This window comes from Zingiber officinale, chromosome 10A (genome assembly GCF_018446385.1).
Source record: "Zingiber officinale cultivar Zhangliang chromosome 10A, Zo_v1.1, whole genome shotgun sequence".
NCBI classification, from domain to species: domain Eukaryota; kingdom Viridiplantae; phylum Streptophyta; class Magnoliopsida; order Zingiberales; family Zingiberaceae; genus Zingiber; species Zingiber officinale.
The window spans coordinates 29,724,269-29,796,357 of NC_056004.1; the positions used below are offsets into that span (position 1 = coordinate 29,724,269).

At 41.1% G+C, this 72,089-nt stretch overlaps 1 protein-coding gene across 1 annotated transcript; it reads right to left on the minus strand.

Moving 5' to 3' along the window:
- Window positions 1-22,774: 22,774 nt before the first annotated feature.
- LOC122027338 (serine/threonine-protein phosphatase 5-like) lies at window positions 22,775-33,003 on the minus strand. Its single transcript, XM_042586284.1, has 13 exons — window positions 32,783-33,003; window positions 31,767-31,913; window positions 29,372-29,541; window positions 29,221-29,292; window positions 28,114-28,264; window positions 26,084-26,192; window positions 25,877-25,994; window positions 25,596-25,743; window positions 25,257-25,505; window positions 23,687-23,812; window positions 23,510-23,610; window positions 23,299-23,373; window positions 22,775-23,148 (listed from the first exon to the last, which is right to left on the minus strand). Exons 2-13 carry the CDS (start codon window positions 31,843-31,845, stop codon window positions 23,089-23,091), a joined length of 1,458 nt encoding a protein of 485 aa, XP_042442218.1. The 5' UTR covers window positions 31,846-31,913; window positions 32,783-33,003; the 3' UTR covers window positions 22,775-23,088.
- Window positions 33,004-72,089: the final 39,086 nt, after the last annotated feature.

The window sequence follows — 72,089 nt, forward strand, 5'->3', positions numbered from 1 at the left end:
CTTGACTCTTGATCGGTATCTTCCTCCGAGGGCATTGACTCCGGTAATGCCCTTTTTGACTACATAAGAATCACACTATATGCTCCTTGCCCTTCCGTATCACGGAGCCGACCTTTCTTGGCTTCTCCTTAGCCTTTGGTGCCACTTGACCCTTCTTCTTAGTCAACTTGAGATACTTACTTTTGTAATGTCCACTTTCCCTACACTCAAACCAAATAATGTAATCTTTATTATTAACAATTAAAATTGTTATACCTTTTCTTATAGGGGTGACACGTGATTCTCCATTTGATCTAGATGTAGAAGCTTCTTCTTGATCCGACATTGATGATGCATGCTACCCCTTAATCCTTGAGGTGGATGCTTCTTCCTCTTCGCTCTCGGATATTGAGCATCTCTCTCTGAATCCTCATTACATGAAACAAAGAGTATGCTCCTTCTTTGCCTTTATAGTTGCACTCCATTGAGGATGGATCTTCACCAAACTGCTCCAAAGATCCTTTGCATCATGATAGTCTCTAATTTGGCTCAAAATGTTGCTCGGTAATAGATTGACCAATAATTTGGTCACTTTATCATTGGCCTCGCATCTTCAAATTTGCTCATCACTCCAATTGCTTCCCTTGATGAGCTTACCTTTTGAATCCTTTGGAGCTTCAAATCCTTCCATTAGAGTAAACCATTACTCTATCTCCGTCATCAAGAAAATTTTGATCCTTAATTTCCAAAGATTGAAGCTTGTCATTGTGAATGGTGGAGGCATTTGTTGGTTAGTCCTAGGAAGATCGTACCGGTTCCACTGTACAAAAATTTTGTACAAGTGTCGAACCTTTCCTAAATAACCTATTGTGTTCTTTAGAAGTTAAATAAGGAATCGCAAACGGAACTTAACATTATTGATTCCAAATTTAACTTATCTATTCTTAATGGTTTAGACTTGAATCGCAAGCAGAACTTAACACTATTGATCGAAATCCACCTATGTTATAAATTCAATTAAATATTAATTTCTAAAATTGGCTTCCAGGTTAAACATGGCGAGGCACTAGGCCTTCTTGGATATGGGAGCAACCACCACTTCCTAGACAAAGCCTTTTAAGGAAAGCTAATATTTAATTTCCTTATGTAACTCTAGGTTTAACCAAAAAGAACAATCCAATCACAAATTTGAAAAAACAAAAAACACAAACTCAAATAACAAATTCGAAAAACTAGAATCTAATACCTCTTATGTTTGGAATTCTTACAAGGAAAAATAACTAGCATGATGCGGAAGAAAATTACTAGTTATACCTTCTCTTTGTATGCTAATGATCTCGAGATCTTCTACTGTATTCCACGCCTCACCTTGGACATCGTGTGGGCGACGAACCTCCAAGATGAACACCACCCAAAGAGCTTCTCCTTCTTCTCTATGTTTCGGCCATCACCACCACCAAGGAGCAAAAGAGAGTAAAGGGAAAAGAGAGGGAGAGAGGGCCGACCACAAGAGGATCACCAACAAGAGAATAAGAATTGTTATGTCATGAGGGCTCTCCTCCCCTTCTTTTATATTACTTGCCCGAGGCAAATAAGGAAAGACTTTTTACAAAAATTAAAATCTTCCTCTTATTTTTCCTTTTCTTTCCTCTTGATTGAATCAATCACCAAATCAATGATTGGATGATCTATTGATTGGCCGACCCCTTGCTTGGGCACCAAGTAAGGGTGGCCGACCACTTAAAAGGAAGGAAATACTTTTTCAAAAAATTTATAAGCAAAGAAGAAAATCTCTTATAAAATTTTACAAGCTCTCTTTTTAATTTCCCAATGTGGATGTTAAAAAAGGAAAGTTTTAAAAATTAAAACCAAGTTTTAAAATTTAAAACTTCTCTTCTAAAATTTCCTTTTTTAACATGGTTACAAAAATAGAAAATTTTAATTTTAAAATTTCTCTTCCTTTTTTCTAAAAAACCATGAGGATGGTTAAAAAGGAAAGTTTTAAAACTTTTAAATTTTCTATTAAACCATGTGACCTAATTCAAATTAGGAAAGTTTTATATTTTAAAAAACTCTCTTTAAAATTTGTAGTTTTATACAAAGAGAAGATTTTAAAAATTCAAAAAACCCCTCCTTATTTAACATATTATGGCCGACCCCTTTTTGCTTGGACACTAAGCAAAGGGTCGGCCCCTTTGTGAAGGAGATTGGCCGACCCCTTTGGCTTGGTCACCAAGCCATGGGTCGGCCTCTTCTTGGACACCAAGAAGGGCTTTATATGGGTGGACTTGAGGCTTTAATGAGGCTACGACAGGGACCTAGAGGAGAAATTGGTTTTGGCCTTCCGATGAGCTTGAGTATCCCATGTTCGCCCCGAACACACAATTCAAGTTCATCAATAATAACCCATTCCACTAGAGAGTTATTATTGCACTACCGCACCAATCCTAAATTACATTATGGGCTCCTTCATATATGAGTGTGTTAGTCTCCCTGTGTTTAAGATAATGAATGTCCACTAATTAAGTAAGTTACTGACTACTCGCTTAATTAATATCTAGCTCCAAGAGTAGTACCACTCAACTTCATTGTCATGTTGGACTAAGTCCACCTGTAGGGTTTAACATGACAATCCTTATGAGCTCCTCTTGGGGATATTCTCAACCTAGATAACTAGGACACAGATTCCTTCTATAATCTACAACACACACTATAAGTAATATCATTTCTCAACTTATCGGGTGTAGGATCGAAAAGAATTTAGATATCTCCACAATGACATGATATTGTCCACTTTGGGCCTAAGCCCTCATGGTTTTGCTCTTGGGCTCTACCCAAAAGGCCTCATGTCAATGGAGATATCTTTCTCTTATAAACCCATGATCTTTTCCATGTGTTTTCAATATGGGACTATGTTTGCAACCTTGCAACCCCAACAATCCCCCCCTCAAACAAATGACCATGGGCTTCCCACGTCCGATCCTTGACCCACCAGGTCTTCCTGCCCCTCGGTCTACCCGACCTACTAGGACTTCCTGCCCCTCGGTCTACACGACCTACTAGGACTTCCTTACCTAGCCGCAACTAGGACTTCCTGCCCCTCGGTCCACCCGACCTACTAGGACTTCCTGCCTGGTGTCTGGTCCTCTTGATCCGAACATAGGAGCCCCCACTTTCTTTGTTCGAGGTCAATATTGTACTCACATGGTTCAATTAGACCATAACTCTTGTGCACAGTCGACGATTAAACCTTCTGGCAGTCTGGGCTCTGATACCAATTGTAGGATCGAAAAGAATTTAGATATCTCCACAATGACATGATATTGTCCACTTTGGGCCTAAGCCCTCATGGTTTTGCTCTTGGACTCTACCCAAAAGGCCTCATGTCAATGGAGATATCTTTCTCTTATAAACCCATGATCTTTTCCATGTGTTTTCAATATGGGACTATGTTTGCAACCTTGCAACCCCAACATCGGGCTTATTGATTTATCGAACTAAATCTCACCCTTTGATAAGTTAAAGAAATAAATACTAAATATATGTGCTTGTTATTATATTAGGATTAAGAGCACATACTTCCATAATAAATAAGGTCTAGTTCTTTTATTAGGTCAGTATAAAAAGAATTTACCTAAAATGGTCCTACTTAATACACTTAGAGTGTACTAGTATAATTTATTAGTCAAGATAAACTAATACCTAATTACACTACAACTATTCCAATGGTTTGTTCCTTTCCATCTTAGTCGTGAGCAACTGTTTATAATTTATCAAGATCTGATAACATGATCTTCTGTGTGTGACACCACACACCATGTTATCTACAATATAAATTAATTGAACAACTACACTTAATAAATAAAATACAGACATTTGACCAATGTGATTCTTTTATTTCATAAATAAATGTTTACAAAAGTTAGACTTTTAATATACACTCTAACAACATTCTTGTGTTGAATCTGAGTCAATCTTAGAAATCCATTTTGAAGTTAAGCTCCTTTTTGATGAAGTCTTTGACTTTGTTAACTATAGGGCTTCAGCTTCTTCTTCTTCCTCTAGATTATTGCCCTTTCTAGTGATGAGTTTGGTGAAGAGCAACTTCACTCTGATACCACCTGTTGGGACACTTAGGAGCTAGAGGGGGGGGGGGGAGGTGAATAGTTCGCTCGCTTCGAATGATGATGATTTGCAGTGGAATACTTGAACAAGCTCCTCCAATACTAACAAAATGAATTTACTTAGTGTCGACCTCAAATGAGGTGACTAATCAAAGGGTCTGACCCTCTCTTACACATCCACTATGAAAACACTCATTCTTGAAAATAATTCAGAGGTAGAGAAGCCTCGTACAAGCTCACACACAAAGAAGATACAAGAAGAGAAGGATCCAGACTAATACAAATGAAATCTTACAAGATTTACAATGACGAAATCCTAGCTTGCTCTCTTCTTTCTTGTAGACACCTCTTGATCAACTTGAAAGTACAGCAATACTTCTCTCTAAGTCTCCAAGAATCTGGTATGTCAGTGAGAAATGTGGTCGAGAGAGTTCTATCGAAACAATGTATGAAAAAACCCTTTCTAGGGTTACCATTGGCGCCTTAATATATTACCACATCAGCAACCTGCATAACGGCTATTTTTTTTTAAAAAAATAATCTATTACCCTAATCAATTAAGCCTTTCTAATCGATTAGCCTAGTCAATTAGAAATCTTTCTATTCGTGCGAGAATTAGTCGTAAGCGATTAAGATTTCATGCTTAATCACTTGACGTAGTTACCGCTTCTCATAGAATCAACATTAATCAATTATCCTAATTAATTAAGGTTTGCTGAATCGATTATCCTAATCAATTCAACTTCATTCTATTTCTTGCGTTAATGAGCTTAAGCGATTAGAGTAATCGTTTAGGCTATGGTAATCGATTAGCCTAATCGATTACCAAATCCTAACTTCCAAACCTAAGTCTAAGGTTCCTTTACCCAACGTTTAGTCAACTATGACCTATTAGGACTTTTCCTTACCTAGCATCCGATCAACCTTGACCTACTGAGACTTTTTCACCAAGTGTCTAGTCAATCCTTTGACTCACTTGGACTTTTCTCCTCGTGCCAAGTATCCGGTCAATCCTTTGATCCACTTGGACTTTTTTCCTCATGTCAAATGTCTGATTAATCCTTTGACCCACTTGGAATTTTCTCCTCGTGCCAAATGTCCGGCCAATTCTTTGACCCGCTTGGACTCTCTTCCTCGTGCCAAGTGTTCAATCAACCTTGACCTACTTAGACTTTCCACCTCGTGCTAAGTGTTTGGTCAGTCTTGACCCACTTGGACTTTCAAATGTCTGGCTTCACTCACCAGGACTTTTCACCACCTAGTTTCACTCACTAGGGGTTTCCCATTGCATAGTTTCACTCACTAGAAGTTTTCACCTAACTTCACTCATCAAGATTTTTTCACTGCCTAGTTTCACTCACTAGGACTTTTCACCTAACTTCACTCACCAGAATTTTTCATCTGCTCGACTTCACTCACTGGGACTTCCCAATTGCCTAGCTCCACTCACCAGGACTTTCTAGTCAAGTATCTGGTCAACCTTAATCTACTCGACTCTTCTTCTTCTGCCAACCATCATGTTGGTCTTGCCCTTGGCTAACCTTCAATTAGGACTTTTCCAAGTCAAGCATCTAGTCAACCTTAATCTACTTGACTTTTCTCACATCAAACTAGTTAAACTTGACCAATCTCTCCAATGGACAATTGCACCTATAATCTTCATATATTATCAAATATCAAAACTCAACATCAAGACTCAGGCTTGAGCCAACTCAAGCTTAGTCGACCATGGTTAGCCTTGACCTAGGGATAATTGTACCAATATTAACAGCTAATTACTTTTAAATAAGGTGGCCCGAAAGAAAATAGATAAGAACCCTTATGAGTTATGGAATGGAAGACAACTGTCCTATAAATATTTATGAATATGGAGGTGTCTTATTAAAGTTTTGGTGCCTAATCTGAAAAAGATTAAGATTGGACTAAAGACTGTTGATTACATATTTATTAGATATACACATAATAATAGTGCATATCATTTTTTTGTGTATAAATCACAAATACCAGATATACACAAGAACTCGATAATAGAATCGAGAAATGCCTCGTTCTTTGAGGATATATTTTCGTATAAGACCCTAGAGGAAGCTAGCTCCTCAAAATGGGCATATGAAACACAAGGTGAAGATGATGATGAGAAACCAGTCGAGGTTGAGCTTTGACAGAGTAAAAGAGCTCGGGTAGAAAAATCCTACGGATCAGATTTTATCACTTTGGAAAGTGAGCCCCAAAGTTACTCAGAAGTAGTAAGCTCTTTTGATGGACCTCACTGGAGAGAGGCAATTGCATCTAAGATAGAATCTATTTTTCAAAATCACACTTGAAAACTTATAGATCATTATCTGAGAAGTAAACCACTAGGTTGCAAGTAGATCTTCAAGAAGAAAATGAAGTCAGGTGGCACAATTAATAAGTAGAAAGCTAGATTGGTAATCAAAGGATACCAACAATGAGAAGATCTTGATTACTTTGATACATATTATCTGGTGTAGAAAATAACTTTCATTAGAGTATTGTTAGCTATAACTGCTCTATGGAATCTTAAAATACATCAGATGAATGTAAAGAAAACTTTTCTAAATGAGGATTTAGAAGAGGAAATCTATATGGAACAACCTAAAGGGGTTTCTATACCAGGACAGAAAAATAAGGCTTATGGATTGGCGAAGTCATTTTATAGCTTGAAACAAGCACTAAAGTAGTGGCATGAGAAATTTGATAATGTCATGAACGAATGTGGATTCAAGATTAATCAATGTGATAAATGTGTCTAGAGAAAAATCACAGAGAATGACTACGTCATCTTGTACCTATATGTAGATAACATACTTATCATTGGGGTGTAATGATAAGATAATCAAATCCACTAAAAATATGTTGAACTCAAGATTTGACATGAAAGACATGGGTCTAGTTGATGTGATTCTAGGAATCAAAATTTTTAGAACAATAAAAGGACTTGTTTTTACTCAGTCCCATTATGTTGATAAGATTTTTTTAAAAATTCACTAAGAGTGATACTACATTGGCATGAACGTCGATAGATACAAGTCAACATCTATCAAAAAATTAAAGAGAAAGTATCTCTCAAATAGAGTACTCTTGAGTGATTGGAAGTTTGATATACCTAATTAGTTGTACACAACCAGACTTGGCCTACGCAGTAAGTAAACTGAGTAGATATACGAGTAATTTTGGTGTTGAGCATTGGAAAGGGATAACAAAAGTACTGAGGTACTTGAGGTATACTCGTGAATATATATTTCATTATACGAAATATCCTGCTGTGATCGAAGGATACAATGATGCGAGTTAGATATCTGATATAAAAGACTCTAAGTTTATGAGTGGATATGTATTCACTCTTAGAGGTGCAGCAATTTCATGAAAATCTTCTAAGCAAAATGTAATAACTAGATTCATGATGAAATATGAGTTTGTAGCTCTTGACAAATGTGACGAAGAGGCTGAATGATTATGACAATTCTTAGAAGATATTCCGAGATAGCCGAAACATGTGCTGATAATTTGCATACATTGCAATAGTCAATTAGCAATTGATCGAGCATAGAGTCATCTGTATAATGGTAAGTCTAGACATATATGTCGTAAACATAATATCATTAGACAACTACTCTCAATGGGAGTTATCACTGTTGACTATGTGAAGTCAAAGAATAACCTAGCAGATCCATTAACCAAGGGATTAAACAGAGAGTTAATTGCAAGTTCATCACGGGGGATGAATTTGATGCCGATGAGAAATGTTGTGGAGGAATGACCCAATAGATCAGTGAAGGATGGAGGTTAAGCACACATATTTTAATGATCTAGTAAAGTGATGTGGAATACTCTTAAGAGATCACCTATTGAACAAGAAGTGAGGCCGCTTCAAAGAGAATTGAATGAACAATTTTTAGAGTTTCTCACAGAACTAGGTGTGTTTATAGCCAAGAACGAACACACTCATGAGAACTGAATTGTATCAAGGAGAGTCTTGGGTGAGATTTGTCAATACTTACATAGACAGCAAAATAGTTCAAGGATATCATGTCAACTGTCAGCCAATATACAAACAAATGTTCACAAGGGGAGGTTTAAAAGGTAAAATCTACCTATCCTATACTAGACTCAACTATTGAATGCTATCACATACCTTGTTTTCCATTCATGTGGGGGATTGTTGGAAATATGAATGGAATAAAGAGGTGGAGATGAAGAGACTTTATTGTGCATGGATTTTTAGTCTCACATTAAAAATCTTTTGGCTTTATTGTCGGTTTAAATTATAATACATGCATTGATGTTGCAAACATATGTATGGGGAGAGACTCTCTCATGCGTGGGTGTGCAGAGGTAGGTGCAAATCTAGGACCCGGATTGTACTGAACCAAGAAGTCACGACTTCTGTGCGAGTACGACTACGCACGCCGAATGCCAGACCGGTCAAGGTAAGATTTGCCCAACCAAATAAACTAATGTTTTGCCACATTTTTTGCTATTAAGGTGAAATAGATGAATTAATTTTAATTAATTCAATCTAATTGAAATTGCCGATAATTAATGGAAATAAATAGGCATTAATTCATTCAATTGAAATGGTATAATTAATGACAATAATGGTCATTAATTTATTCAATTGAAATTGTTGATAATTAATGACAATAAATGACTATTAATTGATCCAATTGAAACTGCTGATAATAAATGATCATTAATCAGTCATTTATTACGACCAAAGGTTGAGCCCCTATATAAGGAGCTCAAATCTTGAGCAGAAGATAGAGAGGGATAGGAAGAGTAGGAAGCAAACCTCTGTCCACCTATGTTCTTCCACAAAAACTCTCTTAGCCATACATTTGTTCGGCTGAACTACTTGTGATAGCACTCGGGTGTATTCTCAGTTTGCCACGAACAACTAGTGCTTTGTTGTGTGCATAGTTTTGCGGTTGTATCCTAGGAAACAAACATTCCTAGAGAACCTCGAAGCATAACTAGAGGTGGGACAAATCTATTTCAAGAAAATTATGTTGAGCGCATGCCACAATATCTAACTCAGTGAATTTCCTTCCTGACTCGACAATTGACTCTCAATTCTGCTACGTACCGTATCAACTCCATAACTCAAACTACTAGAAGCTTGGCAAAATCAATCCCATTGGCAGCTTGAGATTATCCACTCAAGTCATCCCAACAGATAAGTTAGAATTAATTTTATGTAATTTTAATTTAATAATTTTCTTCAATATCTCCAACAATAGATTGCCCAATAATAATGTCAAGCAGAGAGAATGTGGTCGACCACCTTTCTGCAAATAACATTTCACTAGCCAAGGCAAACGTCGTCAAATGCCAGCCGCGGTCAACCAAGGAAAGTCGCGTCCTTAGCCAGCCAAGGTCGGCTACCGGTCGTGACCAGCCGACCCCAGCAGGCACCGACCGCGATTGGCTCCTAGTAGGAGCCGGCTGTAGTTGGCCCCTAGTAGAGGGCTAGCAATGGTCACGGTGGCAACTAGGGAACAACCGAGGCCAGCCGCGACATGCCGCCATAGAGGAGGAGAAAAGAAAGAGGAGAGGGAGCTTACGTTCTTCGCCTTCGTCGCCATCTGCTACGCTGCCGTCATCATCGCCAAGGATGGGAGATTAAAGAGAAGAGATGACGAATAGAATTAGAGATCGGGATGGGATAAGGGCTTTTTGGCAACGAATTTACATTCGTTGACAACCCTAGTTTTCGTCCCACATTTTTTTTCATCCCAAATTTGGGAGTTATAAAATTAACAAAATTTAAAAAATAAAATAAATAAACATTTAAATATTTTATTGAGTTCGATGGTAGGACTTATATATTTATATTGTGATTTTAATGACATGTTTTTATATTGTTACAAATTTATCTAATTATTTTACATAATATATTATTTAGTTAAATATTTTATTGGGTTCAAAATGATATATGAGGGCCTTTAAGTTTTATATCATTCCGAAATCTCTAAGTCCATATTTAGTATTTAGATAAAAAAAAAAAAAATTCTAATTTGTGATGAATCTTGGATTTTTCCCTGGTTGTGTGTGTAATATAATATATGAACACGTGCGGGTAACAGACTCTCCTTCATAAAAAATTAATTTAATTTTTTATATCAGATATTTAAACTAATAAGAACAAATACTACACTTAATAGGGTAAGGGTGACGTTCGAAAATCCCAACAACAAACTATTGTAATGGACTCCCCTTATAAAAAAATTAAGTTAATATCATACTTGATCTTACCCAAAAAGCCAAGAAAAATATGCTTTCTAATATCGCCAGCCCAAGGTATTTATAGAAGTTTCTTTACTTGTAGTGTTGCCAATTTCAAGATATGAGACTAAAGAGAAATCTAGACTTCTAATTGATTAATGAGAAGAATTCCGCAGCTGAGTCTCTAATTCTAAATCCCTAATTGATTAATAAGAAAATTCCTAATAATATATCTCAGTCGAGTCTCGAACTCTAGATTATCGATTGATTAATGAGAAAAAATCTCAATAATATACCACAACTAAGTCTTGAATTCTATATCTCTGATTAATACATTTGTGGAAATTATTAATCAACTTTGAAATTATTTTAAGTGTAAAAAGAAAAAGGATATTATCATAATTTCATTTTGGGCTTCAGTGTCATCGTGCGTGTGTAATATAATAATATATAAATTATTTGGGTCTTTGAAAATTCGAATTATTTGGATTTTCTAGTATCACCCTTATAAACCAAGAATTAATTATTTAGGTATGATTCATCAGACCCATGCAATAATGACTACGGGCTTCCCTATGAAAAAAATTATTTTAATTTAATATTATACTTGTCTTACTTAAAAAAAACTAAGAAAAGTATATTTTTTAACATCGTCGGCCTAAAATATTTATAGAAGCTTTTTTGATCATAGTGTTGTCAATTCTAAGATATGGGACTAAAAAGAACTATATTTTTTTTTATATAAAACAATCAGAGAAAATTAATGATGAGAAAAATTCATAATAATACGTTGTAGCTGAGTCTCGAACTCTAGATCACTGATTGTTTCGTTTGTGAAATTACTAATAAATCTTAGAATTATTTTTAGTGTAAATAGAAAAAAGGACATTAACGTAAATGCATTTTAGGCTTCACCAAAGTTAGTTTGTAAAGGGGAGAGATTTTTAATAAAATAGTAATATATATATATATATATATATATATATATATATATATATATATATATATATATATATATATATATATATATATATATTTCAGTTAATAACTCTTTTTTTAGTATTAAACTACATCTAATTCACTTAGCTATGAAAAAAATATATTAGGTCAAAATAATTTATGAGGCCATTTATATAATCAGTAGAACAAGATAAATATATAGGAACTTTTTCATACCATTTCGAGATTTCTAAGGCTATATTTAGGGGTTCAGACTCATTTATCCTTTTTTTTAAAATTTTTTTTTCTAATCTGGGATGAATTCTAGATTGATTGCCAAATTTAAGACGAGTCCATGATTCATCGAGATTGAAAATAAATAAATAAATAAATGAGCCTGAAACCCTAAATATGGACCTAGAGGTCTTGGAATGACAACTAGTTCATATGTATCGTCTTATTCTACTAATTATATGAATGCCCTCATACATCATTTTGACCCAATATATTTAGTGCAGTGATTTTTTTTTAACATGAATTAAGTCAAATTAGGTCATATTCATGTTTAAAAAATCACCGCTTTCAATATATTGAGTCAAATTAATGTTTGAGGTTAATTTTAAATCAGGAGAATAAGATAAACACATAGAAACTAATTTCATATAATTCCAAACTCTCTAGGTCTATCTGCCAATTTTTGACATGTTCAATCAATAACTTTTTTTAGTATTAAACTACATCTAATTCACTTAGCTATGATGAAAAAAATATATTAAAACAAAATGATGTATGAACATATTTATATAATCAAGAGAATAAGACGAACACATAAAAAATTGTTTCATGTCATTTCGAGATCTCTAGGACCATATTTAGGGTTTCAGACTCATTTATCTTTATATTTATTTAATTTTCTAATATGGGATGAATCCTAGATTCACCCAGATTTGGCGACGAATTTATACATTCGTTCCCAAATATGGGATGGATCAATTGATTTATCTATAAATTTGGGATGAATCCATGGATTCATCGTCAAATCTGGGATGAATCTCGGATTGAAAAAAAAATTAAAAATAAAAATAAATGAATCTGGAACCCTAAATATAGACCTAGAGATCTCAGAGTAATATAAAACTAGTTCTTATGTGTTCCTCATATTCTCCTAATTATATAAATGCTCTCAAACATCATTTTGACCTAATATATTGAGAGCAGTAATTTTTTTACACGAATTAGGTCAAATTGGGTCACATTTTTGTTAAAAAAATTAATGCTCTTTGTTCCTGTCGGGAAGCTGAGAAGACGGACTTGTCGGAATGACGTGTCTGGAAAGTTGACTTCATCCCCATGAACCTGCCGAAGAGTTGTCTCCTGTGTTGATCGAGTTGTCAAAAATCCTCCGGTCAACCGTACCTGCAGCCAGCGACCAGGTTGCCCTGGTCTCTAGTACCTCGGTGCTCGAGGCGGATCCCATGAATACATAAGCAGTCGAATAAATAGTGGCATAATGAAGTAAGTAACGAGTACGAGAGCGTACCCTGGCCCCGGGGGGGCCCTCAGATGGATGGATAAGCTGATCGGGATACTGACCGAGTCGTCGCGACCCTGAATAGTAGGTGAATGTCCGCCTGGTGAGTAGCTAGCTCCAGTAGCTCGGAGCCGGACGTGATATGGATCCATAGGATGATGCACTGTCTGACTACAACCCCGGCTCGCAGGCCGGAATGCAACAACGGCACGAAGGCCGAACACTCTACCAGCTCGCAGACCGGGATACAACAACGACACAAAGGTCTGGCCCTCTCTCGGCTCATAGACCGAAATATAAGCATAATACGATACCTGAGCACTTGGACGGCGGCTGCCTGGAGGTGTTGGCGGTGACCTCCGCAACTGCCGAAGGTGGCAGTAGCCGTGAGAAGCGGCAACAGCCGCGAGAAGCGGCGACAGCCGCGAGAAGCGGCGACAGCCGCTGTAGGTGGCGGCGTGTGTCGGAAGAGGTGACGACAGCCGCTAGAGGCGGCTGTGGTGGTCGCTGGGAGCAGAGATGACGGTGGCGACGGCTGGAGACATTATCGACAGCTGGAGGTGCCATCGGCGACCGCTAGAGATGTAGACGAGCGCTAACCAGCAGCAGCCCGCTCGCGACAGAGGCTCACTGGCGACTGGGCCCACTGGTAACGGAGGTTCGCTGGGAGCGGAGGTCCGCTTTCAGCGGAGGAGGTGCTGGTGGCTGTCAGCGACTACTAGAAGCGGAGATCCGCTGGCGGCATCGCCTGCTGAAGGCTTCCCCGACGCTCGCTGGAGGCGGCCGCGCTCCCCATCGGCGATGTCTACTGGAACCGGCGTCCATGGGAGGTAGGAGCGGTGACGCCTGCGGGCTGCAACACCCACCAGAGGCGAAGGCGGAGGTGCCCCCTGGAGGCGGCCGACGAGGACGAGGCAGAGAAAGGTGGCTGCACATACTGTTCCTCCTAGCGGCGGCCAAAAGGACCCCCAAGCCTCCCAGCAACCACCCCGACGGCCTAGAGACGTCGAACCAAAAACCTCTCTGCTCCCCTCTCTGACGGCGGAAGACCCCAAAACCACGAAAAAAACCTCCTTCATGATGGTGAACAGTGCCCACTTTTAAAGCCAAAACCTAACTCATGTCAAATGTCCACTGTGCCCCTTATCTCTTCACTGCATCACAAGCCTCCCCTTCAAGTCTAGTCGAAGGAGGCGTTAGTCCGACTGACTGGACAGTCTATTGCAGAGGCTGAATCACTCTCCATATCAAAGTCAAATCGTCGAACCCCTTGTATAATGCCTCCCGAGCGGTTGTTATAGGAATAGTGTCGCATGAGATGGTAATCGTGCAGCGCGGACCAAGTTGATAACCGAACTGATGCTGAGCGAGCGACACAACGTCAAGCGAGCGACGAATAAAATGGTAGTCGACCGAACGACATGTGAGGTGCCGAGTAGACCGAGCGAATGGGCGATGCCGAGCAAACTACGAGAAATAATACCAAGTCGGCCACCGGACCGATGCCGAGCGAGTGTCGAGCGCGCGTCTAGCGAGCGACGAGTGGATCGAGCGACATGCGGGACCACGAGTAGACCGAGCAATCGAAAGGATGTCGATTGGGTGGATAGAGGCCGGGCGGACGATGCCGAGCGTGCGACGACGAAGATACCAACCGGGCGATCGAAAGAATGTCGATCGGGTGAATAGATGCCGGGCGGACGACGCCGAGTGTGCGACGACGAAGATGCCAACCGGGCGACCGAAAGAATGTCAATCGGGTGAATAGACGCCGGGCGGACGATGCCGAGCAGACGCATCACCCGTGAACTGAACGGAAGCGTAGCCCGGAAAATGCAGGCGCACGGACGTGAAAGTCTTTAGCCGAGCGGGCATAGAGCTCGTGAGATCTTGGTCCGAAACCAGTGGACCTACTCTCGTCCACGATCATTAAAGATGTTCGACCCCGAACAAGTGAGATAAGAGATCTGATAAACAGACCCGAGCCCAATGACGACCACTCGACCCCGAACGAGATCCGATAAGCTCGACCCCGAACGGGGGAGATGGATGCTCTGATAAGCTCGACCCCGAACGGGGGAGATGGATGCTCTGATAAGCTCGATCCCGAACGGGGGAGGTGGATGCTCGCGAAGACTGCTCGATCCCGAATGGGGAAGATAAATGCTCGCCAAGACTGCTCGACCCCGAACGGGGGAGATAAAATATATGATAGTGACAATCGCTCGACCCCGAACGGGGGAGATAGAATATCCTATAAGCTGGTCCGAGACCAATGACAACCGCTCGACTCCGAACGAGATCCGATAAGCTCGACCCCGAACGGGGAGATGGATGCTCTGATAAGCTTGACCTCGAACGGGGGAGGTGGATACTCGCGAAGACTGCTCGATCCCGAACGGGGGAGATAAATGCTCGCCAAGACTGCTCGATCCCGAACGGGGGAGATAAATGCTCGCCAAGACTACTCGACCCCGAACGGAGGAGATAAAATATATGATAGTAACAATCGCTCGACCCCGAACGGGGAGATAGAATATCCGATAAGCTGGTCCAAGACCAGTGATGACCGCTCAACCCCGAACGGGGGAGATAGAAGATCCGATAAGCTGGTCCGAGACCAGTGAAGACACTCGACCCCGAACGGGGAGATAAAATATCTGAAACTGGTCTGATATCAATGATAATCACTCGACCCCGAACGGGGAAGATAAAATATCTGATAAGCCGGTCATTCAACCCCGAATGGGGGAGATACATGCTCTGATAAGCTAGACCCCGAACGGGGGAGATGGGACATCCGATGAATGGTTCATGAAGTTGTCTTCAAGATGAGATTTTTATAGTCGCCGGTCCGACTCTGGGGTTTAACGTCGTCGCTCGACGGTCTTCAATCCGGGGTTTTTATAGTCGCCAGTTCAACTCTGGGATTTAACGTCGCCGCTCGACGGTCTTCAAGCCGGGGTTTTTATAGTCGCCGGTTCGACTCTGGAGTTTAACGTCGCCGCTTGACGGTCTTCAAGACGGGGTTTTTATAGTCACCGGTTCGACTCTGGAGTTTAATGTCGCCGCTCGACGGTCTTTAAGCCGGGGTTTTTATAGTCGTCGGTTCGACTCTGGGATTTAACGTCGCCGCTCGACGGTCTTCAAGATGGGGTTTTTATAGTCACCGGTTCGACTCTGGAGTTTAACTTCGCCGCTCGACGGTCTTCAAGCCGGGGTTTTTATAGTCGCTGGTTCGACTCTGGGATTTAACGTCGCCGCTCGATGGTCTTCAAGCCAGGGTTTTTATAGTCGCCGGTTCGACTCTGGGATTTAACGTCGCCGCTCGACGGTCTTCAAGCCGGGGTTTTTATAGTCGCCGGTCCGACTCTGGAGTTTAACGTTGTCGCTCGACGGTCTTCAACAATGAGCTTGCAACTCAGGTAATATACGCCCGGCCGATCGGCACGGGGTCTCCGTCAACGAGCTCGGGGCTCGGATAATATACACCCGGCCGATCGGCAAGGGGTTTTCGACATAGAGCCGGTGGCTCGGATAATATACGCCCGGCCGATCGACGCGGGGGTTTCGACATCGAGCCGGTGGCTCGGATAATATACGCCCGGCCGATCGGCGCGGGGTCTTCGGCATCGAGCTGATGGCTCGGATAATATACACCCGGCCGATCGACGCGGGCTCCTCGATTGAGGAACTAGGGCAGATCATATATAACTGAAAGAGGAAAGATAACGCAAAAACTGACCGAGGTCATGAAGATGGTAGACTTTTCCGGCGTCGTCCATCTTCGCGTTCCCGACCAGGTGCGTTCCCACAGACAGCGCCAATTTGTTCCTGTCGGGAAGTTGAGAAGACGGACCTGTCGGAATGACGTCTCTGGAAAGTTGACTGCATCCCCATGAACCGACCGAAGAGTTGTCTCCTGTGTTGACCGAGTCGTCAGAAATCCTCCGGTCAACCGTACCTACAGCCAGCGACTAGGTTGCCCTGGTCTCTGGTACCTCGGTGCTCGAGGCGGATCCCACGAATACATAAGCAGTCGGATAAATAGTGGCACAATGAAGTAAGTAACGAGTACGAGAACGTACCCTGGCCCCGGGGGGCGCCCTCAGATGGATGGATAAGCTGATCGGGATACTGACCGAGACGTCACGACCCTGAATAGTAGGTGAATGTCCGCTTGGTGAGTAGCTAGCTCCAGTAGCTCGGAGCCGGACGCGATATGGATTCATAGGATGATGCACTGTCCGACTACAACCTTGGCTCGCAAGTCGGAATGCAACAACGGCACGAAGGCCGAACACTCTACCGGCTCGCAGACCGGGATACAACAACGACACGAAGGTCGGGCCCTCTCTCGGCTCGCATGCCGGAATATAAGCATAATACGATACCTGATCACTTGGACAACAGCTACCCGGAGGTGTCGGCGGCGACCTCCTCAGCTGCCGAAGGCGGCAGTAGCCGCGAGAAGCGGCGACAACCTCTGTAGGTGGCGGCATGTGCCGGAAGAGGTGACGACAGCCGCTAGAGGCGGTTGTGGTGGTCGCTGGGAGCAGAGACGACGGTGGCGACGACTGGAGACGTCGTCGGCAGCTAGAGGTGCCATTGGCGACCGCTAGAGATGTAGACGGGCGCTAACCAGCAGCAGCCCACTCGCGGCAGAGGCTCACTGGCGACTGGGCCCACCGGTAACGGAGGTTCGCTGGGAGCGGAGGAGGTGTTGGTGGCTTTCAGCGACTACTAGAAGCGGAGATCCACTGGCGGCATCGCCTGCTGAAGGCTGCCCCGACGCTCGCTGGAGGTGGTCGCGCTCCCCATCGGCGATGTCTGCTGGAACTGGCATCCACGGGAGCTAGGAGTGGTGACGCCCGCGGGCTGCAACGCCCACCAGAGGCGAAGGCGGAGGTGCCCGCTGGAGGCGGCCGACGAGGATGAGGCGGAGAGGGGTGGTTGCACATACTGTTCCTCCTAGCGGCGGCCAAAAGGACCCCCAAGCCTCCCAGCGACCACCCCGACGGCCTGGAGACGCCGAACCAAAAACCTCTCTGCTCCCCTCTCTGGCGGTGGAAGCCCCCAAAACCACGAAAAAAACCTCCTTCATGATGGTGAACAGTGCCCACTTTTAAAGCCAAAACCTAACTCATGTCAAATGTCCACTGTGACCTCTTATCTCTTCACCGCATCACTCTTAATATATTATGTCAAGTTGATGTTTGATAATAATTACATAATCAAGAGAACGAGACGAACACATAAAAACTTGTTTCATAATTCTGAACTCTCTAAGTCCATATTTAAAGTTTCAAACTCATTTATTTTTATTTTTAATTTTTTTCGCAATCTGCAATGAATTCTGGATTCATCCCAGATTTGACGATGAATCTACGGATTTATCCCATATTTGGCTGCCTCAATTGCATAAGTATTGGAAGCTTCTGTGATCAATTTTTAATTCGTCATAGAGTTTGCAACGAATTTTTAATTCGTTGCAGAGTTTGCAACGAATCTCATTTTCGTTACGAAATTTACAACGAAACTCATTTTCATTACGAAATTTAGAATTAATATTTTATTTGTCACTTAATTTGCAATGAATATCGAATTTCGTCACTATTTGGTAATGAATTTACAATGAATATCGAATTTCGTTACTATTTGGTAATGAATTTGATGACAAAATATTATTTATTATTAATTAGTGACATACTGTTTGGTTACAAATTTTGTTATTAATCTATGAAGATTTTCTTTTTTTTACTAAATTTATTATAAATTTGGTATGAAAATTTTTCATCCCTAAATTATGATTTTTTTTAAATGTTATATTAATTGTTAGTTCCACGCCCCCTCGTATGGATCTCTCTTGGGCACACTTAGCTAGCCGGTTTTCTTAATTCATTACAATTTTGACTTATTTTGTAATCATAAACGGACGATTTGAACTTCCATTTTAAGCATTTTTTTTTGTATTTTGTAATCATAAACGGACGATTTGAACTTCCATTTTAAGCCTTTTTTTTTTTATTTTGTAACCGTTGAAACTTAACCTAGGAAATAACAACTCTAAACGTGGATTTCACTGATATTCAATTTATGATAAACTACAGCAACTTCTCGACAGGTCAAAGAAGAGGAGCAAATCCTCTGATTCAATATACGATCATAATTAGTTATGATTTCTTTTTGGATTTATCATCCTTACAAATTATAGTTTAGATTGAGACGAATGACTAAAAGTTATCCGGAGCTAACCGACAGTGGATAAGTGGTCAGGTAGCTTGGCACCGAGCGGGACAGCTTTCGGGTTGGCCTCTAGTCATCCGCCCCTGTCCAAATTATAACTTAGAGAACGATGAACATAGGGAGGAATCGAAATTAATTGCGGACGGATCTTAACCATGATCCGGCTCCAATTTCAAATGGCTCATTTTTTGGTCCACTTTTTTTAACCAAGAAATCCGGGCTTCAAAAGAAATACAAAACTTCAATTATATACAATTTATGATAAACTAGAGCAACTTCTCAAGAGGCAAAAGAAGCAAGGAAGCATAGAGGATCCTCTTGTCCAATTTTTATAATTAGGGATGGTCTCTATAATGTAATTGTAGTTAGATCATGACCGCGATTAAGTTACAATTAGTTACGATCCCTCTTGAGTTCACCTTCTTATTCAGGTGATAGTTTGGATCGGGGTGGATGACTGGAGGTCGGCCTGGAGGCTGTCGACAATGGATGGGTGGTCAAGCTACCGGGCACCGAGCGGGGGTAGCCTCCGGGTAGTCTCTGGACGTCCACCCCGATCTAAACTATAACTTGGATAGGAAGATGAACCTAAGAAGGGAACACAACTAATTATGATCAAATCGTGACAATGATCCGACCATAATTACATTATAAACTATCCCTTAGTCTTAAAAAAGTAGACTAGAGAATTCGATCTCCAAACTATCAAAACTTTTAAGATTCACAATATTTTATTTTTAAAATTATCTAATTTTATTAAACATTTTGAAAAATCACTTTTTCATTTGGAGAAAATATATACAAGATGTAAGTATTACAAAACTTATTATAAATTTTAATCGGGTGGTGATTGGAGATCGTTGGAGTGATATGTCCAAACAAAACAACGATTAAATTTAGAGCCAAATGTTTTTAAATCCAACTGTTTAAAATTTCATTGACCAATAGAGATATTAATTTAGTTTATTTAAATATTTTGATATTAAATTAAAAGAATCGTTAGATAGATTTATTTCAGTAAAATATCTTTCTCCTAATTTTTGGTCCAAATACATAAAATTAAAAAAAAATAGTAAATTAAATAAGATTTTTTTTTAATATTTTGATATTTAAAGTGACCAATGGATTGACAACTCTTGAATAATTCAAAAAAGAAAAAAATAGTAGCCTATATCTCAATTAATATTTTTTCTTTTAAAAGAATATATAGATTAACTTTTAAATATTTTGATATATGATAATAGTAATTCTAACTATTTTTTTTTTTTTCATATTGTATGTTATATTTTAAATGAGATCGGATATTTTGTCCGTATTTTATGGATCAAGAGATGATCTACTTATATATATTAATAGAAATTGATGATCTTCATCTATTTTATAGATGGGGATCATCAAAAAGGGATCATACTTTAATTCGTAAAGTGGGCTATAGAATCTGAATTGGTTTTAAATATAGGCATGTAAAATAGATTTAAAAAACAAATTAAATCAATTAAATTATTATTATTTATTTATGGTCATATATTAGTGTAATTAACTAATGAGGGTATATTTCATAAAATTAATAAAATGAGACTTAAAAAAATATATCAATACATTGAAATTCAACATATAAATTATTATAAAATTTATTTCAATATACAAAAATTATTATATTTTTTTACATAAAATACTAATAATACTAATTTATATTTATTTTTCACCAATAAAATATATATAGTAGTATTTATAAAATTGTATAAGTATTTAATGATGCAACTAAATAATTATCCTATATTTATTATCCTATTTCTCATTTAATTATAATAAATTTTTATAGTATAGTTTTAATTTTAAATGAATATATTAGAAATGAGTTTTTATCTACTGCATGTTAGTCAAAATGAGAATTATTTTAAAATTATATTTCTCATATTTATTTAGTTGTATTTATTTAGACGCTAGATTTAAATTAGATGCTTTATATAAAATATTAGTTATGTATTATAATAGTTTAATTTTTTTTAATTTTTTTTATAGATTAGAAGCTAATATGTTTGAAATTAATAAAAACATAATTTTTATTAAGAGAACAAACAAAACGTATAGATAATCCTCAAATTTTAGATACATATTTTAGAATTATTTTATGATTTTTTAAAAAAAAATTATCCTGTGCCAACCGCTATTATAGAATATACATCTACTTCCAGAGATAATATATTAAATGAAAGATGATATACTTTATCTTCTGACTTTTTGAAAGCACAAACATGACTTGATAATTGAGTAAAAGTTGTAAAAAAAAATCAACAAATACAACTTTTAGATAACAAGTTAGAAGACTTTAATACTAAAGGAACTAATACTACATTAAAGGGAAATGAAAGTAAATAATAACGTTATTTCCTAAAATAATTTGGTAAAAAAAAATCAACAAATACAACTTTTAGATAACAAGTTAGAAGACTTTAATACTAAAGCAACTAATACTACATTAAAGGGAAATGAAAGTAAATAATAACGTTATTTCCTAAACTAATATGGATAAAATGTTAAGCAAACTACATCAACTTTTATTATCCTATATTGAAATAAGTAGGCAACTTAGATAATTGAAAGTGTTTTTAATATATTTTTAATATGTTTTTCAAATTTATAAAATTTTAAATATGTTTTAAAATAATAATAATAATAATAATTTTTAAGCATGAATCATAAAGTGAATGTAGCCCCCGAGGGCAGGGTGTCATAATTAAGTCATCAATAATAGATCAGACATTTAGAATTTGAAATTCAGTCGTGTTAAATTTTTTTTCTAATGAGTAGTAGACTTAAGAACGTTGACTGTCAGGATAAATTTTCATATATATTTTTTCCAATTTACTCAGATGACCGATAGAAAATTTCTATGGGATTGAACCAAAATTTCAATATTAATCGAGCCAACAACTTAAATACTTGGTACTAACTAAAAAATAAAATAAAATATAAAAAAAATAGAGTGACTCGTAACCGTCAATTTCAAACAATTAATCATATCCGTCTTTGAAACTAAAAGTTAAGGGATAATATTTTTTGAACGGTCACAATCAACCATTCGGCTCTACTACAATGGTCAGGTCTAATGAACCGAGTAATACTGAATCTAGGACGTTCAATCCATAAAATTTTTTTACAAACTATAGGATAAATAGAAAAATACTCGTGGCAAACAACTCAAAAGCTCGCATCATATGATTACATGTCTCTTTTTTAAAAAAAAAAAATCTTAATAAATATATAATAATTGAGAATCGAATCATAAATACCTAATGATAATTTATCATCTTTCCACGGTACCATAGCCATCGAAGACTGCTATGTCTACTGCAACACTCACTGAACCTATCGACATGTAAGTTATTCAGTTTTCTGCAAGCTTAATTTCTGGACACCGAGTCAGATATTTTAACTGTCTTTTGCAGATATTATGATGGATAGATGCGTGCGAAATGGTTAACACCATTGAAACCAATGATGCTACCTCCTATCCTTTCGCTAAATTGGTTGAAATGTTCAAAACAATATGTACTTAAAAAATGATTAATCAAGGGAGTTTTTTTTATTTCCCTAAGCACTTAAATAGTATAAATATTACTCTACAAAAAAATTGTAGACCAAATATTAGTCTCTAGCATCCAGTAACAGTCGCTCGATGCTGCTTCAGCAAACACAGCTCCAGACATAAACTAACACAGGCTTATTTCCAAACTCAGAAAAGCCTAGTATTATCTTTGTGACATTTACAATGCAGGAGTTAAATCATTAAACAATGTGCACTTCTTCGGTCTACTTTACTGAAAAAAAAAAATAACAACAAAAATACTAAAAATAAATAATAAAAGGGGGTAGCCCGGCGGTTATAATAAGTGGCATAGTACTGAAACAACAAAAAAGAACTGGTTGGGCAAAAATTCTGCATCACCGATCAGCTACAGCTGTTGAAATGCGCAAGTAATGAAGCAAGATACACGATGCTATAGGCTTGATTGTTGTAGATCACGAAAACATCCGGAGAAAATTGTTTGCATATGCCATTGGCTTCACATCTGGATGCGGCTGCATATGGGAGACAGCAAATCAGATTTAGCTCATACAAGTCTCTAAATGGACCAAAAGTATTGACAAAAACCAAAAGATCTAATGGATAGTATCATTATTTAAGTTTCTAGAGTGCATGATATGCACTCTAAATAATCTGATACGCACCACAGCTGAAAAGCTAACAATATCTGGCTTCAGATCTGGAGCCGTAAAACGTATAAATGCACCCTTGTTGCCCATCTGCATCATAATTGTAAGATCATATTAGTCTTATCTACCAATCTTTGGCTATTCATATTAGTTCATTGATCTGAACTAATGAAATGAAACTTAAACAGAGAGAGTTCTGAGGATAACATATTAGTGCTTTAGTTACCTGATCACAATAATTTGGAGCAGAGAATACCGTTATCAGCTTTCCGTCATGTTCAATCTCATATCCCTCATCCTTTACTTCATGGGACCGTACAATGAGCTCTGCCAAAAAAACAATATAAAAATACATAAAATATGGCATTCTTAAAGGCACGAAAGTGATATGTTGACATGTTACCGAGATTATTTTCCTGTAGAAATCTCTCTGTGACGTCTTCACCGAAAGAAAGCCCAACTCCTCGCTTGCTGGGGCCTCTTCCTCGTTGAGGTTGTGGATCACTCCAAAGCAGTTCACACATCAAACCTAAAAAGAAAACACAAAATAGTATTCCTATGTTACGCAAGATAGAGAAGAAAACTGCCAAACATTTCCTACTTGGGCTTACGAATCTTATGTAAGCTTCAGTTCTGAAGAAGTTGACAAACACAACATAGAAAGAGCATGCACAAGCAAAAACAGGTGATGCCTCAATTTAAAATAGTGAATAAAACAAGGAATCACTCTAATTATGGCAGAAGACTTATAATGAGTAAACTTCTAAGCACAGGTGACTGGAGAAACCTAAGAAAGTTGAAGAGTTACATGTCTTGCAGCAACATAGAAATAAAAAAAAAACAACTAAAAAATTGGAGAAACAGTGTTTTCTATAGAGAAGTTGTATAAAGTGTTATTCCATTGTAATAATGTGACATTAAATTCTAATTACAAATCACACTGCAATGACATCCCAAATGGAGAAACAGTATTTTCGATAAAAAGTATAAATTGTAAAATGTGTTATTCCATTGTGACAATGTGACATGAAATTCTAATTCCATTATTCCCTTGCGCATTGGTAACTACAAGTTTATTAAAATTTTAAACAATTTTGACAGATTTCTCTAGCATGTCACTAGGTGAGCTTTGAACTTTGAATACTAGTGTGATATTGGTTCAGCAACCTGTTGGATCAGTGATACATGTGCCGAAAATCGCTTGTAATGCCAGCAATCAGTTGCACAGAACACAATAAACAGCATAACCACCAATCCCTATATGATGAGAGAAACTAATCTGGACATAGTGAATTAAAATTATCACACAGTCCACATTCCTCACATCCACAAAAACCTGAAATAAATCAGACAGAAATTCCACAGACAACTAAGTGGAAGGAAAAATACCAACTCTATGTTATAGTTTTTATATAAATAAAAAGGAGGTTATAGATCATGGCGGTTTGTAAATGAAGAACTCTTTTCGACATAATATCTTGAGCATAGTCATATCAAGAACCTCCCTCCATATTCGTGGGGCCGGCACTAGGGGGGCTGCTAAGGTAGCGGATCTACCTTTGAGCATAGTCATATCAAGTCTTGGTTCCTAACATGGAAATGTGAAACTATGTGTCTGATCGTATGCATTTGTAATGTTAGATGCAATTCTAAGTTGCAAAAGATTCAAGAAAAAAAATATTGCAAGATCTCATGATGGAAAATGAGATTATATAAGAAATGAGACGAGTAGAAGACAGATCCTCAGCATTTTCCGATGAGAATGATCACTAAATTCCCACTTCAAGTAACCTTTATAAGGTCAATGTTTCAATTGGGCTACAACACAGATTTAATATAACAGAATATATTGTAAATGAAATACTGAATATGACAACAGCTCTATCATGGAAAACTAAATAATTTAATGGTTTTAGAAGACATAGATTGTTTTCACCTCCACCTCAAAAAAGATCAAGATTCAGCAACAGTACCTTCCTCCGGAGGCTCACAGACACGATCAATTGCCCGAATGTCAGAGAGTTTAACACCGTCCACACTAAAAAGTCCTCCATGAACTACAAAGACTTTCTCGTTTATAACATGTACCAAAGGCAAGTAGCAAAATACTTCCGCAAAGAGTTCAACAAATGTTTCGCCTAATTTTGATCTGACCTCTCCTTCAAAACCATAAATTTTGTTCATGTTCTTACTTTCATGATTACCCCTTGAAAGGTACATAGCTGAAAATTTGGATGAGCAGATACCTCATGTTAATAAATAGACTAGTGAATTGCAACAGTTTTTGCCTCAGCAATGCAAAGTACACTAACCTGTTGGACACATGCACTTCAATGCAAACAGAGTCAGAATAACTTCAACAGAAAAGGACCCTCTGTCAACAAAGTCTCCATTGAATAGGTAAGGGTTCTCCTCAGAAGGAAGCCCATTGAGCTCAAATATGTTTAATAAATCGTAAAACTGCAATTGACCAAAGAGAACTTCCATTAAATAATATACTACAGATGAAGTGAATTTAAAGACCAAAAAAAAAACTCAGAAGTACTTAAGCATGTTGTTAGTTCAAACAGAAGACTAATTAATAATTACATACCTGTCCATGTACATCTCCACAAACTGTAAAATTACATCTGTCTGGAATAGTGATATCGACAAGAGAAGGCATAGCTTGCAACAGTTGTCTGGTTTCGAGGACAATCTGGTAAGCATATCTGAAGTAATAATTCAAGAGATCTGTCAAAAATGAGATAGATGGTAATCTGGGAAAAACAAGTAGTAACATAATAGATTTAAGAAGTACCTTTTATGCAGATGTTTTTGATTTTTGAAATCATTCATCATTTTCTTCACAAACTCCAAGGTTACTACTTCACCTTCTATCCTTGCACCAGTGTATTGTGCATCCACCTCTAATAAACAATATGGTTTAGCACGAAAATGAAATATTATTGAAAAGAAAGCTAAATAAATATATATGTTAATTCCGAATAAGTTTACTTATTAGTCAAAATGCGTCACTGATCCACTTTCAATGTCCATATTTAAATATTTTGATTTATTAAATTATTTTATTCAAACAATGATTAGAATTCAATTTTTACATAGACCCAATGTCCTTCTTCGGGATCCCACATTGATGGAAGCTTCATGCATCAGACTACTCTTTTAATAATTTTTTCATTGAATAAATTAATTTATCATATTAATTTCAAATTTTTACAATTTACAATTCATTTCATATAACTGACAAATTTATAATTTAATTTATATGAGAAATATAAATTTTAAATCCTACTCTGAAATTATATTTTTGAAACTTATTTACTAGGGGTGTAAACAAGCCAAGCCGCTCGCGAGCTATTTGGGTCTCAGCTCGAAAAAAAGTTCGTTCGAGTTTGTTCAATTAAGTTAACGAGCCGAGCTCGAGTCTGATTTCGAGCTCGAAAACATTATCGAGCCGAGCTCGAGCTTAACAGTATTTGGTTCGTGAGCTCGTGAACATGTTCGTTTAGAAGCTCACGAACGTGTTCGTTAAGAGGCTCGTTTATATATATATATATAAAATCAAAAGGTCACGGGTTCAAATCCTGAAAATAACCTCTTGCAAAAAGTAGAGTAAGACTGCGTGATCCTTCCCCATGACCCCGCATAGCGGGAGCTTCGTGCACCGGACTACTCTTTTATATATATATATATATAATCAAATATCACATAAATAAAAAATATTATTAATTATTATAGTTAATTATCTTAAACGAGCTCGAACTAAGCTCGTTAAATATTTAAATGAGCTTTTTTCAAACCGAACTCGAACTATTTAATTTTATTACGAGCCGAGCTCGAGCTTAAGAACTAAAGCTCGAATCGAACTCGAGCCAAGTTCAAGCTTAGGGATAACGAACCAAGCCCGAACTCGAGCCTCTTACTTTTCGGCTGAGCTCGGCTCGTTTACAGCCCTACTATTCACCTGTACAACTATAACTATTTATAAAACAGATAAAAAAGTCAAATTAAAAAAATAGTCAACTATCATAAATTAAAAATTCACATGTAGTATTATGGATTTAAGTTTGAAAGTTTTATAATTTAATTTAAATGAACATAAATTTTAAATGCTATTTTGAAAATTATATTTTAAAATCTATCTATCTATTTAACTATAACTATTTAAAAAATAAAGGAAAAACAGCTAACAATGCTAAACTAAACTCTTATAAATCCAAAATCCACGTGTAGTACTTATAGTATACGTAGCACTAATATAAACCATTTATATAAAGGCAATAATTTAAGTATATTTTGCATGATAAACTACAAATCAAAATTATATTAAAGCATTTTTTATAATCATTAATGCATTCAATGTGAAATATAAATAATAATGTAACATAATTGTTTAATATAATATTAACAAAAAGTTTATATGATAGATTTTTTTAATCATCGATTCTAAACAAATATTAAATATATACATTAAATTTTGATTTTATGTTTTAAGTTATTTCAAAAAATTATTCTTTAATAATTATAATTTTCAAATACAAACAATAATTGTAAGGTATTTTTAATTCAGAAATACTTTGCTAATTTTACACTAATGAATATGAAATTTCTGTAACTTACTTAAATAGTCCATGCATTTTAAGGCTAATGCACAAGTATAACAATAATGCAAGATGCGAGATGAAAGGGAGAAAATTAGAACTGATTTTCGGTAAAATATAACAATTAAGAAGTAATTTATTACCAAAAATTATAAAACAAAAAAGAGAAAGAAATAATAAATGGAAAAGTGAAGCAATCAGGATGATTTTAGATTTGAAAAATCACCTATAGAATGGAAATCTATTGAATCTGCAACTGAGTGCCTTTCTGATTCATGCACAGCAATGGCTTCTTCAAATCTAATTTTCTGGACAGCCTTTTCACATTCCTTCAACTTTCTAGTTGCATCAGGATCATTTGGGCAAATTCTTTTCACCTGTTGATATACATAAATGCAAGAATGATTCTCAGAACATGGTTAGGAATTTATCGATGCTGGCTGTGAAAGGAAAGCACAATCAAACATTGACCCAATTAAATTGTCATGCAAAACATTTCAAAATACAAGAGAATGTACTAAAGTGTTAACATAACAATAGCATTATAATCAAAGACATGATTGTAGCCAAGGTTTAAAATTTTGACCCGTGCCGAGGTTTCAGCCCTCAATCGGAATGATACGGTTTCGGTATCATATCATGCCGTACTAATATATTTTCGGTATTTTTTTAAATATAAAATATATTGATTAAAAAATAAAATATTTAACATAAATATTTAAAAAATAAACAATATAAAAAATAATTTTAAAAAAAGGAAAAGATATGAAAATAGATAAATAAATAAATAAAAATTTTATTATAATTTTTAAATTAACATAAATGAAATATAAAATTAATTAGATAATTTTATTAGGATTTAATAAAGCCTCTTTAGATTATCTCCATCATAGATAGGAGTTGATTAAAATAATTAACATAAGCGTTGCCGCGGGGTTGCGCGACCCCTCAGCCATGGCCGTGAGGATCGCGTGACTCCTCCGATGCGACCGCGGTGGTCGTGTGACCCTATGCAGCGGTCGCAGGGTCGCGCGACACCTCCGCAACGACAGCAGAAGGGTTATGCGACCTCTCCGTTGCTGTTGCAGGGTCGAGCAACCACTCCGCTATGGCCACGGGGTCACGCAATATGTCGCAGCTGTCGTGGGTCTGGTGCCGGGGTCGTGTCGGTGCTGATGTCGATCGTCGGGCGAAACGAGATGTTTCGCCCGTTTCGACCGTCTCGGCTCGGCAATTTAAATCATGATTGTAGCATCATTTGCTTGATAAATGGCACAATTGTGGACAAGTGCTCTTAATGTGAATGAGTAATATGAGTGTAAAACAAACATGCCTGTTGAAAATCTTTCAACGCTTCCTTAAATTTTCCCATAGCCAGATATGCTGCACCACGTCGATAGTAACCCTGTCAACAAAATCAAGAATGTAATAACCAAAGATGAGTTGGGACAAAAGAAAGAATAAGCATACCAAACTTCTCTGACCTTTGAATATCTAGGGTCAATCTCAATAGCTATACTTGAATCCTGGATAGCACTTCCATATTGTTCAAGTTTGGTATGCGCAAATGCACGGTTTGCCCAATAAACAGCATTAAGACCATTCAGTTCAATGGCCTGACTGTACAGATCTATAGCTTGTGAAAACTTGTTGGCTGAATGAAAGGAAAGAAATAAGTCAAAGGTTCTAGAACTATTTAAATCACCATGAAAATAAAAAAATGAAACTAAAATCCTTCTATAAGCATAATCGAACTGGCAAATGCATCTTTTATCCAAACTTATTGAAATTAAACCAATAAAAAAGATTGCTCTCACATATTCTACAAACAATCAAATACAACATACTTGCAAATTCATAAAATACTATTAATTTTTCATGACCATAAGTCGTGTGTTAACTAATACAAAAGTGCACAATTGTTTTTTCATAACTTGAGCATTTGGAATAAGTTGTCATGCCATCAAATACATCATGAAGATAAGAAATGATATTAAAATGCTTCTAAAAGCACAATCTAACTAGCAAATGCAATTATTTCCAAAAAATTACTGGAACTAAACCCACAAAAAAATGCTCTCACTTGTTCTACAAATACAAGATACTTGCAAATTCACAGAAGACTATTAATTATTTCATGATCATAGCACATGTGTTTTAAAATGGCAAGAAAGAAGGTCTTGTTTCAATAAAAAATACATATTCCTATTAAGTTAATTATGTGTTGTGTCAAGCTCAGGACAGTTCAACCCACTCAATATGAATGAGTAGAATTGCAAATATTAACAGTATAAGTTGTGTTACTTTCTATAGTTCAATTTTTTTTTCGTTGTTGTTAGATAAACAATAAGTTGTGTTACTTTCTATGGTTCTATTTTTTTTCTTTGTTATTATATAAGCAAATACCAAAGGGGAGCCTTAGCGCAATGATAAAGTTGACCTTGTGGCATAAGTTCAAGTTGAGGAACTTGCCTCTTCCAATGCAGGGTAAGACTGCATACAATAGACCCAATGTAGTCCAACCCTTCCCCATAACCCCGCATTGGCAGGAGGTTTTGTCCAATCAAACTTAATAGTTAGCATTACAGTGATCATTGCACAATAAGGGCTACAATGTATCTTAGAAGTCTGTCATGCTGTTGATAATGATCTTTAATTGTTTGTTGAAACTCTAGCTGTTTGAGCTACCCCCATATACATGTCATTGAAGTATGAATTTTGACAATATTAATGAATGCAAGGATGACTGCCACCTAAATCATTAATGCTTTGAGGTCCTCATCCATAGTATCTTCATTAGTATAACAAACATTAATCATGCCTCATGATAAGCATTGTGTTTTTATAACAAATCTCAGGTCATCTGACCAAATCAGGTCACCTTATATCTACTGTATAGGGAGGGATTTCAGATATGCGCACATAAATGCACTAAGTTTTAACATTAAAAGTTCTATTTTTTTAGAACGCATCTCTCCCTAGACACTAAGAAATAGTAGAACACTAGACTATATTTTTCCAACTCAATTTTTTTCTGATTCAAACTGAGTGTAGCCAATTTATGGGAATTTTTCTTTAGTCATAAGGTCCAAAATCAGATTTTGAAATTGACATCTGAACCTCAACAAAACGCACTGTATTGCACATCTACATTTGTCCTCCTAATGGATAAAGCAGCAAAGCAGAGCCAATGGAAGCATCAAGCATTGACATTCACATAAAATTGTATTTGCAGACCCATATTTGTCCTCCAAATGAATAAACCAGAGAAGCAGAGCTATCAATGGTAGTATGAAGCATTGACATTCAAATTAAGCTAATACAAATTTCCTGTTAACAGTTGTTCAAAGAGAGAAAGCAGAATACAATGTTCAAACTCAGATAATAAGATTTTTCCAAATGAAAAAAATATGATAACACAATAACGACCACCTGTTTTCCTTTCTGATATGATGGGCAAACCTATTTTTATTAAGGAACATAAAAGGTATACCTACATACCACACTACCTGCATAGTTTTAGCTTTCATTGTAGAGATCAATAAAATTATACCACATATGCATTCCTGATTAGTTGATCAGAAGAAGAGCACAGTCTGCAAGATCATGCATATATCCATGCCAATTCCCATCCTTAAAACTATCAAATATATGCATTTATTCATGCGTACCTAATGCAGGAAATGTTTAAGATTGGTAACAAGATCAATTTCATACAGCATCTACTACAAAAGTTGCTTTCGTTTATGCTAATAGTGCAAAATTGTTGGTAACACTAAACAAAGTCTTGGCTGGTGCTATGACAGTGGTCATATCAAGTTGCAATAATTACAACAGAAGAGACCAGATAAAATTTTAAAAAAAAAGGTATAGATATACCTTTGAATGCTTCATTTGCTAAAACCTTAATTTCTTCAGCTCGTTCAATTTTCAAATCAGATTCAATCATACTGGTCATTTGGGAACAAGAATGCGTACTGTGGTATTGGATCGCCAACCAAAGAATTTTTTATAACCAAATCAATCCTGAATAATAAATTAGAGGATTCGTAAAAAAGAGAACAAAATTGAATGGCTCCAGAAAACACCAAACAGTGTAGCATTTAAGACTTAGTAAGTACAATAACCAGTTCACTTATTCCGGTGTATTAATGGATAAACTAAATATGCTGCAGAAGATTGTAAAATACTGGAACGCTTGAACCTACAATCTATAAAAACCATTCTCAATGTAATTGGTTTTGCTTCATAGAACAAAATTCAAACATGCAAGTTATAATAATTGCATTAGCAATAATTAATTGGATGAACCAGAGAAAAGAGATGACGAACTTCATGTTAGTGTTAAAAATTCCCAAGGATGAATCCATTGTTAGCTCATGCCTAACATATAGTAAGGTCAAGCGATTAGGATCATACACTAGCATAAATGACCAATAATACCATTAATCTAGCTCATTCTGGTTACACTACCGTCTCAAATTCTGAGATCATTTTATTCTCCCAAATTTGGAACTCTTGGCTTAAAATTCTAAAAAAAAAAACAAAGGTTAACTAAGAGAAGCAGTAAAAAATGACTCGGGCATAATACAGAAGTACATAAAGAACCGAACCTCGGACAGCTAATACAGACAGCAGACCAATGAAAACCCTCCTTACTACCAGGTAGAAGAATAAAAAAAGGATTGACTTCTCCAAAAATCATTCAAATGCGGAACTATATCATGCCGGCTCCTCATTCTCTTCACTAGACTCTTCGCTCACAAATCGACGAGCCAATGAAAACCACAAATTTAAAAAAGAAGAGTGCTTCAACGACCAATCTCGATCAGGCAGCAAGAAACAGAAGATCAATTTGGCCAAGAGAACCGACAAAAAGGGAGCGAAGGTCGAACCTTAAGTAGTTTGACGCTTAGAAAAGACGATGGAACCTCGCCGGCCGCTGAGGGAACGCTAAGGAAGCAACGGACCGCCGGATGGGGAAGAGAGTGAAATGGATTTCGGTTGAATTAATAGATCAAGGGTTTAGGGTTTCGAAGGGAAGAGAACGAACAAGCGAGGCAGCCAGCGAGCGAGCGAGCGTGCGGAGATCAGGCCAGACGGGGGTGGTTCGGGTGGGTTGGCATCGCTCTTCCATTGCTTGCGAAACCCGATCTGACGGCAAAAGAAATGACACGTCGGCAACTCGCTGCCCTCCCTGTCACGGCCGCTGCCAAAAACGAGCGAATAATCTAAATTTGGAAGGCCGAATCATTTGGGTCTGGCGTGGGAATTGATGTTCCCATTGTGATTCCTCGTGATTCGTGCGACAAAGTACCGCTAGTCGCTAGATAAGGATCCACTCTAGCACATATAATTTTTTTTTAATATTTAAAAATAATAAATATCATAAAAAGAAAAAAGAAAAAAATCAAAATAATATTTTAATATATTTATCAATTTTAAAAAATATTTATTCTTGAATTATTACAATAGTTACCGCACAACAGCAAGTTACAATTGCGACCAAAATTACTATAATATATTAAAATAAATAAATTAAAATCGTTATACATAGAGTATATTATTAAAACATTATTTAATAACTTATATAAAATTTCTTAAACTTTTTTTTGAACGGTAAAGAATAGTCCATTATAAATTTAACCAATCATAAAAAAAAATTCACCAATCACCCCACCCAAATAATGAACGAGAAGAAAAAATAAAATAAAGTTATGAACTACTTTATTAGTCGAGCTACACACACACATGGATACACTCTAAAATAATGGGAGCTTGAATGCACTCTCTGATTTTTGCCACACATAATTCAATGTAGTCAAGCATTCTATTTGGTTGTGACTATCTTTATTGCCAATAGAGAATCCGATGTCACTTGTACATCCTGAAGACTTTTTTCATACAGAAGTTTGATCCCTTCTTGGATCATCAAAAGCTCACCATGCACTATTGAGATAAGTCAATTGATTTGTTTTCCAAATACTAACAATAAATGACATTGTGAGTCTCAAACAACCCACCAACGCTATATTGATGTTAGTCCTCAAACACAGTTGTATCCATGTTAAGCTTCAGACGCACAGTGGGGCCCAGATTTCTCATGAGGGGATGAATTTAATAAATTAAAAACAAATAATACAACACAAAATGTATAATAAATATCATATACTAACTTCATATGTTTTAACAATATCATTCTCCTAGATTTCATACTTTGTAAATGCTAAATAATAGTTTCATTATCACCTGTATCAAGCACATCTCACTCAATATATGATATCAAATAATTATTTACCATATCATCTCCAAATTGATTTCAAAGTGAAGTTTTGATTATTTTCATTACTGAAAACACTCTCTCTACAGTTACAGTTATAACTTGTAATAGAAATGCTAACTTAAAAAGTAAATATACCAAAAGATACAGTCGATGTTTATTCAACAGAATAATCCTTTTAGCAAGATGGCTAATCCCACAATCTTAGAGAATTGATTGCTACTCCGCATATCAAAAATAAAATTATCAAATTGGTGCTCAAGATGCATTAACTCTATTGAGGAAAAATCGGATGGGTAAAACTAAGCAAAATGAAGCAATTTTCTTTTATCATAAGCAGAGAATGTATTTGATGGATCAAGACAAGTCATACATAACAACTCTGTATTTACTTCGTTAAAGCGACTGTTCAACTCTTGAAGTTGTGAATCTATCACTTCATAAAACGTTTCAACATGATAATATTGTAATCTTCCAAGAAAGATGAATAAGTCTTCCATGTGTGGGGTGACTACCTCATATTTAATACAAAATAAAGAAACTTCATTCAATAACAAATCTCAATCATCATCTCTCATATTTTGTAGTTGATGTTTTCTTGATCTTACAAGAATCATGGTATTTACGATGTCTTGATCTTTTCTTTGCAAAGCTTATGACAAATCATTCGTGACTCCTAAGATATTCTTCATTAAGTGCATTTAAAATATAAATTCATTTTTTCCAATCAATTCCAACATATTATTTGTTTGCGCACTTTGCTTGTGATCTTTTCCCCCCTCTTCAACAAATAAAAGGGCATCAATAACTGAAGGATACAAGCATATCAAACTCAACAATGTATTATAATATGAACCCCAATGTGCGCTCCCAGCTCTTTTTAATGTCTTCTCTTGATTCATACCTTGTCTAGTGATGATATCACCATTGCAAATTCCCTTAATAACTTTCTCAAATTGTCTCTTATGAAGTATGTCTCTTTACTTGCATGACGCTCCAACAATATTGTTCAATTGTGCAACCACATCAAAAAAATAGAAATATGTTGGTCCCTTTGGAGGCCGGCAAGAGGGGAGGGGTGAATTGCCCTACAAAAATTAAACCAAAAACTTTTCTCGGATATTCAACTAATTAACAGACACTTGTAATTGTTGGGATCCTTCTTACGGAGGCTAGAGAGGGGGGTGTGAATAGCCGACCCCAAATCGTCGTTTCTTTCTACAAAACGTGTTAGCGCAGCGGAAAATAAACACAGAAACGAAAGGGAAAGAAGACAAACCTCAAACAAACCGATGTAACGAGGTTCGGAGATAAACTCCTACTCCTCGGCGTGTCCGTAAGGTGGACGAAGCCTATCAATCCGTCGGTGGATGAGTCCCCGGAGAACCGGCTAATAAATGTTCCTTGTGGGTGGAGAAACCTCGCCACAATACTTGTAACAACAAGAAAGGAGTACAAGGAAAGCAAGAAGCAAATACAAACAACAATATGAATGCAACACTCGCTTGCCTTCTCTGTCGACCGGAGGCGATGAAGCAGCAACTTCACAACCCAACTGCAGCAGCTGATCGACGACTGAAAGCTCACGCGAAGCTTCGGAAGCGAGCTCAACAAAGCTCAGAACCTCGAGCACGTAAGCGAAGCTTCAATCCAAGGAAGAAGAAGAAGAAGAAGAGAGGCTCGCAGCAGCAGCCCTCCTTTTATAACTTGCGAAGAAAGCGAAGAAACACAGAAGAAATCTAGGCGTCTAATTACTGATGGTCTGTGGACCGATCAAGCTCCATGTGGATCGGTCCACGGACCGATCCATTCCCTAGCCTTCGGTTCCCCGATCGGTCCATGGACCGATCAGAATCCCGATCGGTCCGTAGACCGATCAGCTTCTCCCGAACTTCTGCGCCTCGATCGTTGTCCGATCGGTCTGCACCGATCAGATAACCTGATGAGGCTACTCGGATGGTTACCGATCGGTCCGGTGACCGATCAGGCGTGCTGAATTCGCTGGATCTCGCATCGATCCAAACTCCCCAGCCCTAAACCTCAGGCTTCTACACCAACATCCGGTCAACCTTGACCTGTTGGTTCATCATTCCTAGCATCTGGTCACTCCCTTGACCTGCTAGAATTCTCCACCAAGTGTTCGGTCAATCCCTTTGACCCACTTGGGCTTTCCTCTTCGTGCCAAGTATCCGATCACTCCCTTGATCTACTTGGACTTCCCAACACCAGATGTCCGATCACCCTTGATCCATCTGGATTTTCCCTTGCCCGGCTTCACTCACCAGGACTTTCACCTAGCTTCACTTACTAGGGTTTTTACCTGGCTTCACTCACCAGGATTTCCAATCTGCCTGGCTTCACTTACCAGGACTTCCAAACTGCCTGGCTCCACTCACCAGGACTTTCCACATCCGGTCCAGAGAACGAGCTACCGAGCCCTCTCTGACCACAGTCCGGAGAACGAGCTACTGAGCCCTCTCCGACTTCCATCCGGTCCAGAGAACGAGCTCCCTAGCCCTCTCTGACCATTGTCCGGAGAACGAGCTACTGAGCCCTCTCCGTCTTCCCATGTCAAGTTCCCATACTTGGACTTCTCCGTGCCAAGTCTCCATACTTGGACTTTTCCCGTGCCAAGCTCCCTGCTTGGACTTTTCCCATGCCAAGCTCCCTGCTTGGACTTTTCCCGTGCCAAGCTCCCTGCTTGGACTTTTCCGAGTCAGGTCACCTCACCTCGGGTCAACCAGGTCAACCTTGACCACGAGTTGCACCCACAATCTATCAAGCTTGTATCCTTGTCAAACATCAAGATACAACTTTTCTGTTCACGTCAAACATCGTCATAACTCGTCAAACATCAAAACATAACTCGAGTCTGGTCAACTAGGTCAACCTTGACCTAAGGTTGCACCAACAGTAATAATAAAAAGAAGAGACTAAATTAAAAGATCAGACACAAGAGGGTTTACTTGGTTTGCAATAAGAGGATTGCTAATCCAAGGCAAAGATGTCGCACTATCTGATTCTCCTCTGGACGGAGTAGCCTCTTACAGCATTGACAGTAAAAGAATAGAAAGCACAGAAAGAAATGAATTACAAGTTCGTTGATGTGACTGTGCAGATCAGTGCTATATTTATAGCACTGGTCGGGGCGCCCCAAACGGGTTTCGGGTGCCCTGGGAGGATAAAATTTTATCCTCCAACGATCAGATCGCGTTTGACACGATCCTTGTCAAAATCCAGGTTCGGGCGCCCGGAAGGGTTCCAGGCGCCCCGGAGCCCAAGGTCAACAATGTTGACTTTTTCATCTCCGGTTCAGCTCGTCTCGGTCCGGGTCTTGTTCGCTCCGGCTCCGCTAGCTTGGGTTATCTCGACCATCCGGAATAGGGCTCACCCGAACCCAAGTTCCGGCCTTTTCCTCCAGCAGCCTTCCTTCCCGGTTTCTCGTCTCTCGAACGTCGTGCACGTTCTTCTCGTCCACCGGTGTACTCTTCCGCGGTCACCTCGTCCCTTGGGCGCACCGAGTCCGTCGGCTCTCTCCCCGTGCCATCCTTCTCGTTAGCCGCGTCTTCCGCTCGACTTCCTGTGTTCCTAAGCTCCTGCACACTTAGGCACAATGGTTTGACAACGCAGGACCTAACTTAACTTGTTTGATCACATCAAAACGCCTTGGGGTTCCAACAATCTCCCCCTTTTTGATGTGAGCAACCCAAGTTAAGTTAAGGTAAAACAGATACAATAAAAACCTTCTCCTAGACTTAACATACTTCTCCCTCTTTGATCACATAAGAATTGGGGTTATAAACAGTTAATTTTCAATTTTCAGTTTATGCATCATGTCTAAGTAAAGACACTCTTCAGAATTTTTCTTTCGAGAAAAATTTAAGTAAAATATTTTTCAGAAAAAAATAGTCATAAGTGTTAACAAAAATTTCTTAAAATATAAGTTTGAAACTTAATTTAACATTTCCTTAAAAGAAATTCCAAAAAAAATCTAAGGCAATTTTTTTTAAAAAATTTCTAAGGCAATATTTTAAAAAATTCCTATGGTAAGTCTTAAAAACAATTTCTAAGAAAAAATTTCTAAAAAAAATTTCGAAGGCGGTTAAAAACAATCTTAGTAAAAAAAGTTTTAAGGCAATTTTTTTTAAAAAAACTTAAGGTAATAAAAAATTCTAAGTCAAATTTAAAAAAATTTCAAAGGTAATTTTCTTTTATGAAAATTTCTAAGGTAAAAATTTCTAAATCAATTTTAAATATTTTCTAACACAAATTGAATAACTTTTTTAAAGCATTAAGTAAATTAAGTTAATGTTTTTTCAGTTAGTCAATTAAACTTTTCATTTTGATACTTGGCTTCCAGGTCGTGGCGAGGCACTAGGTCTTCTTGATTATTGGAGCAACAACCACTTCCTTAGACAAAGTCTCATAAAGAAATTAGTTGTTTAATTTCCTTACTAAAAATGCTAAGTCTAATTTTAAATTTAAATTAAACAAGTTTTTGGAACCTAGTAGAGGTTCCTACCTACAGGATTAACCAAGTATTTCCTAGGTACATAGACTTTTGATATATTTCTAATTTGACTTTGATGAAATCTATAATACCAATTTAAACCTCTATAATTTATAAAAGTAGAAATATTTGAACAATTAGATTTTTTCAATCTTTCTATTTCTTGGATTCTTTTTACTCTGCATTTCTTTGAATTTATTAGATCTAAAAAACATTTTAAAATTTCTTACCATGTATGCTTGCTGATCGTCTTCTGAGTCTGATTCGGGTTCATCCTTCTTGGTTGCATTTAGTGCAATCATCTGTCTTGCTTCCTTTGTTGTCCCGACACATAGTTTCATGCAATTCAAGAGTGGAGAATAGTTCTTCTAAAGTACTTACCTCCAGGTCTTTCGAAATGTAGTAGGCGTTGATGATTGATATCCAATCTAAAGTTCTGGGAAACGCGTTGAGTGCGTAGCGTATTGTTTCCCGATTTGTTACCGTTTCTCCGAGGTTCTCGAGACCAGTAATTAGTTCTTTTACCTTTACGTGTAGATTGGCTACCTTCTCACCTTTTCCAGTCGGATGTTCATTAGCTTGTTCCGGAGGATGTCTCTTCTAGTGAGTTTCGCTTCGGACGTGCCTTCGTGGAGTTCCAGGAACTTCTCCTAGAGTTCTTTGGCAGATGAATAGCTTCCGATGCGGTTGACCTCTTGAGGCGGCAACACGCTCAGCAGGTGATATTCCGCACGGCTGTTTGCTACAGACTCATTTTTCTCCTTCTTTGTCCAATGACTCTCTTCTTTTTCTTCTCCATCTTGATTCATCGGAGCTACAAAACCATATTTCATAATAAATCGAATTTCGAAATCAGTTCTTAGGAATACCTCCATACGTCGCTTCCAGTCTGCGAAGTCCCCCTCGAATTTTAGTGGAACGATGCTTGGTTCGGCTATCTTGTTGCTTCAATCGGCGGTTAATCCTCCTGAAGCGCCTGGCTCTGATACCACTTGTTGGTCCCTTTGGAGGCCGGCAAGAGGGGAAGGGTGAATTGCCCTACAAAAATTAAACCAAAAACCTTTTTCGGATATTCAGCTAATTAACAAACACTTGTAATAATAAAAAGAAGAGACTAAATTAAAAGATCAGACACAAGAGGGTTTACTTGGTTTGCAATAAGAGGATTGCTAATCCAAGACAAAGATGCTGCACTATCTGATTCTCCTCTGGGCAGAGTAGCCTCTTACAGCATTGACAGTAAAAGAATAAAAAACACATAAAGAAATGAATTACAAGTTCGTTGATGTGACTGTGCAAATCAGTGCTATATTTATAGCACTGGTCGGGGCGCCCCGAATGGGTTTCGGGCGCCCTGGGAGGATAAAATTTTATCCCCCAACGATCAAATCGCATTTAACGCGCTCTTGGTCAAAATCCAGGTCCGGGCGCCTCGGAGCCCAAAGTCAACAACGTTGACTTTTTTGTCTCCGGTTCAGCTCATCTCGGTCCGGGTCTTGTTCGTTCCGGCTCCGCTAGCTTGGGTGATCTCGGTCATCCAGAATAGGGCTCACCCGAACCCAAGTTCCGACCTTTTCCTCGAGCAGCCTCCCTTCCCGATTTCTCGTCCCTCGAACACCGCACACATTCTTTTTGTCCACCGGTGTACTCTTCCGCGGTCACCTCGTCCCTCGGACGCACCGAGTTCTTCGGCTCTCTCCCCGTGTCGTCCTTCTCGTTAGCCGCGTCTTCCGCTCGACTTCCTATGTTCCTAAGCTCCTACACACTTAGACACAAGGGTTAGACAATGCAGGACCTAACTTAACTTGTTTGATCACATCAAAACACCTTGGGGTTCCAACAAAATCCTCATATGATTTTCAGCAACAACTACAAGTGTAAGCTACAGTTGATGAGCAAAACAATGAACACAATAAGTAGACTTATTCTCCATCATAATTAAGTTTTTTAAGCCATTGAATTCTCCTCTCATATTGCTAGCTCCATCGTATCCTTGCCCCTATAAATTAGATATAGATAATTCATGTTGGTACAACAAAGAATCAATAGCAGTCTTAAGTGATAAGACAGTAGTGTCACTTATATATACAATACATAGAAAGCATTCAATAATATTTTCCCTTTTATCTACAAACTATAAAGCAACTATCATTTATTCTTTAATAGATACATCATGAGGTTCATCAACCAATATAATAAATAATTCATCACTAAGATCTCAAAGACTAGAACTAGTAGTTAAATATGCAATGGATATAATAATATCTTGTTGAATATCAGGCGATGCCAATTTGAAAAAATGTGGAACCGCCACATCAGCGACCCTCTAAAGCCGGTCCCACAGATATGGAGGGAGGTAAATGCAGGTACACAGCTGAAAGCGCATAGTCGGGACGCCAACCCCAGGCAATGACACCCCGAGGATCGAACTCTGGACCTTTCGGCCATGAAATCATGTGCCCCCAGCTGTGCTACGCCCTGAGGACCAGGCGATGCCAATTTGAGATTTGAGAGAGCATTGTCTAGTGCAACTCTATTGATATCCTTATTATGGTCAGCAAGAGATCTTAACGGTTTAAGCAAATTACCATGATTGAGTGAGCTTGTTGATTTATCATGACGATGAAATGGTAATCCTTGATGCACAAGAAATCTTATACAATCAATTGGTGTTGTTAAACAAACATGATAATCGGTAGCTACTTGACTAGACTGATTGATTAAACAAGTTTCAATATGTTATTTTTGATTTATTAAGTCTTAAGCTGCCATCATACACTTGTTGTGAATACTGCTCTAATTTCCAACATGTTCATAAAATTTTTCTTTCTTTCTCCAAGTTGTAAATCCTTCAGTAACAAAAGAATCATCACCACTTTGATGACCACGATCTACTTTGAATAAATAGCAATAAAAATAGAAGGTCACGTCTTTTGCAATGATGTATTCTAGCCAATTAGGATGAAGACTAAACTATATAGCTTGAAATCTTTGTTTCTCCTTTGGACAAGAACGCCAAGGAAATTCATGATTCTTAGGCTAAAATAAACCATTTTGCAAATAGTAATATCGAATAATCTCTCTTTCATTCATATTATACTCGAGAATATTCTTTCTTAGCCCAGGATCACTATGATACTCATTTGAGTAAGCATCAGAAGGAGGTGGTGGAGGCAGAGGAGGAGGAGGTGGTGGAGGGGGAGATGCCTTGTCTGAAGTAAGTTCATCTCGTATTTTCTTAAAATACCTTAACATTATTATTTCAACTAATTTATCATAACATAATATTTTAGAAAAATAATCATCTAATTTAATGACTATTTTTTTTCAACAATTCAAAAACAGATAACAAACAAAATTGATAGAACTTACTTGAAAGTTAATGATCCCTTATTTTTTACACATATTGGTAGAGAAAGATATTAAGTCAAATGTTTACATTATAAAGACATACTTTTCTAATAATATGCTATCTAATTTTAATTCTTATCTTAAAGACGATTCCTTCTATATGCATGTGGTTATTATAAGATATTTGTGTAAATTATATGATGAGTCTATCTATACAATAAATGATGTGATTCAATTAATCAAATTTTTGAATGATCACATTCATTTAACAAATCAAACATTAAATGTACAGAATACCTCAATATCTGTACACACTTAACTAGCAAACAAAAACATAAATATATAAAAAATTAACACTATATATTTTTTCAACACTTAAATCCCTAATTGAAATAGATCAAGTAAGCAAACTTCACCTCAGTCAAAAGACGTTTGTTATGGAGGGTCAGTCAAGCAATGATAGCGGCTCTAGCAGTAAACGACAACGGTGTTGGCAGCAATAGTGTTCGATGATAGCGACGTATAGCAATAGTTACGTGGATGTTAGTGGCAGCAAAGTATGAAGGTGACAAAGGATTTTGAGGGCAAAATAAGGGTTGGGGAAGAAAGAGATTAGGGGAGGAAGAAGAACACGAGATAAAGAAAAAAAAAAGGAAGGGGATTAAGGGAGAAAGAAGAAAATATGAAAGATGGGAAGAGGGAAAAAAGGGTTACGCAGGGGGAGGGGAATAAGAAATTTGCAAATATGGTAAAAAAAAAAAAAGAAGGTTTGGCTAGTTGTTGGTTTTAATTCGACATTTTGCAAAAAAAAGTCTAAAATATTTTAAAATTTATATTTAAGTCCTTTTAAACTTGTTTTTCGATGTATTATTTTTTTAACGCCCTCTTAGTGTAGCTACATCCCTCAGGGCGCATGAACCTGCGGCTTCTTCGTCTTCTCCAAAATACCCTTCTCAGCCTGAGAACCAATTTTCACGTTTATTTGGGACTTTCTAAAATCATCAAGCATTGAAGAGCTAAAAAAAAATACTTTCTACCATCAGTTTTCTCCTATCCCCATAGAGAAAATTTTATTTTTCTTTCCAAACTGTCCACGTGTGGACTGCAAGGTACTTAAACTCCTCTTTAGACATTTGTTCTTTCAATCACATGCAAACCTTTAAAGTGCTAGTATGTCTAGCCCCCTTAAAAATATGGGCAAAAGGGGTGTTCTTCCGCAGGTGTTTTATTGCAACACAGAAGAAAAGATCGTGGTAGATCGAATCCATAGGATAACTACACAGACAGCAAGATTCACTAATTGAGACATGGTCTCGAAGTAGATTCTGATTAGTGGGGATACAGTCATGAGAAATACTCCACCAGAATAACCAAACCTTAGGTGGAATAGAAAGACCTCATATAAACGTCTATCAAGATTTGATGGAATGTTCCGATTGGTGCTCTGAAAGGGAGAACAACCCATGTTGGAGACGACACCCATCACACACCATATACTTGCCCTTGGTATTGAACCTCCAGAAAAGCGAATCACACACTCTTGCTTCCCATGCTCCTTCCTTTATTAATGCATTAACAATATCCATATTTTCCCAAGGAACAATCGGCTTATCGATTTTTAATTAGATGGTAGGAATTTAGTTCTCCTCAAATATTTTAATAGATTTTCCATCCCCAACTTATCATAACATCCCATGCACCAGAATTTCTTTACTCCAGAGGATCGATCCCCATATATAAGAAGGATTACTCCCTAATCCTGCATCTAGCATTGACCCATGTCTGAAGTATTTGCCTTTGATCAGGCAGTTAATGAATCTAGGAAGTGAAAGAGGTGCCATAACTGTTTGGCTAGCAAGCCCAATTGAATTCAATCAATTTTCTGAAACCCAAGTTGCCTTGATCCTTTAGCTGATATAGAAAATCTGAAGATATCTAGTGCATTTCCACTTATCCTTCAGAAGTTCGCACATTCTTTGTCAATATCCTCACACACCAAGGTAGGCAATTTGAAGCTTGACATTGTAAATGTAGGGATTGCTTATAGGACTGACTTGATCAACACCTCTTTTCCTCCTAATGAGAACCACTTATGACTCCATCCCTGGATCCATTTCACCGCTCTTTCAACCAGATAAAATTGAAGCCTACTTCTCAATGACACCGTAGGTAAGCCTAAATAGAGATCATGTTGATGTACTATAGGAATAGTCAAGATAGTCTTAATCATATCCATAAGAGCTGGGCTAGAATTAGGATTGAAAGAGAGAGTTGACTTATTATAATTAATGAGTTTCCCGGATGTCCTCTCATATAGTGAAAGACATTCCTTGACTCGTGCTCTTTTCTCCATAGTCACTTTGAAAAATACTAGGCTATCATCTACAAAGAATAGTTAAGACACTGATGGGCATGAAGTCATAATCTTAGCTCAGAGGCTAATCAGCCTAAAGTCTTTCATGAGTAATGGATCTTTTATTTTTATTTTAAGAGTGACAAGGGTCTCATTCCAAGCATCTATTAATGCACCCTCATTAGGTACCCAGAGCACTTCCTTCAAAACATCCTAACCGATAATATCTCAGTACTTCTTGAAGAAAAATATAGATAATTCATCCAGGGCTAGGGGCTTTCTCAAGGTGCATATCAAAAAGAGCTCGTCTAATCTCCATTTATATAAAAGAAGCACACAAAATCTAGTTCATTCAATTATCCACTTTCGGGATAATTGTTTCAATAATGTGTCTAATATCACCTTCAGAAGAGTTGACGGATGAGAAAAGAATCTCGAAATAATCCATCACAATCTCTAACATCCCTCTATCCCCAGTATACTAGTCATCGTGGCTCGAAACAAAACTAGTAATGACATTCTGACTTCTACAAAGGGAGGCTTGAGAATGGAAATACCATGTGATCCTGTCTGAAAGTTGAGTCGGACGAAGACTGGTCGCGACGACCTGGTTGTTGACAGAAAGTCGTGGGTGATTCGGCTCCCACGGGCGGCTGACGATGCTGCAGGATCCTGCACACACTCAGACGATCTCCCTCCTCACGTTAGAGACCAGAACCCAGGGAAAAAGTCCCCGGATCAGGCCCTCCGACGCTCAAGTCAGGTCCTTTTTCCCCAGAAAAAGCAGAGAGCCGAAAAAATGACTGAAAATGAAAAGTTGTGGAAAAAGTGACGAGAGAGCGTACCCGCGTACGAGGAATCCCCTCCTTTTTATGCACCCGCCTCGCTTCCAGAACCTGCAACCCTCTCCGAAAACGTTAGACACTGGGCTTTGTCGTATATCCCGGACACCTGTCGTGTTGCTATTGGTCGTGAAGGCATCTTCTTGTTTAGGAACCTCCGCCTTTACACATGGGTTTTGTCTTGTAGCGAAGGACATTTGTCAGGCTACTATTGGTTATGAGGGCATCTTTTCGTTTAGGAACCTCCGCCTTCGCACATCTCACTGGTATGTAATGATTACCCTTGACGGACAATTGTGATCCTCCGACTCCTGCACAGCTTAGCTCATCCTATTTATCGCGGTCTGCATCTACCTCACACCCCTCGACCAGATCCAGCCTCTAAGCGTTACTTGTCAGTCGGGCTAACCCTGAACAACCCTGTCGATAACGGTCTGTACTCTGTACCCTGTATTTCCTGGCGCTCGACCATAAGCCTGTAGATCGGGCTGTCTTTACACAGCTCTGCCGCTTCCGACCTGTGATTTGTGACTTGCACTTCCGGGCCTTCAAATCTCAGGCCTGTAGATCGAGCTGCCTCTACCCAGCTCTGCTGATTGCGATCTGTGATTTGTGACTTGCACTTCCGGGCCTTCAAATCGCAGGCCTGTAGATCGAGCTACCTCTACCCAGCTCTGCCGATTCCGATCTGGGATTTGTGACTTGCACTTCCGGGCCTTCGAATCGCAGACCTGTAGATCGAGCTGCCTCTACCCAGCTCTGCCGATTCTGATCTGTGATTTGTGACTTGCACTTCCGGGCCTTCGAATCGCAGGCCTGTAGATCGAGCTGCCTCTACCCAGCTCTGCCGATTCCGATCTGTGATTTGTGACTTGCACTTCCGGGCCTTCGAATCGCAGGCCTGTAGATCGAGCTACCTCTACCCAGCTCTGCCGATTTCGATCTGGGATTTGTGACTTGCACTTCCGGGCCTTCGAATCGCAGGCCTGTAGATCGAGCTGCCTCTACCCAGCTCTGCCGATTCCGATCTGTGATTTGTGACTTGCACTTCCGGGCCTTCGAATCGCAGGCCTGTAGATCGAGCTGCCTCTACCCAGCTCTGTCGATCCCGACCTGTGCCCGATGTTCCGCCTATCATCTCCCTTTGTCTTTCAACTACTTTGCCCCCTTGATCGACAAGTCTGCCTGACCTCTGACTACCCCATATGCTTGCCTCTGACTGCCTAGTCAGCTTGACTATTGACTGCCGGGTCACCTTGACTATTGACTGCCAAGTCACCTTGACTATTGACTGCCACGTCCTCTTGACTTTTGACCGCTATATGGCCTTGACCCTTCTCACCCTTTCCTCTTGGGCCCCTCCATTGCCAACCGTATCACAAGCCTCCCTCACAAGTCTAGTCGAAGGAGGACGACAGTCTGACTGACTAGACCTCAGCACATCTCTAAGATCTCAGCATATCTCCGTCACCTCAGCATATCTCTATGACCTCAGCCTATCTCTGTGTCTTACCACACCTCTGCGCGCTCTGCTTCCTGCCTCACACACCAACCTTTGTGTCGCGTCACCGGGGATGTCATGCCTCCTTAATTGCTTTGCCAGTCACTTGGGGTACTGTGCCCAAATAGTTGCTTTGACTTGGCTACCCACCCTCTTTATAAAGAGCCTTACGGTCACTTCTTTATTCTATCCTTCTTCTGTCACGCCTTCCCACTTTCTTTTGCTAACCCGCGTTCCACCAGCTTCTTCTCCACGCGATGCATTCTCCTTTTTCTGAGGAGGTTGATCAACCACCTTCCCAAATGCGGATAGATCAGCTCACCTTACTACTTGCCGAGAAAGAACGTGAACTGGAGCGTGTATCCAAGGATCGAGCCCGTCAGCTAGCTGCCCTGCACTCCATGGAAGCCCAGTATCGTCTCGCGAAGTCTTGCGTGCATGCTGAGAAGGCGAGGAAAGAGGAATGCCAAGCTAGCCTGCAGCGCCAACTTAGTCTTCAGGAACGTTTGTAGCAAGAGCATGAAACGGAGCTATCTCTCCTCCGTGCGTGTCTCGACGATAAGCAACACACGATCGCTCAGCAGCAAACAGTCATCAGATCCTTACACGCGCAGCTGGCTCGAGCCTTGAATGCCCCAGAGGCTCCTGTGTCCCCAGACATTTCTTCACACGGTAGTGCTCATTCTCCATGACCAATCCTTTCTCCGAGTTAAAACTAGTTCAGGCCATAGTTGTCTCAGTGGCTCCTTTGCAGCAAAATGTTCCCTCTTGTAGCCTTAGCTGTATCGCCTGCTTATTGAACTGTGCTGCTGTACTTGTATATCTGTCCTTTTCCGGCATAGTCTTTCCTGCTCAATTTTCATCTAGCAAGCATTTTTAGAAATTGGCCCGTATGTAAGAGCTAAGAGTTGCATCATGACTCCTTTTTATGCATAAATTTTGAATAATAAAACCAACATAGTGCTTGAAAATTAAAACTGCAATAAACGTACAAAACCTGATTCCGCAGTTAATATTGATGCTTTAGGGGTAGAATGGATGGCCTCCCGTACTCCGTACCTTGCATATTTGCAATTTGCATAAAGGAACTACAACAAGACCAGATGTAGTTAACCTAATTATTGGGAGACGTTACGCTCATCGTGAGGCATATCCATCTGAAAGGTAGTTAGGCGTGGGCGCCGAGTTCGCTTATGATTTTTGCAGGGGAGATGATTTTTGATTCCCGCATGGGGGCCGACCTGAAAGGTAGTTGGGCGTGAGGACAGAGCTCACTTATAACTCGCACTGGGGCGAGAGTCTGGAGATACCGACCTAAAAGGTCGTTGGGCGTGAGCACAAGGCTCACTTTTAATTCTCGCATGGGAGCCGACTTGTAAGGTCGTTGGGCGTGAGAACAGAGCTCACTTATAACTCGCACTGGGGCGAGAGTCTGGAGATATCGACCTAAAAGGTCATTAGGCGTGAGCACAAGGCTCACTTTTAATTCTCGCATGGGAGCCGACCTGAAAGGTCGTTGGGCGTGAGAACAGAGCTCACTTATAGCTCGCACTAGGGCGAAAGTCTGGAGATACCGACCTAAAAGGTCGTTGGGCGTGAGCACAAGGCTCACTTTTAATTCTCGCATGGGAGCCGACGTGAAAGGTCGTTGGGCGTGAGAACAGAGCTCACTTATAATTCGCACTGGGGTGAGAGTCTGGAGATACCGACCTAAAAGGTCATTGGGCGTGAGCACAAGGCTCACTTTTAATTCTCGCATGGGAGCCGACCTGAAAGGTCGTTGGGCGTGAGAACAGAGCTCACTTATAACTCGCACTGGGGCGAGAGTCTGGGACACTCCGGTCCGAGACCGGTGGCGATGGTGTTGGTCGGAGACCAGTAATGATACTCCGGTCCGAGACCGGTGGCGATGGTGCTGGTCTGAGACCAGTTGGACCCCAAACGGTGAAGGCATAGATGCATTGCTCTTCTCCGCCTTCATCCGTCTCGCCTATGCCGACCTCATTGCTTTGGTTGATCTGGTCGTTATTACTAGCTTTGGGCTTACTCATTCGCGTCGCGTTTCTCCCTGCAATTGCATTATGTATGGTATAGAATTAAGAATAGAGAAGGGAGCGTAAAAACCTTACTCAACCCTTGGGCCACAGTGCCCTTGCAGCTTATGATGACCCCGCAGTTCTCGCGATGCGCTTGGTTAGCTGATCGGATCAGGGGCTGCCTACACAGAGCTACTTGCTCGGATGATCCGAGCAAGCAACACCCCCACAGGCCCGCTTGATACTTCTCTGATCTGACATTCACTTCTGCTGACCTGCCTTGTCTCATTCGCGACCCTTTTGAATTGCCTGGCTTCTGCAGCTTTATGAAACTTCCCTCCTAGCCTCGGGCCTTTCATGAAGAATGCCCCTTTTTTGGGGTCATGCCCCTTCATGATTACCTCGCCATGTCAATCTTTAATGCACTTCCTCTCGCGATGACACATGTCCGGCGCCTTTATTGCTCACGCCTCCTGATGCCAGCTTTTGACCCTTTTTCGCACCCTCCGCCGCTTACTTCCCATCTGACGGCGCTGGGGCGTATTACCCAAAAAGATACTTGGCTCGACTCTCGATGTTTCCTAGGAATGAATGAGCTTTATATACCCTAAAGGCAGTCCGCCGTCTTCACTTCGACGCTTCGCTATCCTCTTTCTCTTGTTCGTGGCCGCTTCTGGTAGTGCAACTTCTCGTCTTCCTGCTCGCGCTCGACCTGTGACCCCTCTTGTCTTCGACCTCCTCCTTTGCTTACTCCTCACAATCATGGACGGTAAGGAAACCTTCTGGTATTCATGCTATATCTCTGATCTGGACCATCATGACTTGTCTTTACTGCAATCCCATTTGAAGTTAGATTCCTCGTATGAGCTTCGTCTCCCTTTGTCCACTGAACACCCCTCTTCTCCTCCCGAAGGTTTTGTCACCGTCTTTAGGGATCAAGTCTTAGGTGGCCTTCGCTTTCCTTTACACCATTTCTTCTCCGAGCTGTGTCAGTACTGCGGCCTCAGCATTTCTCAGTTTGCCCCTAATGTATTCCGAGCCGTCTGCGGAACCATCATCTTGTGCCGCATTTATCACATTCCCTTGACCACTCGATTATGTTAGGACCGAAAAGTAGCTAGAGGGGGGGGGGGGTGAATAGCTCGTCGCGTGCCCGGTGTTCGGCATTTCTTGTTTCTTCGAAGATGTGCAGCGGAAAATACAGAAACAAATACAAACACGCTAACACTTGGATTTTACTTGGTATCCACCTCCAAGGGAGGTGACTAATCCAAGGATCCACACAACGCACGCACCCTCCACTAATGAAACTCTCCTTTATGGTAACTACCAAGGGCGGAGAAGCCCTACAAGACTCAAAACAAGAAGAAGAAAGGGTAGTAAAGAAATACAAGCTTACAAGCTTACAATGAGTGCACAAACCCTAACCCTAGTTTCTTCTCCTTGCTTTGATCCGCCTCTTGACTTGGAAGAACCTCCAAGAACCTTCAAGAACTGGCGATCTCGAGCTTGAGAAGAGCTGTGGAGGTGGAGATCTGAAATGAATCGGTGAAGAGATCTCGGAAGCACCGCACGCCTAAATACGACGCAGCGGTCGGATCCCGATCGATTCGATTATTCCCAATCGATCGGGAGGCTTTGGATCGATCCACGGATCGATCCGAGTTTGCTCGAAAAGCGCTGGATCGATCCACGGATCGATCCGGCGCTTATCGAGCGCAGCAGCATCCCAATCGATCCACCGATCGATTGAGACCTCTGGATCGATCCACCGATCGATCCGACTTCTTCGCTGGGAAAGGTGCGGATCGATCCAGCGATCGATCCAAGGTTGGTTTTGCCCAAAACCAAGTCCCAAACCTCCCAAACCAACATCCGGTCAACCTTAACCTGTTGGTACGTCATGCCTAGCATCTAGTCACTCCCTTGACCTGCTAGAACTCCCTCACCAAGTGTCCGGTCAATCCCTTTGACCCACTTGGGCTTTTCTTTCATGCCAAGTATCCGGTCACTCTCTTGACCTACTTGGACTCTCACCTAGCTTCACTCACTAGGGTTTTCAATCTGCCTAGCTTCACTCACTAGGTCTTTCACCTGGCTTCACTCACCAGGATTTTCCTTCTGCCTGGCTTCACTCACCAGGACTTCCATACTGCCTAACTTCACTCACTAGGACTTTCACCTGGCTTCACTCACCAGGGTTTTCAATTTGCTTAGCTTCACTCACTAGGACTTTCACCTGGCTTCACTCACCAGGGTTTCCTTCCAGTCAAGTATACCTACTTGACTCTTCTTCAATCACACTGATCAGTCCCTGATCAGAATCTCCCCATATGAACAACTGCACCTGCATTGTCCATGTGTCTGCATGTATTGTCAAACATCGAAACTATGACCAAGACTCAAGCTTGGTCAAACCAGTCAACCTTGACCTAAGGGATATTGCACCAACAGATTATTCCATCATTTTTATTCCTTCCGGCGGGCCGAGGCGGGGGTATTCAACGTTCAGGCCAAGCCGCGCTATAAGTTTTTTGATGACTTACCTTCTTCCAATAAAGGCTGGAGATCTCGCTTTTTCTTCCTCAAGCCCCCCGCCCCTTAACCGGGCCTTCCCAATGGCGTCTCATCCTTGCTTCAGACTTCCCTTCGCATGCTCATGAACCTTCTGCTCGGCAGCTGCGGACAAGCTGAGCGGTGTTGTTGTTCACTTGTTTGTATTGATGCTAGAAGGCATTCTGTACGCTTTTGGTCTCAGTCCTGTTTCCACAGAAATCGGAGCTCCTTTTGGTAAGTTGTTACTTTTTATATGCCGCTCTTCGCTAACTGAGGTGCTTTTTCCTCTTATTCTTATAGTGGCTGCCATCCTCCGCTCTTTTGCCAATCAGGAGACACCCTCGGTGGCCGTTCTGCAAGCTCTGAACGAGGAGCTAACACAAGGCCTATCTTCTGACCCCGCTGCTTCCGCCGGTCCACAACCTTCGGGACCCCGAACCTCAGAGACGGTAGTCGCCTCAGCGCTTATTGAGCCACCTGCCCCCAGCCCTGCAGACTCAGCCCTACCCCGCATCTCTGATCAACCTGCATCTGAGCCATCGCCAGCAGGACAAGTGCCTTCTCTCCCTCTTATTATGAAGCTGCGCCTTACGCGCAAGGGCAAGAGAGCGGCACTAGTCACCGCAACTTCTCCTCCACCTCCTCGCCGTCAACGTGTAGTGAGTATCTCTTCCCCCTCTAGGTCCTCGGATACGAGCTCGACTCAGGAGACAAGTTTGGCCCGGGAGAAGGCCTATGATCTGGAAGTGGCAGACCCGTCATTGGACCTGATAGCTCCGGTACCAATCCAGAGTGTATTACTTGCCCCGCCTTCGTCCTCTGGCGATCAGCCCCTGGGCTTGCTGACTCCCCCAGCCTCTCCTCTTCTTGCGCTTATGAGCTCAGCCATGCCGACTCTGAACCTGCCTTCCGCAGACCTAGCTTTCGAGGCTTCCTGGAGACTTCCTTCAGAGACCGACCCGGCTTACGCGCCCGCTGCCGACCTATCTTCTATCTTTGGTAGGGTCGATTTCTATGGGGACTTGGCCACCACCTGGCAATCAGCCAACCGCCAATTCTGGGAGAGCAGTTCCCCTTTGGAGGGGTTTAATCAAATTGCTCGTTCCTTGGTAGCTGTAAGCTCCTCTTCTTCCTCTTTTTGGGTATTCATATGCTTCTATAACCCCCTTTCCCTTCCTATGGTCACCTGCAGACCTGTTCCGCGAGTCTGAGTGTCGTTCAGCGAGCGGCCGAGCTTCAGCGAGAGAACGCGGTGCTCAAGGCACGTCTTCAGGAACTAGAGCCCCCTGTGGCTTCCTCAGCTCCTCCTGAGCCTTCCCTTGGAAGCTTGGATGCTTATCTGCGTGCCGCCGGGGAATCTACGGCCTCTGCCCGAGCCATTTCCCATGCCGCCTTCGATAAACTTCAAAAGTTGGAGGCGGCCTTAAAGACAAGTGAGTCTTCCTTGGCTTCTGAAGCGGAGCGTCATCAAGCGACAGTTTCTGAGCTGAAGGACAAAGAGGCAGAGCTGCTCTCCCGATCAGCGGAGTTGAGATTGCTACGGCAAAGTCAGGAGCTCCTGCAAATGGGGTTGGCCGATGCCCAGGCCCTGGCTAGTGCTGCCGCTAGCCGGGAGGCAACCGTGCGGACTCAGTGGGAAGCTTGCCAAAACACTCTTCTATCTTTGCAAACGGAGCTCTCACAGGCCCAGGAAGCAGTGTCTCAGGGCCAGAGCGATTTATCTGTGGCTCGCGCTGAGGCTGCCAAGAACAAGAACAAGAACAATTTGGAAGTGTACCGAGCTGGCGAATCAGAGCGGCTGAAGGCATACAGACTGGCCTGTGTCCGCTCTTCCTTCTTCCTTCGAAAGATGGGGAGATGGATGATCTTGCTGCTATGCCACGGGGCCGCGGGCGGGGTCAAACAGGCCTTCGAGCAAGGCTTTCTACGCTCGGCACCTCCTGCCACCTTTCTGGACACAGCTCGTCTATCCAGGGAATTGCCGCAGGAAACTTTCCCTTCCTTCGAAGCGGATGATGGACTCTTCTTCTTGGAGGCTCCTCACCCTGCGGCCGATCCGGCTCCCGTGGATATTTCTGCCCAGGCCCTTCCTGTTGCTGCTCCGGAAGCGTCCGCTGATCCTGCGTCTTCCGCCATAGTGCCAGCCGACCCCGGGCCCCTTCTGTTGGCTTCCAGTGACCCTGCCCCTTCTTCCTCGGATGTTGTGTGATTGACGACATGTTGTAATGTTAACTTCCATGTGTTAACGCTGAATCTTCCGTGATTGTACTTATTTGCGTGGTCCTATTGAACTTTGGATGATTATACTTATCTGCCTTTATGTCTGGATAATCGTATGGCTTCCCCTTCATGTGTCCTTAGCTTGCTTCTTTTCTTAGTAGGTCGTCCGTGGCTTTGGTTGATCTCTGCTAATCCGCTCGCCCTTGCTTATTTTGCTCAGCTACGTCGCTCTTCCTCCGATAGTTGCCCTTATACCTAGCCCGACCAGGGCTAGACTTTACTTTGCATGTCCCTGAAGCCCGCTGATTTGATCTACCCACCTTCCTAGTGGCCCCTCCGTACACTTTTGTCCTGCTTGGAGCAATCACCTTAGGGGGCGCTTCGTATCTCAAGCCCCTGCCTTTCCCATAATGCCCCCTGGTTATACTCTCGAGGACTATCACAGGGCATTCCTTGTCTATCTCCGCCCCTGCATCAACCATCCGTTGCCAACTTACGAAAGTGTCCTTCCTCCGCTATACCTATAAGTATCTTCGTAATCTTTCCCTTCTGCTGTGATTCGCCATCACCGCGGAATACTCAAACGTCGCCGCCACCGACTGACTTTCTCGGGGACTTTGCCGCGACCCTCCCTTTTCTCCAAACCTCTTCTTTTCGTTTGCTCTTCCTATCTTCTGAGATAATCTCTTCTACAATGGCTTCTCCTTCTTGGATCTCCTTGTTGGCGGAGCACTTCCCAGGCGCTTCGACTTTCGCTGAGTTGGATTGGGATGACCTACGGTACACTTACGAAATCCCTACTAGCTTTCGCCCCATCATCCCTACTGGTGTGAACTTGTACTTCGATCCTCCGCCTGGTTCTTGTACTTTCTTCACTGAGCAATTTGTATCTGACCTTCGTCTACCCCCGCATCCTTTTCTGTCTGGAGTGTGCCGCTACTTTAAGATCCCCTTAGGTCAGCTAACTCCCAACTCCATAAAGATTTTATGTCGCTTTGTAATACTCTACGAAGTTTGCGAGGTTTCCTGGTCCGCTCCCCTCTTTCACTGCTTCTTTGCTCTTGCTCGGCACGCCGATGGTCTTTTTTACTTCCAGGCTCGCAGTCATACTGCTTTCTTCTCTCCTCTTCCTCCTCCCAGTGCTAACTGGAGGAATTTTTTTTTTTCACCGGTTTCCCGAAGAAACAAGCTGGCCTATGCACTGGCAGTCTGAGCTCCCTCTAACTCCGGCGCTGGACGAATTCCACATGGACTTCTCCTTTGCTACGGTTGCAACCCAGATGGAGGATTGGCGCTTGAATCTGACAAGACTGCTATCTGAAGACCTACTTTCCTTTTTCCGACTGAGCCCCGCTTCCTCTGAAACACCGCGCTCCTTAGGTAAGTTCAGGCTGAGCCCCCCTTCCCCGCTTTCGACCATTTTCTTTGTGAGAATGACCTTTCGTATTGGTGCCTACAGCGGAGGTTCTGCATCGCGCCTCAGAGGTTCTGCCTTTGCCCCTCGATAATCTGGAAATACTGTGACGCGGTCGGGTGATCTTGGATAGGAGGCTACTCTCTCATCTTGGATCCACCTCATTTGGGGCAGCGACTCAGCCCGCTTCCAACCCCGCCTCGCACACAGCTTCTCATTCACATGTCGCCTCAAACCGAGGCCGGGGTTGTGATCAAGCCAGCCGTCCGGCCAGCCGCGTCTTCCGAGGAGCCCCCCGGGCCTCTAGACGTGGTCGCGCAACCCTTCATCGCGCAGGTCGAAGCTCGGCCGGGTGAGATGCCATAGACAAGGGTGCTGCAGCCTCTTCACAGGGTCAGCCTCGCTCTGATGACTCTGACTCTAACGACCAGCCCCTGCTTCACAGGCGGCGTCGAAGACCAGGTCCGACTTCATAAACACTTAATCTTGTTCCTTTTACTGCCATATTGCCCCCTGCTGCCATCGTGGCTGACTCTGATCCCACTCCCTTCTTCATTTTTGTTTCGTTTATCTGGCAGCCTCTCCCAACCCTTACAGGGGAAGACCAGCTGCATTCCGCTTTGCCCCCACTCCTGCTGAGGAAGACAACCCAGGCGATCATCATGACCCCGTGCCAACTGAGCCCGTTCTCGAGCCACCTCCTGCTCCTCCTGGTTATGACGCCGGCCCTTCTCGACCTTCCTCCTCCGCCCACCATCATTACAGGACCACTATCCCCTCTGAAGCTGCTCTAGCTCGTCGACACGACGCCCCCACGAGCATTCTGATGATGAGAGGCTGCCTCGGTAGTTTATGGGCGGAGAGCATGAGTCAAATGGATAGCGCGTCGCCATTAGTTCAGATGGATAGGTTCTCGAAGTCCTGGGCTAAAGTAAGTATTCTTCACCTTACACTTGGTATTAGTTTGTCTTAACTGAGGGTTATATCTTCCATCCAGACTCATGCAGAATCTTTGGTGCTGAACCAATCCTTCCACGCCCTCCATCACGAAAGCAAAGAACTCCGAGAGAGAGAGTCTCTGAATTAGAGATGCAACTGAATGACCCCGCCCAAGCCAGTTATGCATTGCGAGCATAGATCCAAGCCTTAACTAATCAGACCGACCGGCAGAAAAGTTCCCTGATGCAGGTCAAAGATGAACTCCGAGCTATGAGGGAGGAAAGAGCTGCCTCTGAGGCGGGGTATCAGCAACAACTAGCCCACCAGGCTCAGGAAGTACAGTCCAAAGAAACCCTTCTGCAGGAGAAGAACAATAGACTGGAGGTTCAGGCAGCTCAGTTGAAAGCTCAAGGAGCTGAGCTGAGGGCCCTGAGGGAGGAACTATCCCAGTCTCGGGCGGCTTTGACGGGAGTATCCACTGCCCTGGCGATCTATCAAGAATGAGAGGAGGATCGTTGCCTACGAAGTCGAATGTCCTATCTGACCTCTCCTGAATTTGTATCCCAGGCTGGGGCACGCTTTTCCGCGACCATACCATACACGGCGGATGGGGTTATCCGACAGCTTCACGCGTAGAATTTCTTGAACTCCATCCCTCCCGCAGACTTTTTGGATCAAGACAAAATCATTCAAGGCTTTCCGGATGAGATTTTTACTCCTTTTAAAAAATCTGTACCAGCCGCTTAAACTGAGGAATTTTTACATGTACATATGCATCTTCGGATTTTTACTTGACTATCCTACTGTCTCCAGGCCCCTCGCCTGACCCGGCTTACACCAACAGAGTCAGCCCCCTTAAACCCGATAGGGCTGTAGGTAGTTAACACTCCAAGGTCGATCCAGCTTCCTTCCTTGAGCGTCCTGCAAATAATAGGCCCCCGATGCCAATTTCTTGATAACTTTTTATGGTCCGTCCTATTGAGGCGCCAGTTTTGTCACTTCCTCTAAGGGTTTCACCTGCTTCCAGACTAGGTCTCCTTCTCCGAAGAATCGAGGGATCACCCTTCTATTATAGTTCTGTCTCATCCTCTGTCTATAGGCTTCCAGCCTGACAGCTGTTTGTTCGCGAATTTCGCTGATGAAATCTAGTTCGGCCAGCCGTCGCTCTATGTTCCCTTCGTCGTACATCATTCTTCTGACGGATGGTATCCCGACCTCCAGAGGTACCACTGCTTCGTTGCCATATACCAAATGGAAAGATGTCAGACCTGTACTTTCTCGGGGTGTCGTACGATAAGCCCACAAAATGCTCGGCAGCTCGTCCACCCAACTGCCTCTCGTGTGATCCAGCTTGACTTTGAGCCCTCGCACTATTTCCCGATTGACTACCTCTGTCTGACCATTGCTTTGAGGATGAGCCACCGAAGTAAAGGCCTGAGTTACGCCGAACCCCTTGCACCAATTTTGTATTTTGCATCCTTGAAATTGTCTGCCATTGTCTGACACTAACTTATGAGGCAGGCCGAATCTGCAAAAGATATTCTTCCACAAGAACTGGATCACCGCATCTTCAGTGATTCTGGCCAGGGCTTCCGCTTCCACCCACTTGGAGAAGTAATCTACTGCTACCAGCAAGAAACGTCTTTGCCCCGTAGCCATCGGGAAAGGTCCTACGATATCTATACCACATTGGTCAAATGGGCAAGACACTATAGAAGTTCTCAGCAGCTCTGTGGGTCGGTGCGTCAGGTTTTGATACCTCTGGCATGACAAACAAGTATTCACCAGCTTCTGTGCGTCCTTCTGCAGGGTAGGCCAGAAATACCCGGCCAATAGTACTTTCCGGGCCAGCGTTCTTCCACCTGCGTGATTGCCACATCACCCCAAATGTATCTCCCGCAAGGCCTGATCTGCTTCTTCCGTATTCAAGCACTTGAGCAGAGGTCTGGAGAAAGACTTTTTGTACAATTGATCTTCGATCATAACATAAGAATGGGCCTGTCTCCTGAGCATACGCGCCTCTTCTAAGTTGGTGGGTACAATTCCTTGTTGGAGGAAGCTTATTATGGGCGCCCTCCAATCAATTACTTCTCCCAGGTTATTTTGTAGATCTATCTGAGCTATAAGGAAGGTCTGTGCTATAGATCTGTCAAGCGCCCAAGTGGTCAAGGAGCTGGCCATTTTAGCTAGTTCATCCGCTCTTTCATTTTCAGCCCTGGGAATCTTAGTGACTATGACTTCTTTAAACTCTTCCCTCATCTTTTCATAAACTTCCTTGTAAACTCGCATCTTTTCATTGTTTACCTCAAAATGCCCGGTCACCTGCTGAGTTACTAGCTGGGAATCTGAATATATTATGACTCGGCTGGCCCCTACATGCCGAGCTGCTTGCAGACCTGTTAATAGGGCTTCATATTCTGCCTCATTGTTGGTAGCTCTGAAATTTAGCCGTACAGCCAGCTGCATAATGTCTCCCTGCGGAGATATTAGAAGTGCACCTACACCACTTTCATGATGGGTAGCCGACCCGTCTACATAAATTTTCCAGACCTCCTCCGAGTCTGCTTGATAAACCTCTGTCAAGAAATCCGCCAGAGCCTGTGCTTTGATCGCGGTTCGGGGCTGATACTATATATCATATTCCCCTAGCTCGGTTGCCCATTTGATAAGCCGACCTGCTACCTCCACCTTGGTGAGAGCTCGACCCATTGTACTGTTTGTCAGGACGGTGATGGGATGCGCCAAAAAATACGGTCGAAGGCGCCGAGCCATGAGAACAAGTCCGTAAATCAACTTTTCCAGGGCCGTGTACTGAGACTCAGCCCCCTTCAATTGATGGCTGAAAAAATACACTGGTCGTTGTACATTGTCCTGCTCTTTAACCAGCACGGCCCCCACGACCTCGGGGGTGGCTGACAAGTAGACCCAAAGGGGCTCTCCCACAACAGGCTTAAACAGCGATGGCAAAGACTCCAGGTATTGCTTTAGCTCCTCAAAGGCCTGTGTGCATTCTTCCGTCCACTGAAACTTGGCTGCTTTCCTGAGCACTTTGAAAAAGGGCGCGGCTCGATCTGCAGATCTGGAGATGAATCGGGACAGCGCTGTTATCCTGCCGACTAGCTTCTGCGTTTCCTTCAAATTCTGAGGGATCTGCATGTTCCGAAGTGCTTGAACCTTCTCAGGATTGGCTTCTATCCCTCGTTCAGTCACCAGATACCCCAGAAACTTCCCTCCTCTGGCCCCGAACAAGCATTTCAGAGGATTCAGCTTTACACCATATTGCCTTAGAGTCCCGCAGGTTTCCTCTACATCTCTTATGAGATTGGACGCCAGGGGGGACTTGATTAGGATGTCATCAACATAGACTTCGACGTTCCGCCCAATCTGACTTCGAAAGATTTTGTCCATCATCCTTTGGTAGGTAGCCCCGGCATTCCTGAGTCCAAATGGCATGACCGTATAGCAGAAAGTACCGTCAGCCGTTATGAAGCTAACCTTCTCCTGATCCTCCCTAGCCAAGGGTATCTGATGATATCCTTGATAAGCGTCCATCATGCATATCCTCTCACAGCCAGCAGTTGAATCCACCACCTGATCGATTCGCGGGAGAGGATAACAGTCTTTGGGGGTGGCTTTGTTGAGGTCGCGAAAGTCTATGCACACCCTCCACTTGTTGTTAGGCTTTTTTACCAATACAACGTTAGAAAGCCAAGACGGGAACTGCACCTCTCGAACATGTCCTGCCTTCCTGAGCTGATTCACTTCAGCTCAGATAATTTTATTCTGGTCGACAGAGAAGTTTCTCTTCTTCTGCTTAACTGGCTTGGCTTCAAGCACTAAATGCAGCTTGTGCTCGGCTACCTCTGGTTTGACTCCGGGCAGCTCTTCCGGTGACCAAGCAAAAACGTCCCTATTGCGGATCAGACACTGTATCAGCTCCGACTTAAGCTCCGGCGGTAAGTCGCTGGCAATGCGAGTGATGCTCTCTGCTCTGTCAGGGTGCAACTGAATCTCTTCCCAAGGGATAGGCTCCTCGGCAATAGGCAGAGGCTCTTCTTGGATAGCGTGTACACCACCATCCTGTGTCCTCCGGCTTTTGCGCGCCTCCACCCGGACCATATCAATATAGCAACTTCGGGACACCTTCTGCTCTCCCTTGACTTCTCTGACCTGCTCGCCGACCGGGAACTTAATCTTTTGGTGGAAAGTAGAGACAGTAGCCCTGAACTCATGCAGAGCTGGCCTTCCCAAGATGACATTATAGGAGGAAGGAGAGTCCACCAGTATAAAGGTGCTCCTCCTGGTGCGCACCAGTGGCTCAGTGCCCATGGATATGGCCAGCTTAATCTGACCCATGGGCTTCACTTCGTTACCTGTGAACCCGTATAAAGAAGTGGTTACGGGTTGGAGCTCAGCGGCGTCAATCTGCATCTCCTCGAACGCAGCTCTAAACAAAATATTGACCGAGCTCCCGGTATCCACAAAAACCCGAGCCACTCGGCTATTAGCAATAACGGCCTTGATTATGAGAGCGTCGTCGTGGGGCAGTTCCAGACCCTCCAAGTCTTGGGGCCCAAAGCTAATAACAGGGCTGGACGCCTGCTCGTGGCTACATCCCACGGCTCCCACATATAACCGCCGACCATGTGACTTACGGGCTCGGCCTGAGTCCCCGTCAGTGGGTCCTCCTGAAATCATGCTGATTTCTCGCACAGCAGCGTTGCCCCGGTTTTCCAGCTCTCCGGCATCTCTTCGATCTTCCCCGGGACCGGCTTGGTTAGAAGGACCGGCTAGGTCGGGTCGGGTCTGACGAGCACGTCCATCCGTGGCCCGTTCTTCCTCCATTCTCCGGGGGAGGCAGACCCTGCTCAACAGCTCGCCTGGAATCACGAGCGAATTGGAAGCAGTTACTGAGATCATGCGTCCTGGACCGATGATATGTGCAATATGGTGCTCCCCTTGGTCCAGGCCTGGGCGCGTGTATGACAGCAACTCGTGGGGCTGGTCTGACTCCCTGAGCGGGCTGAGGGGTAGGCCTGGGTTGAACGCGCTGAAAGGGCTGAGCTGGTTGGGGTGCTCTCCTTTCAGGTCGGCTGCCAGGAGCCACCGTCTTTTCAGCCTTCCTCCTAGCGGCCTGAGCTTCCTCCACCTTGATGTAGCAAGAAGCTTTCTCCACCATATCGTCAAAACTCCGGGTTTTTGATGAGGTCCCTGAAGAATTCCCCTTCTCGCAATCCGTGGGAGAAGGCGCTCATCAATATTTCTGAGGTGGCAGAGGGGATGTCATTGGCCACCTGATTGAACCGGTTGATGTAGCTTCGCAGAGGCTCGGTCAGCTCCTGTTTAAGAGCGAAAAGGCAATGGTCGATTTTTTGATACTTATGACTACTGGCGAAACGACGTAGGAAGGCCATTTTGAAATCCATGAAGCGGTTGATAGACTCTGGGGGCAATCCATCGAACCACTTCTGCGCCGACCCTGATAGGGTATGTAGGAAGACTCGACATTTGACGGCATCGCTGTATTGATACAACATAGCCGCGTTCTTGAACTTCTGCAGATGCTCTTTCGGGTCCTTGCTCCCATCATATTCTCCGATGTTTGGGGCTCGATAACCCCTTGGCAGGCTTTCCTCAAGATCTGAGCCGAGAAGGGTACCTTATCATCCGGATCTTGAGCGATCTGGCAGAGATTATAGCCTTCCCCTTTCCTGAATCCCGGGGTGGATGTAAAGAGCTCTCCGCCACCGATGTCGGCGGCTCTTCTTTCTTTGGACTATGCTCTCGAGGTCCAGATCGATGATAGTTGCGGCGAGGCTCTCGGAATGAAGTACGAGGGAGTTCTTCCGGTTGCTTTCTCTTTGAGCTCCTGTCGGAAACAGGAGCTGGTTCTTTGGACGCTTCAGGTGCTAGGCGAGGTCGTGAAACCGTGCCTTGTTTTTCAGAGACGGCTCGCTTTCTGACCTCCTTGAAGAGCTCGTACTCCCCCGCGGTCATGGTAACGTTAATCCTCCTGCTGGAGCTTCGACCAGAGTCCTCCATCTTCACGCTTCGGATCAGGCTATTGTGTTTCCCACAAACGGCGCCAAATTTGATCCTGTCCGAAAGCTGAGTCGGACGAAGGCTGGTCGCGACGGCCTGGTTGTTGACGGAAAGTCGTGGGTGATTCGGCTTCCACGGGCGGCTGACGATGCTGCAGGATCCTGCACACACTCACACGATCTCCCTCCTCACGTTAGAGACTAGAACCCAGGGAAAAAGTCCCCGGATCAGGCCCTCCGACGCTCAAGTCAGGTCCTTTTTCCCCAGAAAAAGCAGAGAGCCGAAAAAATGACTGAAAATGAAAAGTTGTGGAAAAAGTGACGAGAGAGCGTACCCGCGTACGAGGAATCCCCTCCTTTTTATGCACCCGCCTCGCTTCCAGAACCTGCAACCCTCTCCGAAAATGTTAGACGCTGGGCTTTGTCGTATATCCCGGACACCTGTCGTGCTGCTATTGATCGTGAAGGCATCTTCTTGTTTAGGAACCTCCGCCTTTACACATGGGTTTTGTCTTGTAGCGAAGGACATCTGTCAGGCTACTATTAGTTATGAGGACATCTTTTCGTTTAGAAACCTCCGCCTTCGCACATCTCACTGGTATGTAATGATTACCCTTGACGAACAATTGTGATCCTCCGACTCCTGTACAGCTTAGCTCATCCTATTTATCGCGGTCTGTATCTACCTCACACCCCTCAACCAGATCCAGCCTCTAAGCGTTACTTGTCAGTCGGGCTAACCCTGAACATCCCTGTCGATCACGGTCTGTACTCTGTACCCTGTATTTCCTAGCGCTCGACCATAAGCCTGTAGATCGGGCTGTCTTTACACAGCTCTGCCGCTTCCGACCTGTGATTTGTGACTTGCACTTCCGGGCCTTCGAATCGCAGGCCTGTAGATCGAGCTGCCTCTACCCAGCTCTGCCGATTCCGATCTGTGATTTGTGACTTGCACTTCCAGGCCTTCGAATCGCAGGCCCGTAGATCGAGCTACCTCTACCCAGCTCTGCCGATTCTGATCTGGGATTTGTGACTTGCACTTCCGGGCCTTCGAATCGCAGGCCTGTAGATCGAGCTGCCTCTACCCAGCTCTGCCGATTCCGATCTGTGATTTGTGACTTGCACTTCTGGGCCTTCGAATCGCAGGCCTGTAGATCGAGCTATCTCTACCCAGCTCTGCCGATTCCGATCTGGGATTTGTGACTTGCACTTCCGGGCCTTCGAATCACAGGCCTGTAGATCGAGCTGTCTCTACCCAGCTCTGTCGATTCCGATCTGTGATTTGTGACTTGCACTTCCGGGCCTTCGAATCGCAGGCCTGTAGATCGAGCTACCTCTACCCAGCTCTGCCGATCCCGACCTGTGCCCGGTGTTCCGCCTGTCGCCTCCCTTTGTCTTTCAACTACTTTGCCCCCTTGATCGACAAGTCTGCCTGACCTCTGACTACCCCATATGCTTGCCTCTGACTGCCTAGTCAGCTTGACTATTGACTGCCGAGTCACCTTGACTATTGACCGCCAAGTCACCTTGACTTTTGACCGCTATATGACCTTGACCCTTCTCACCCTTTCCTCTTGGGTCCCTCCATTGCCAACCGTATCACCATGTATTATGATCTCCATCCTTAAGCCCAGATATTCTACTTCTTTGCCTCCAATAAAGTTCCTCCTTAACAACAAGATCCTCTACTTCTATTTATAGTTCTTTAATCTATGTTGTATGACAACTCCACTGGGAACTTGTCCTAAGATCATTCAATTTCTCTCTCTGTGCTCTAAGCCACCTAGGAATCTTTCAGAACTTATTGTTATCCCATCAAATCAAAGCACTTTTGTAAGACTCCATGCACTCCACAAGAGAAGAGTAGGGGCCAGTGGAGCCCCAGCATTGCTCAATACCCTCTCTACAATCATCCTCCAAAAGCCATCCCTTTTCAAAACGAAATCTTGACTTCTTGGTCCCACGACTTGCTCGGTTATTAATTTGGTCCCCTTGTAGCTTCATATAGATAGGTTTGTGATCGAAATGGAAATACTCCAAAGAAATTGCCCGAGCCGTAGGGAAAAGTAGGCACCACTCAAATCCCCCATAAACCAGTCCAGACGTTCAAAAATAATACTATTAGGCTCCTTTCTATTCACAAATGTGAAGAATTCCCCACTATAATGAAGATCCTAAAGCTCACATAAATCCAGTACTTCCCGAAAAGCTTTCATTTGAGTTAGAGCCCACCTATTTCCTCCCAATATTCACTATCAAAGCAGGTTTCATTAAAATCCACTAGCCATGGTATCTCCTTTAGCTCTGAGATATCCCTAAATTGATTCAATAATTCCCATGAGAAACGGCGAAGAGAAGCTTCTGGATGTCCATAGAAACTGGTAAAACACCACACTATATCTCCTTCATACACCAGACAATCTATATGGCCATAAGAATAAGATTTAATCAAAACATGAATCAATTCCTTCTAAAATAATGCGAGTCCAGCACTCCTTTCCCTACAATCCACCATAAAAAATCACATGATCCCAACTTATATTTCCACCCTCTGTAAGAAGTCTCTCTCATTTTTGCTTACTAAAAAAAAATAAGAGAGTGAGTTTCTTTTTGGTGACAGGTCGCCCCAATTCCCGGAATGTCCGTGGGTTCTGAAGCCTTCGAGTATTCCATGTTATAATATTCATTGTTGTGGGCAAGGTTGCAGAGCAACTACCACCACAATATCCATATACTGAAAGTAAAATTTTATTTCAATAACCGGGAACTTAAAATAATAATAATAATAATAATAATAATAATAATAAAACAATGAAATGACATGGTCGCGGATGAAATTCACAACACTTCATCCGTAGCATAACTTATATATTTGTTATTCCAAGGGCAAAGTCTACAGACTTCGTCCCCGTCAGTATTTTTTTTAATTATTTTTAAGTGTCCAATTATGTTAATAAAATTTTATTTTTTAAGTTTAGGAGTTGAGTTATAATATTAAGTACAAAAAAAATTTCAAACTAAAGTTTTTTGAGGTTTGCACGGGTGTGCACAATAAGATTGTTAGGGTAACATTGCTCTATATATATTTATTTTGAAGAATGTATACTAAGGAATAGCTACAATGATAAAAAAAAATAGACATGATAAATAGGTATTAATTTACTTAATTGGTAAAAGTGTTAAGACAAACCTCCCTTCTCTCTAGGGAGGAAGCGACGATAAATTACAGGCCAAGCCGCAACAGAGTGAACCAATCTGTGGCAACTTGGTCGGCTGCTATACATTGATCAAATGACATGGCAGTGTGGGAAGATCAACTTCGCATGAGTTCTTGTGTAAGTTGACATCACCAAAGAACCTCTAGATGTTCTCCCCATTTTATTACCTAGAGGACTTGAGGAAGGACTTCTCTTACATTATGAATCTAAATTCACATTTTGCTTACATTGTTAGTGTATGGGGCACTACCAAGACCATTGTGAAGGTGACTCACGATTAAACAATACCACCATGTAATTAGTTCCTCAGCCGGCCATGCATGTGTCCATGCTCAATTATCTTGAACCACCTAAGGAGCTTATGCAACTATTATCAATTGAGCTTGGTCTGAGAATTATTTATCAAGCATCTGAATTGGTAACTATTATGAAAGAAGAATTAATCAGTGAGGAGGAGCCGACCATAGAGGAGTAAATAGCTATGGAGGCTAATGTAGTGACAACACAACATGACACTATGGAACAACAGGGTGTAAAGATTATGAAGACTTCAGATGTAATCTTGGTACATGATAAAGGCAAGGAAATTCACACAGAACAGAAGAATAGCATTAGGTGAAAGTGCTTAGCAAGACATCAACAAAATACAGACCTTGCTAGATTGAGTCAGGTGCAACCCTTGTAGATTATCACTCCCATGATAAGAGGCAAAGGAAAAGCTCTAGAGATAGCAGACACATTGCACAAAGATTGCAAATAGACATATAAGGGTGACACAGAAAGTTCCACAACACCACCTATTGTGATTAGAGAAGGGAAAAAATTAAACAATACTGGATAATCCATGCCATCTCAGGCCTGATGAAGATTAGATCTTAGAACATTAGAGGCATAACAAAGGCCTCAGACAAACATCGAGGGGGTCTCTCTTCAAAAATAACAAATTTGTGTAGGAGTGTTGAAGACCAAACTTTCGAGCTTGGGTTTTCAACAATTAAAGGCACGAAGGTTTCAACAACTCAATATGGAACAATTGGATAATCCAGGGGGATGAAGTAGAATAGTATTGATATGGGATGAACAAAAGGTGGATCTAATGGTACAAGAATGACATGATCAATATGTTCATTGCATGGTAACATACAAAGTGTCTCACAAATTAATTGGCATTATTTTTGTTTATGGCAAGTTCTCAAATTTTGAATGGAGGCCATTATGGGAAGGATTTCGAAGCTTAGCTACTGATATAAGATTGTCTTAGCTTTTACTTGGAGATATCAACTCATTTCTATCATTGAGGACAAGTACAGTGACCTTCTTGTCACGTCATACTGCACTTCAAATTTTCTATATTTTGCATCCTCGATGGGTATGGAGGATTTATCATATATGAGATGTAGGTACCCATGGAAAATGACCACATATGTAGCAAGTTAGATAGGACATTCATTAACAAAGCTTGGCTAAAGACAACTTTGAGAGTTTGCAAACTTCACCCCACCAGATTACTTATCTGATCACTCAGCGTATATTATTTCTATCTTGGATGGTGACAACTGGATATCTAAACTATTCAAATTCTTTAATATGTGGGTGAAATATGAACAATTTTCTCCTCTTGTGAAAACCAATTGGGCTGAATACTAACAACAACTAAGTCATGACACAACTCAATTCCGTCTCCTCCAAATTCTAAAGTTGTTGAAGAGTGATCTAAAAAGGCTAAATGTGGAGCATTTTCAACAAACATCGTAATGGGTAGCGGATGCACATAAGCATCTGGAGGATATTCCGATAGAGGGCTACAAAATGGTGTTATGACAGATATATACAAATCCCTTCAACATGATGTATCAAGATTGAGTGACGTCGAACATAGCTTTTGTATGCAACGGGCAAAGGTAAAATAGGTTGATCGAAACTCTTGTTTCTTTCATGCTCTAATAAAGTGGAACAATCGAAGGAATGAGATTATAGCTGTAGAGAAGTCAGATGGGCAACTCACCACAACATTTATGGAAGTTGTGGCAACTTTTATGAACCATTTCCAATCGCAACTTGGCACGGTGGTGGAAAAATCTGAATTTCCACATGTGTATCTGCAACATGGGCGAATGGTAGAGCCTGATCAACATGACCAGCTTGTGCATATTCCCTCCATTAAAGAAATTTAAGGGGTTCTATTTGATATTGGTGATCAGAAGGTTCTTAGTTTGGATGGATATAGTTCTACGTTCTTCAAACACATATGGGATACAGTCCAACCGATTCTTGTAGCTATTGAACAAGAGTTTTCCGCACGAGGAAGCTATTATGAAGATGGAACCATATCTTGATTACACTTGTTCCTAAGTCGGTACATGGTAATACAGTATATGATTATCAACCTATATCTTGTTATATGATTTTTATAAAGTTATTTCTAAGATATTGGCAGGCAAGATTTCATACATCATGGATCCAATTCTTCATCAGTCTCAGACGACTTTTGTGAAGGGCAGGTTTATCACATGCAATATCTATTTCATCCAAGAACTTTTTAGAAAATATAGCAAGAAAACGATATCACACAAATGCATCATAAAGATTGACCTTCAGAAAGCATTTGATTCTATTAACTGAGACTTCTTGTAAGATACTTTGCAGAAGCTGAATTTTCCATTGCAGTTTGTGTCATGGATATAGAGTATATAACTACAATCTCATTCTCACTAGCTATCAATGGAGGAACCTTTGGGCACTTTAGAGGTGCTAGAGAACTAAGGCAGGGAAATCTTTTATCACTTTATATTTTTAACATATGTATTGAGATTTTTGGAAGGCGGTTACAAAGGAATACTAGAAGAGTAGAATTCAATTATCATCCTTGATGTGGTTATCTCAGACTAGCTCATCTTGCCTATGCAAACAACCTTCTTCTATTTAGTTGAGGTGATGTAGCTTCTGTTGGTATTTTGATGGATTGTTTACTAGATTTTGGTGTAGTGGCAGGACCTCAGGTTAATAGGATAAAGTCAAACATCTTCTTGGCTAGTGTTGCAGACTCAACAAGTTAACAACTAGTTACCATCATGGGTTTTCAGGAGGGGTCATGCCTTTTAGATATCTGGGGATTCCACTGGCAGTGTTATGCCTTTAACTGTCTAACTACAACCCACTACTTGACTCCTTGGCTCGATGGATCAATGCTTGTCCATGAAAGACTTTGTCTTATGCCGGCAAGGCACAACTGATCACATCTGAATAACAAGGTGTTGAGACTTTCGATTCTTCCTATCCCCATGGACATCATTAATTGCATTTACAGCATATACAAATCTCTTATGTGAATGTCAAAATATCCATTGGTGTCATGGGAAGATATGTGTAGACCTAAAGATGAGGGTAGATTAAGATTTCGTGACTTATGAGCTTGGAATGTTGCCCTTCTGGCTAAGGTGTTTTAGCGGATACAACCCAAGAAGGATATCCTTTAAATCAAGTGGGTACATCATACCTACTTAAGGAGAGCAGATGTATGAACTTGGGAGGTGGTGCTCTCGAATTCCCTGCTGATAAAGCAACTACTAAAGATCCGAAATCTCATCCTTTCAATTGTTGGGTCACTGATGGATGCTATTCAGATGATTGCGGGTGGGTTTGTTTGAGTAGGATGGTGGAGTGACCAAGACCTATGACTTCTTCAGACAGGCGGGTCCTAAGAAACCCTGGGTGCAGACGGTGGGGAAGCCCTATATCCATACCAATTATATAGTTACACTTTGGATGCTAGCAAGAGATGTCTTCCAATTAGAGACAAGCAAGACTATCTGGAAGATCGACAATGTACTTTTTGTAAACAGGTGTTGGAGATGCATGAACATCTATTCTTTAAATGTCCACGTATCACGGAATTATGGAGAAGGATCAGAAATTGACTACACATGGGGACAGGAGATGTCCATCTATGGATGGATGCTTTAAGTTTATGGATGGTCCTATATAGGTGGATGACTACTGATGTGTGTAGTTCATATAGGTTTTTTATCATAGTTTGACACACATCCTATCCTATTTCATGTCCATATATATATCATTTTTCATTTATATGTGCTTCATTTTGTTACTTTTACTTTTTTAGTTCGGAGAACTATTCTTTATTTATTTTCATTGATAGGTAATATGCATAGATTTTATACACTTTTATGCATATTTTGACACACATTCATGTACTTTACTTATGCATTTTTACACTTCTTGTTACATTTGTTGGGATATGCCCGATGTGAGTACTTGCTAGAACACGTTTCATAAACATGCACAACGGAAAATAAAATAATAATAATTCTTAATTATTATATCACACACACTACATGCATACAAGGATACAACATGTCAAACATTATCTCATAATTAAAATTTTATAGAAAGTAAATTTACGCTAGGTATACCTTACGGATGACCTGTAACGAGAAGGGCATCAACCGTAGCGACGTTGTCAAACCTCCTCTATTTGTATCCACGCTAAGCTCCTCAAGATAATTCCTTGAGTACAAGCCTCTCCTTTGAAAGGTACTAGCCACGAGCGAAGAAAAAGGATCAAGAGGAAGAATAAGAGAAACACACAAGGGAGAGTTTTTCTCCCTTGTGGTGATCACGACAACAAGAGTCAATCAACCAAATAATGAAACTTGTGTCTAATTCTCTCCTAATTACATCTATATATAATCCTCTTTAATGAGTTGGATTAGAAAACTCAAATCTAACTCATTATCCCTTAACAAAAAATTAGCACATTAATCCCTTGATTTGGTTCACAATAAAACTAAGTTGGTTCATGGATAATTCATGATTAAACCAAATATGGTTCAATTCTACTATAAGAGATGTAGCCCATTTGTGCTTCCATCATGACAAATATTTCTATATTTGTCTTATGTATAGTCCAACCAAACATTATCTCTTGATATACAAATCCTATTTTTTAACTTGTTTTATGTCTTTTAGAGACTCATTAGTGCGTGTGACCCAATAGATTCATAATTTATCTTAGTCGTCCATAATTAACTACTTAATTATAGAACGATTATAAATAAAACCTAGTAGTACATTATAATCCCCAATTAGCCAGAAAATCATAGTTGATCTTAGAACTTAATTCTAAACCCTTCAACAGCTACAGTGAGTTGTGTCTTGTTTCTTTCACTCATCTTATAGCCACTTGGTTCAGGACATGATCTATGTGTATGCCCCTACTAGACTAACTACGTCACACCTAGCCCAAGTAATACTTTCTCATTCTATAGATTTAAATTACTCGTACATGTGTACAAGAGTCTCGTACTCTTAACATGTGATGTTTTGGCCAAAGACTTTGAGTAATAATCCTAACAAGTGGTCATAGGATATACGTCTCCTTGCAAGGAGTAGTGAATCATCTATGGGATATCCAAACATCTTTGGGCATTTTAACTTATATCCAATCATTCTGGGTTCATACCTCAATAAGGTGCTTGCTTAAGATGTCAAAGTATAAATTTCCATGACCAAGATGACTTGTATACCTCAAGTCGAAGGAAAATTACACTCAAGCTATAGTAAGAGCTTCACAGACATATATATATATATATATATATATATATATATATAACCATATGAAGTCTTACAGCGAGTCACTCCAATGAACTAATTACCATAACTAGCATCCATATTTAACTCTCGGCATCCCAATGTCTCCAGCCAGTGAGAAAATAGCTATTTAACGAACCAAGGAGTATGACCCATGCTAGTTTTACAGAATTAATGATGTCCGAATGTATCAATTCGACGACTAGAGAAATTCCAATAATTATGCCCCAATTAATGATGTTCATAATTGCATATGTAGAGATAATCACTAGTTGTGATCCAATCACAATTTCTCTCATGTTATGAATTGTATTGTGAAAATTTAGTAAATGAGTTTAAGATAATCAAACATATAATATATACTCAAATAGTGAATCTATATTTAGTAAAAACTGTAAGACGATTGCCTTAGGTCATCCCTCAAAATCTAACACTGTCACTTGGCCTAATGTCAATCACCACGATGTCCTAAACTGTAAGCATGAACCTAACTCTCAAACTTGCATTGTGGTAGAGTTTTTGTCAAAGGATCTGCTGGGTTCCTTTCAGTAGGAATTTTCTCGAGCTATATTTCTTTTCTATTAATGATCTCATCACCGGACTCTCGAATCTTGAAGAAAAGGTAACCAACTGAGATTCACTAAGGTACGCGTTTAACGCCTTTCCTAGGACTTCTGAATGGGTATCCTTAGTATATGCATGTTACATCTTTAAGGATCTAGAGGTAAGTACTTTAGAATAGTTATTTTCTATATTTGAAGTTCATGAAACTAAATGTGCAGATTTGAAGAAGGAGCTCACACACAACATTGACTTAAAAGTAAAAATGGATGAACCAGAATTTGAAATGTCCCTCGATGATGACGTAATGACATTCATGGTAAGGAAATTTAAAAAGTTATTTAAAACTAATAAATTTAATTAAGTGTAGGATAAAAGAAAAAGAAGAAAGGTAAGATGCTACCACTGCAATGAAGAAGGGCACATGAAAGATAACTATCCTAAATTAAAGAACAAGGACAAGGACAAGAACAAGGGCAAAAGACCAGTCTAGACAAAATATCGAAATCTAAAGGCGATGTGGGACGAAACATCATCCGAGTCAGAGATCGAAGCCATAGTCGGACTTGCGCTAGCGGCAAGTCACCAAAAAGATGAAGACAGAGCAAGCTCATTCGAAATGAGTATCGAGAGCATCGATGAAAGGGGTGTTGGTTATCCTAGGAAAACGTACCGGTTCCACTGTACAAAAATTTTGTACAAGTGTCGAACCTTTCTTTAAATAACCTATTGTGTTCTTTATAAGTTAAATTAGGAATCGCAGACGGAACTTA

Coding starts and splice junctions, on each gene's coding strand:
- LOC122027338 (XM_042586284.1), bottom strand. CDS start 31,845: ATGACCAGTATGATTGAATCTGATTTGAAAATTGAACGAGCTGAAGAA. Junction 29,293..29,371: donor TTGACCCTAGATATTCAAAG/GTCAGAGAAGTT, acceptor TTTTGTTGACAG/GGTTACTATCGACGTGGTGC. Junction 26,193..28,113: donor AATAGATTTCCATTCTATAG/GTGATTTTTCAA, acceptor ATTGTTTATTAG/AGGTGGATGCACAATACACT.